The sequence below is a fragment of the Phoxinus phoxinus genome (assembly GCF_949152265.1).
Source record: "Phoxinus phoxinus genome assembly, chromosome: 6".
In the NCBI taxonomy this organism is placed as follows: Eukaryota; Metazoa; Chordata; class Actinopteri; order Cypriniformes; family Leuciscidae; genus Phoxinus; species Phoxinus phoxinus.
This window is the reverse complement of record NC_136881.1, coordinates 17,456,844-17,519,121: the sequence shown is the minus strand read 5'-3', so window position 1 is coordinate 17,519,121 and position 62,278 is coordinate 17,456,844. Positions and strand designations below refer to the sequence as shown.

At 37.2% G+C, this 62,278-nt stretch overlaps 4 protein-coding genes across 4 annotated transcripts; 1 reads left to right on the top strand and 3 right to left on the bottom strand.

Annotated features, from left to right (window-relative positions):
* Positions 1–16,050: 16,050 nt before the first annotated feature.
* On the top strand, positions 16,051–34,790 carry map9 (microtubule-associated protein 9). Its single transcript, XM_079615926.1, is given in 15 exon segments — positions 16,051–16,234; positions 16,324–16,411; positions 16,603–16,708; positions 16,901–17,524; positions 18,199–18,398; positions 20,010–20,106; positions 20,274–20,329; positions 20,550–20,620; positions 26,206–26,362; positions 26,470–26,490; positions 26,494–26,559; positions 26,995–27,156; positions 28,108–28,253; positions 32,743–32,878; positions 33,318–34,790. Coding segments are annotated over 14 exon segments (2,037 nt in total). The 5' UTR covers positions 16,051–16,234; positions 16,324–16,336; the 3' UTR covers positions 33,438–34,790.
* Positions 34,791–35,901: 1,111 nt separating this feature from the next.
* Positions 35,902–37,977, bottom strand: npy2r (neuropeptide Y receptor Y2). The gene is made up of 2 exons (XM_079615925.1): positions 37,794–37,977; positions 35,902–37,090 (listed from the first exon to the last, which is right to left on the bottom strand). The coding sequence occupies exon 2, from the start codon at positions 37,066–37,068 to the stop codon at positions 35,923–35,925; it is 1,146 nt and encodes a 381-aa protein (XP_079472051.1). The 5' UTR covers positions 37,069–37,090; positions 37,794–37,977; the 3' UTR covers positions 35,902–35,922.
* Positions 37,978–40,533: 2,556 nt separating this feature from the next.
* Positions 40,534–43,551, bottom strand: LOC307001206 (lecithin retinol acyltransferase). Its single transcript, XM_079617425.1, has 2 exons — positions 42,986–43,551; positions 40,534–41,799 (listed from the first exon to the last, which is right to left on the bottom strand). The coding sequence occupies exons 1-2, from the start codon at positions 43,490–43,492 to the stop codon at positions 41,644–41,646; spliced, it is 663 nt and encodes a 220-aa protein (XP_079473551.1). The 5' UTR covers positions 43,493–43,551; the 3' UTR covers positions 40,534–41,643.
* An 8,229-nt stretch (positions 43,552–51,780) lies between these two features.
* Positions 51,781–53,584, bottom strand: lrata (lecithin retinol acyltransferase a). Its single transcript, XM_079617424.1, has 2 exons — positions 53,048–53,584; positions 51,781–52,743 (listed from the first exon to the last, which is right to left on the bottom strand). The coding sequence occupies exons 1-2, from the start codon at positions 53,564–53,566 to the stop codon at positions 52,591–52,593; spliced, it is 672 nt and encodes a 223-aa protein (XP_079473550.1). The 5' UTR covers positions 53,567–53,584; the 3' UTR covers positions 51,781–52,590.
* Positions 53,585–62,278: the final 8,694 nt, after the last annotated feature.

Genomic DNA, 62,278 nt, shown 5'->3' with positions numbered 1-62,278 from the left:
TAAAGTTTTTATTTTTTCCTCACATTAATTTCACACATGTCTTTTACAATGTGTACAGTGTATGCTTTGTTCTTTATTTACCCAAAAAGAATGGAAGTGAAATGTGACAACATGGTGGGGTACATTGTAACATGCACATTGTAACATGCTTAACAGCTTAAAATGTTATCTGATCAAATAAAATAAAATATATAAGACAAAATAAAATAAAAGAATATACCATTATTAACTTTTTTTATACAAAATAATATAATTTAATAATAAAAAAAAACTAATTTTTGAGATTGACACAATGTAAAACACAGCTACAGCATAGTTCAAAACATAATAATAATTAACAATTTCTGAACATTGACTCTCATTATTCACCTCTTTCTCATGGTTTCTCAAAAGAATTCATAAAAGTTAAGGTGAATTATATCACTAACATCATAGAATAGCATAGTTCTAATAACAGTGTTACCATGTTTTGCATTACTCCTATAGTAATGTGATGGATTATTAATTATCAAATTATTAAATATGACGTGTTTCTGGTGAGTTTATAATGCAATACATTTCTCAGAATGTAACAGTTGTAATTATATTATGAGCTCACGACTTTATTGCGTTTTGAGAAAATCATTACATTATGAACATTTTATTACAACAATGTGCCGTTTTTACATTATGTACAGTTATTACATTATGAGTTGCTACACTATCTCAACTGTTAAATAAGGATTTGTAGATTAAAATAATAGCAGATTTGTCTCATTGTATTTAAACTCTAAACACTGAGATGAAAAATTTACTTCAGTAAGAAATTTACTTTTATATGGTTAAATAAATGTTCAATGATATCTTCCAAAGATTTTAGATTTTTGCTAATTTTTCTCTACAGTGTTGATGGAAACTTTTAAAACATGTGTGTTACAACTATAGCCCCATGATATGTTGTTCCCCGCTCACCCCTCGAACATTCTTGGTGTTCTTATTCTCTGTGACAATGACTTGTTTTCGATGTAGCAGTGGTCTTGAAGATTGCATTGGGGTCCTGCAGAGTCAGACACTGAGAGAGGTGAGGAGAGTCCATAGTGCAAAACAGATCAATAGCATGTACACAGATCAATGAAAACACAGAATTCAATTATTTTTTCCTCACTGGATTTTGATAAAACACAATTCTGAGATTGAATGCGAGGGTGAACACCCTAATATGCATGGTTACCTTGCATGGCTGATTATGGTCATGTAAAATGTCTCAAATTTTATTTAATAAAATGTTTGATGTTTTTGCACAAGGAAGGTAAATACTGTAGGCTATATAAAATTATATATATTTTCAATATCTCTTTGCTTTTAGACAGCCGTGTAATGAAATGAGAAGAGAATGCTATACATGTGCTAGATTTATGCTTTTTTTTCTCCTGAGACAAAGTACCTAATCTCAGATATGTCTGGTCAAAAGAGATCTCAAAAGTGTCACAAACTGTTCTCAGAAATCTTAAAGAATTCAGCAAGTCTGAGATTTATTTTTTCCCAACAAATTATTCCTATATTCTTAGATAATGATGTTGTTTCTAATTATATTTAGTCACTAAAAAATAATCAGAGCCAAAACATGACATTTAAATATCAACTAATTTTTTTCCCTACAAGTTTTGAATGTAGGCTTTCATTTGCACCTCAGTTGTGTTACATGTAGCCTGAAAAATATTGAACAAAAATGATATCCATTTTCCCCTATTTTTCTTATCAGTATCTGAACACATATTTAAATAAGCTGAAATCGGCCACCTTGCAAACTACTCTATTTTATAAACAAACAGGCACTGGTAGAATTTTAAATGAGGGGAGTTCCAGTTTCTGTGGAGTTTTCAGTGAAGTTCTGTGGGCCACATAATCTCACATGCATGAACAATAACATTTTTCTCACTCAGTAAACTAAATATTTGCGCTCAATATTTAGAAATCAACTAAAAAGTATTGTATAGTGATATTATTATACATTCTTTTCCCATTTAAACTGAATATAGTATAGGGCATTTCAACCTTCAAATTAAGGAGGTAAAAAAGTTCCAACAGCCTTGATAATTTTTTTAAATAATACATGACTTTCATGACATTGGTGTATGTACCTGAGAATTCTATTATTAAAAGACAGTTCGTATTGCCTGTTATTATCATCTTCTTCATCTTGGAGGTTGCAGACCCTTTAATCCATCATCAGTTTATGGGACTCAATTAGCTCCACAAGAGCTCACTGATTAACAAACAAGAGGAATCACATGAGCAGCGACTGTGGCGTACAGCGATCATTCCTTTGATTAACATTAATGGCCACCTAATGGCCACAGATTTGTCAAATACAAGATGCCATGCCAGTACTTTTTTTTTAAGACACTGATGCATGCTTTTGGTTGTTTACTTGTATGGTTGTTTATGTGTTTTCTGTGCACATTCTGTATGCTTATGTGATATTGGCCTTGATTAAATATATGTGATCATTATGTAAACACTGGCTACTCATCAGCATTTAAAAAAGAGTTTTCTTCTTATCAGCTACTCGAGCTGCCAACACAGAGCCCAAGTTTCACTTGAAGCACAGAGAAGAAGGCATGGAAGAAAGATAAAGAAGGAAAATAGAGATGAGACATTTGTTTTCTTATTAGTTTATCCTCATTTGTCGTTTTGTGGCACTTCTTAGTTGCGTGATGTCAAGCTCTGACTCTGTCTGTGCCCACATACTTTAAAAGCCATATAGCGCCAGCTATAATCATCTCTGTCTTCTATTTTTTCTCTCTCTCTCTCTTTCTCCCTCCCTCTCTTTCTCTGACCATGCATAGACAAATACTCAGTCTCATGCTAAAATAGCACTCCATTAAGAATTCATTGTTTTAAAACCATTAAAGTTTGGAGCCAAACTGATTCTTGTTACCCTGGCAATACTCTGTTTAGAGATTTGACCCAATTTTGCACTATAGCTTTGATTTTACTTCTCTTTCCCTAGCAGTAGTTTGATTATGTGTCTTTTCAATAAATGTTAATGTAGCTGCAGCTAAAATTACAGATTTTTACAAAGGGCGCTGACACAGGAATACAAATATTTCACCACCAAATGTCACTAAATAAATTAACTCGCCAATCTCCATGTCTGTTACAAGCATGACTCATATAATTGTGCCATCAGTTCATTAGCCTACGTCATGTTTGGTACAAGTTTATTATTTTCCCAGTGGTGCTGGCATGAATAATTTAAAATTCCATGGGTGCTGTGCAAGACATTTGGCATACTGGAATCATTGCTAGATCTGTGCCTAATTTAATAGAGTGATATAATTGATTTAGAAGTTTGTTTTTGGTCAGTGCCCTCAGGGAGGTTGCTGATTGGCTAGATGGCTTTCATAGCGATACATCAGGTCCAAAATCCTGTGTAAGGAAGCGTGACTCATTCTTCAGAGGTGGCAAAGGGAACAAACAAAACTGATGACACAAACAGCTGAGAAAGGGCCAACAGAACAAGAGCAGGTGCGTGTGTCTTTGTTATTTGTACATTCACAAAAGATGTACACAAATTGGGGACATAATGAGTAATGAGGACATATGAGTACCTGGACCCCCCCCCCCCCACACACACACACACACACACACACACACACACACACACACACACGCGCACATGCACACAAATATTATCCACATAAACCCTCTGGCACAGTCTACTGCTCTTGAATTTATTCAAAGAACATCATAGGTGTTCCCTCAGAGCCTAGAAATGATTTTCCTACCCATAAATGACACATGACACATCTCCCCCCAGTTCCCCTTCTAATAGAAGACGATTACTTGACCCAGGGTCCTCGTAGCTGAAAAGGATGTTTGTTCTGAGTCATTGCCAATCTCATAATCCAGAGATGTGTGGATGGCTGAGCAGGACTCGTGTTGAAAGGGAGTTTGCCATTAGGAGCCCATAACAACACAGAAAACAATACTGAACATGAAGCACTCTGAATGATACTCCAAGCCAACACAGCGTGTTTATTCATTCATTTCATCTCTTCATTCTTGAGAATGGGCCACAAACTGAGCAGTGGATTTCGCAGGCAGGCACATAGCACACAGTGTTTTGACCTTGGACTAGAAATTGTGTAAAAACATGGAATGAAATAAATACCCACTGTGGTGTAATGATATTTAGTTATCTTCTGTGGGGTGAAATGATGAGAGAGATCACAGAACAAGAATGTTTTTCAAATGTTTCAAAATAATGAATGTTACATAAATCTTATTGATAAACGTTCATTTGTGTCAATATTTTGCCATATTGCTCCAACCACGATTGAAAAAATCAATCATAGGTCTGTGTACAGTAGATGAACTTTACAGACCAAGTGCAAAACTGTTATTTACAGACTTCTACTCTTCCACAAGATTAGTCTCTGCAATATCCAGGGAGGGAGTCTGAATCATTATGTAATCCTGTCACGTATTTATGAACGCAATGATGGTTTCGAGCAGCACTGGGAGTTTGTGTATGTGTGTGACTAGAATGTCATAGCTCAATGCCATAGCAACACACCCTCCACCAGGAGAAATGTTTAACTGAGTCCAATAATGTGACTAAAATATTCTTTCTCCAAGGAAATATTTTATTTCTAATTGTATCCGTTCTTATACGCTTGCATGATCACTGCCATGCAGAACAGTAGCATGGACTGACCAACTTTTTGAAAGTGCAAATGTATGTAAAGCACAATGTTACATACAGTAGCACACATCGCAATTTTGAAAGCACTCATTAAAATATTGTTGTATACCTCAAAGGATTTTGATCCTGTTTGTGGGCCCCTTGCTGCAATCAGTTTTGCAGGAGCTCATTTATTCTTTAGAGCAGCAAAACAGCATGATGAGGACATTAATTAATGTGCTGTAGGCAGATTGGCCCCTGACAGCTCAGTTTATTACAACACCAATGTGATTACTGTTATTATTTTTAGTAGTGGTAAAAGTAGCTTGGTCTAAGCATACAAAAAAATTTTTTTAGGTGTGATCTTTTTTCCCCAACCCACATAATGTAGAGGTCTAAAAATAATTTTACCAAGCCATGTATTGCAATGCAAAGTCAAAATGCTGAATATGTTAACCTAAAACAAATGACGGTACAGTAGTCGCATGCCCAAAGCACTTATCCATAGATAAATTGAGGGCACTTGGCAGTGAGCATTGCAGGAGACCTTCCTCTGGAGCATCCTCACACTGAAACATCACAAACACATTTAAAAGCTTAAATAATAGAGAGAGTTGAGGAAAGGTACTGGTGGCTCTTTCTCCATCTTTCAGGCCTTCTTAATAAAGAGCCGTTCTACAAACACTTGAATGCAAACTTCATAAAATATGACAAATTCTGTTGTAAAGCAGCGCCACAGAGGACAACAGTGTCATTATTCAGCTCGTTTGATTCAGTTCAATTCAATACATGTATAAACTGTGTTTATTTCAGCTAAAAGCATCGGACAATCGTGTTGCTATTCAGCTTGAATGAGTTAAATGTTGATTTAATTCAGTTTAGTCAATTATAAAACAAAGTCAGATCAGCATAGCTGTTGGTGTAACCTAATAAATTTAGGTTGATTCAGTGATATTAAATAAAATTGTTGATTTTAATAAAATCAATTAATTTAGATGTTAATAACTGATCCAGATGTTTTTGTTTGTTTTGTTTTTTAGTTTACAATTGTTTTTTTGTTTTTTTACCTTTGATTTGCTAAACCTCCATCACATTTAATTTGGTTAATCAAATCCTAGGGCCATATTCACACAACATTTTAATTTACTAAGAGTTCTCCAAAATAACAGTAAAAGTTATTAGGTAGGCTACGTATTTCCTCTTAAAAAACCTATTCACAAAGCTGCTGAGACCAACTTTTAACAGAGAGGAACAGAGAGAAATCTTAAGCTAAGGGTGGGGTTTCTCTTAAATCGGCAAGTTGGGAGCTACTTTTAGCCTTAAAGGTATAGCGGAGGATCTTTCCTAATTTTAGAAAGGGTTGCCCTCTCCAATTTTTTTTAAAAATGCACATGCACAACACTCTATTTGCTCCCGAGAGGGAACGCCTACTAGCAGTGATTTTAAATGGATTTCTCCAAATAGCATGACAAACTTTACCTGTCTAGTAGAATCTTCGCGATTGCGGCATCAGTGGGAAGCCCAACCTGTGCTTTTAGCGCACGCCAGCGTGTGAACGGCCTTACGTAAACATATCACCAGAATGATTGACACTTAGGTGGACCAATAGTATAGGCTACCCACCCGGAAAAAGAAAAACCTCCGCTTTACCTTTAAGATGTTTTGTGGATACGGCCCCTAGTCATTTTGTAGGCTATAAGAAACTTGAGACTTGGTAAGGGATTCACAAATTAAGATTGAGTATTTTTCTAATAAATTAAGTGAAGTTTAAACAAAGAAAAGGGAATAAACCACAATGCTTCAGTTGGCTCCTAATTTGGCCATCCTGAGCTCAGTATGGAAGAATGTACTACGCAGTGAAGAGGAATATCAGTATATCAGATGATGCTTACTTTACCACACATTTCCCTCCTAACAAATCAGCTACATGTAGGCACCATTTATGAGTCGCAACACATTTTAAACATAAACTAAACCCTCTGTAAACGAATTCCCCTTTTACGTCGTACCTGTGCCGCTGTCACTGTGCCATGGCATGTTTACACATATAGAAGAGGGATTTATCACAGTTTCGTTTCACCAATGTTACAACCCCACGTCATGTGTTTACAAAAAAAGGCCCACGGCTGCCAGCCCATGCTCTTAAAAGGTAACCATGATAAACAATATTAGGTTTCCCACAGTGTTCGGCCCATGACCAGACCTTTTAAGACTGGAGCACTGGTGCTGTGTTTACTTGGAGGAGAAGGGCAAAGGGAACCACATGGAGAGTGAAAACTACACATCCAAATAGCAACCTGAGATGCAACGCTGCACATCAGGAGAGAGAGAAAAAACCCATGATGGTCTGTGTCTATGTGTGGACACAGCTGTCTCTAGAAGCACAAATACAAGGAGTGTTTGTCCAGCAAACTGTGAGGTGCCATATGGTCATAAGGAGCACTACAGAGCAGAAAAATACCTTCATTTATCTAGTTTGTCTCTTTAGAAAATAAAAATATATATACCAGTTGAATGCTCAGTAACAAAAACTTGTAGTAGCTAACTGAAAACAATTTTTTTCTTGATAAATCGTATGTCCTTAAAAAAAATTTACTTTTGAAGTGGCAGATTTGTACAAAAACAGAATTAAATATTGTAATAATTATCTCTATTCCACAACAAAGGCATCCTTATGGCAAAAATGCCATGTTGGGTGAAAGACACAATGGAATAAAACGAGACATCATACATCAATATCTGCCTCTGTATTTATAAAGGCCCATTTACACAAAAAGCAATTACACTAACAATGACTACAACGATATTAGCATCGACACCAACAAACGTTAATGATCTGTTTATTCTAAGCGCACAGTAATTTTGTTGTGTAGATACAAACTCTAAATGAACAACATTCTGGAGTTTGTTCAAAATGGCATCACACCAGTTTGTTAAATTTTGCTTGAAGTATAATGGGCCTTAACTTTGTCATGTTATAGTACATTGTGTCCAGTTCAAAAAGTCTAGGTTCATTCATGATAGGTTCAACCAATGATAAAGCAACCGAGAGGGATCCTTTAGAACAGTGGTTTTCAACTCCATCTTTATCTAGTTGAGTTCACAGAGCTCTCTCCTGATGAGCCAATCATCTAAATCAAGTGTGTTAAATAAGGGAGACATACAAAAGTGTGACTGGAGTAAAGAACCACTGTTTTAAAAGCTATGGACAAATTGGCACTGACATCTGATCTAGCAAGGACATTGATATTCCAGTCAGTTTCCTCTTCAATCTGCCCAGGCTGGATTCTCTTTATCTCTTTAGGAATTACCATTTATAAATGGCAAGACTGCTGGAAGCATGTTCCCACTGATGAATTTAGTCAATTTAAAAGCAGCAGAAGGGCTGGTGTGTATGCTGTGTAGTGGCCTGAAGTCAGGTAAGAGTATCACCACAGTAACATTTAATTGCCAATCATTGCAAATAATTTCAAACTGTTGAGATAGAGTTTGCTAAAGTGACAGAACAAATACAGGGGTGTGTATTTAACAGAGGCACGAGTAAAACAAAAAGTGTCTAACTAATCATTAATTGCCACAATAATAATCTGCTACAATGTTTATTTTGGTGATTTAATACTTTCAGGCAAATGCATAAATACAAAAACATTTTAATTTAATTAACAACTTAATATTATTCTTCTAATGTAATATTCAGCTAAATAAATTACAATGTTTCTTTGTTCACAGTTGACGGTCATTGATGATTTAGGGTTATTTTAATGCTGATGATTATTTCATTTTATACCACACAGGGCAGTTGAATGCTTGGTTCTGATTGGTTAAAAAACATTCTAAAGTGTGCAATTGTTTTTTAGTAAATGCATGGCTATATGTCACTTTGCCAAATTATTTCAGTTAAAGATCATTATAGCCTATATCAGCAAAATAACTGAAAACTACAAAAGAAACTGACCAAGCAAACAGATATAAAGGCCACACTTTATATATTTGGTGTTTAACTACTTTGTAATTAAATCCAAAAATAAGTACAATGTATTCTGTTGAACCAGGATAAGTTTAGGGACAGGTTTGGTGGTATGGGTAAGTTTAAGGGAGGGTTGAAAGGGAAGGTTGAACATAATAAGTGCATTGTATTAAATTATTAATTTAAATGTTAGTAGACACCTAAAGTGGGGCCAATGTGACTAACAATAGGATAAAAATGACAAACTAGGCTATTTCTGTTTCCCCAACAAATGACCTTTTTTATCTATGAAAAGCACACTTTCTTTCTCCTGCTGTCGTTATGCACGCTGCACGCACACACAAAGTACAAATCTCAGAACTTACAGCTTCTATGAAATAGGACATGCACTCGTATGCAACCCTGTGTTAACGCAGACTACAAATAAAACCCTGGAAAAACAGATTGTTTTAACAGTTGTGTCACTAACATACACTGTATTGCATTTTATTACATCCTATCTCTCCATCTCCAGCACTAGTATTATTTATAGCTTTATATTTCATTGACAATAAACATTCAGGCTTTGTTGGTGCTCCAAGGCATCTTCCAGCAACCTGATTTTTTCCCATCATCCCCCTTTTCTGTTTGACACAAACCAGCAAGCAGCTTACAACTCACAACTCAAACAAACTGCAGACATTTAAAAAGTGTCTTCCTATAAGAACATCCATTTGTTAAAGCACACGGCTGGTGCATTTAAAACTTTCCAAGTTTCAACTTTGCAAAGTAAGCAATTCTTTTTAACCTTACACCGAGTACCTACCACCTCCATAAATCTGTTGCTGAATTTAGAAAAAGGGTATGGGTGGTTCTGGTTCATGCCGCAATTGCCTCTATGCACTTTAATTTGAATCAGAGGCCAACTTGAAAGAAGATTCAGGGTTCAATACATAAGTTAAGCTCAATCAACAGCATTTGCAACAAAATGTTGAGTACCACAAAACATCATTTTAACTCATTTGCTGTTTACGATAAGGTACGTATAATGGGGGGAATGTAAAGTTAAAAGCAGAAATGTAAAGTTACTAAATTAAATGTAGATTAAATTATCTTGTTTGAATTGGCCCTTAAATTTGACTACAGATTTCAGGTCAGTATATCAGCATGAACTAGTCTATAGTTGTCCTGGCCATGAATTGTAAAAAAAGAGTTGAAGGAATGTTCCAATGTTCCATTGAGAATGTTCCAAATTAATAATGTTAATGGGGTACTAATATAAGTCATTATGAAGTATTACCAACACATACAGTTGATATAAACAGCTCATGTCCAAACACAGCTGATGGGAGAGGTGTGATTAATGTCAATTCCTCTGCAAAAAAAAAAAAAAAAACATGGAAGAGTAAAAAAAAAAAAAAAAAGAGAAAAGATTGTGATGGAGAAATATTTGTACTGGTGTCATACAAAGGTCAGGATCTTATTAAGAAGACATTTGTGGTGCTTGCAGGTTTGTTGATGAAGATACAAGAGCAACATGGACCACTGGCTGAAAGACTGAATCACATTAGCCTACTTTTTTATGTGACAATTAAACATAGTTAGTTCTAAAACAAAAGAGTTTGTATTATGACTGACATTAACAATTGCAAGAAAATGCTATTTTTTTAAATGCTTTTTCATAATGGCAATTTCTTTAATTTTTTCTTATTTAAATAAGCACATAAACGTTACAATACAATTAAAACTTAAGAGGATAAGAGCACTTTTATCCCCTATAGAGTATGTTTTCCATTGACCAGACCTTGATCAGTCAGCTCACTTAAATGCAGATTTCTTTTCCCAGGACTGGAACATTTTACGATGTATATCTCCCCCTGGTGGGAATATATGTTATCATATTTTCAGATAGGCTATATATTCAGCAATTGGTCCTGCCATGACAAAGGGACAACTATTACAAAAGGTGCAAACTTAGTTTATGATTTATTTATTTACATTACTTTTCAAATTTGGTTGGGTGGCTAATAACATATTTTTCTGTGGTGTGACAAACTCAGAACACATATACTTAATTTTGACTTTACAGGGACTTGTCATGTCAGATTTAATACCTCAAGTGATCTCACTGGGAAGTGGATGTAAACAAAATGGATAGGGTACTGTGTCACGGCTATTTGCTGTATCAATAATTATTCTTTGCAATGTGAAAGATGAGATTTTGAGAGCTCTGACGGACAAAGACACAAAATGCTATTAAAATGTCTGTCCAACATGAACAGGGTCCTTACATGACAACAAGATGCGTTTAGCAACTTAGCCATTGTTTAAATACACCTAAATAGTGTTTTAGACAGCTAGCTGTAGTCTCGCGCTGAAGTCCCGTGGGAACTCCCGTTGTAGCCGGAAAAGGGTAAATAGAAGCGTGCAGGTGGGAGGAGCGTCGTGTGTGTGAAAAGTGTGAGGCTAGTTCTTCGTCTGTATACTCGGGTTCGAATAAATAAGGACGACCATCAAACTCGAAAGCCTCTTCCATGTGTTCAAAATCTTCTATATTCTCCATAGTTACGTTACAAACCATTTCTTCTTCATTTGTGAGCAACTCCGATCATCACTCTACACACACGCGACGCTCCGGGTCGTTTTTTTTTCTATAGACAGTACTCACAAAGGTATAACGATCAAGATTAACTTACAAATGGCCCGGAGTTCTCCTTTAAGGTCAGCCAACTGAAGCGGCTCAGACGGGGGACCCTCCAGGGCCTGAAGGACCGTGGATAGGTCCCATGCCAGCATAGAAGAGGGCCGAGGGGGGTTCATCCTTCTGGCCCCTTTGAGGAAGCGAACCACAAGGCCACTTAATATCAGATATTCCATGCCATAGCTAACACATTTGTGAATACTTTGAATGAAAAGAATATTTGAAATTTACGTGTGAAAGGGTTAATAGCTGGGCCGAAGAGGCCGGTGCTGGAGACTGGCGAGTCACTTTGATGTCCGTGATGTCCAAAGATGGCGTTCGAGCACGATCAGGTGGTTAGCCATACATCTGCCGATAGCTTGAGCAGTAGCTTGAGCAGTAGCCTTCGTAGCGCGCAGTGCTAAGTCCGTGGCACTGAGCAGGTCTCTAAACGACTCAGGATCCGGGCCAGACTCGTCCATAGCCTGGAGAAGCTTGGCCTGGAATATCTGCAACACCGCCATGGTGTGCAGGGCCGAAGTAGCCTGACCGGAAGCGGTAAAAGCGTGTCCAGGGAGGGCTAAAGTGTTTCGGCAGGGCTTGGATGGGTGAACTGCTCTAGCTCTCCAACCAGCAGCAGTGGGCAGGCAGAGATGAGCGGCGACCGCTTCTTCGTGAGGAAGCCGCTTCTCATATCCCTTTTCCATGGGGCCGTCGACACCGGAGAGCGTTGCGGAAGTAGAATTTGCTGTTTTTTGTGATTTCTTTCATTTTGATTGTAAATAATTCTTTGCTTAAATTGTTTTTGTCTTTTGCCCAAAAACTAGTTTTACTAGCAAAGATGATGACTAAGCAAGTGTAGCTAGCTTTCTATAATGTACACTATTTTAACTATTAAAGTGATAAAAATAATCTTTTTTTTTTTTTTTAAACACTGAAATACAACACATAGCCTATGGTAATGATGCATAATGTGTACATGCCCAACACAAAGAATAAAGAGTAGATTTACTTCCTTTTCTGCACATCAAGGCATCAGTCTTGCAGCTTGAAATCCATGTGCTCCACTATGTTATTAGGTTACCATGGGTCCATGGCTACCAAATAAACTTTTGATGAAAAAACAGTAGGAAGTGCCTTTATGCAGAGCGTGTTGGTAATGACGGCTAAACCATGGGACAGGTAGAAATTAAAGGAGAACTCTTTTTTGTAAATTTGGAGTGCTGTCAATATAGAGAACAACGACAAAAATCGGTGTTGCCTACACTGTGTTATCCTCTTTTTAAAATTTGCACCCTGTTGACTTCAATGGGGCACGTTATAAACCTGCTTTTAGCCTCTTAACATCTTGTAATGTGTCATTACAAGTGCCCAGCCATGTTAGATGATTCCTTCAGAGTGAACACGAGTGAATCTGACTGCAGTAGATGTGAAAGATATTGATAAAAATGATGTTATATCAGCCAGCGCACAGACCTGTATTTACATCCTGTTTTCGGTCGAAGTCAAAAGTAGTCGATTGTCAAGTTCAACCGTGTGATCATAGGTAACTAAACCTATGCGCGTGAACTCGACAATCGACTACTTTTGACTTCGACCGAAAACAGGATGTAAATACAGGTCTGTGCGCTGGCTGATATAACATCATTTTTATTCATATTTTTCACATCTACTGCAGTCAGATTCACTTGTGTTCACTCTGAAGGAATCACTCAACATGGCTGGGCACTTGTATGACACATTACAAGATGATAAGAGAAATAAAAGCAGGTTTAAAACGTGCCCCATTGAAGTCAACAGGGTGCAAATTTTAAAAAGAGGATAACACGGTGTAGGCAACACCGATTTTTGTCTTTGTTCTCTATATTGACAGCACTCCAGATTTACAAGAAAATTAGCTCAATGTTAAAATTGACCGGAGTTCTCTTTTAAGTCAAGTCAAGTCAAGTCAAGTCATCATTTATATAGCGCTTTTAACAATGCAGATTGTTTCAAAGCAGCTTTACAGAGATAAACGTATAATTTAAGGTAAGATTGTTTTGGCTTTATAGCGGTTCTTGAATAATGTTATTTTCCAGCTAAAGTTAGATTAGTTATTTAAGCAAAATAAAGTAGAAAATGCATATTAATCTGTGCATGTAGTTTATTAGTTCAGGTAACATTTAATTCATATGCATTTTTTTTATTTTTTATTAATTTGTGTTAAATAATGTTTGATATGGTACAACATGAAACTCTGGTGGTGGACAACACCAAAACACAGATATTGTACCACAAAACACCAATAAAATGTGTTGTTTATACTAATAAGTGGTGCTAAAATTTATTAGATTTAATTAGTTTTTAATAGAATTACACATGTGGACAGAAATAGGCCCGAATTCTGGGAAATACCCATAAACGTCTTATAGCGTAAATAGGCTTCCATAGGTTTTTTTTTTAATCCAAAAGCCGCTGCAAGTTAATTCAAATAGAGAGCCTAAGTCCCGCCCCTCCGCTTCCGGCTCATGGGACCTTATTTCGGAAAAAATATGTATGGAAGTCAATGGGGAGAGATAACTTATCTTTTTATTCCGTCTGAACTGTCCCCTGAACTACACATATGATGTTTGTCAATTTAAAAGGTAAATATGAAAGTCAAGAAAGTCGCAGTTTGTCATAAAACAGAAGAGTAACGTTTAGTTGTATGTGAAAATCGCTCGATGAACTACATCTCTCGTCTCGCACTATGTAGCCTACGTCACAAGATCCGTTGCTCGTATGTGTGTATTCTGGCTCAAAACACGAGTCAGGCATGACGGCGTAACGTTACGATTATAATGTAAGACTATAGAAAAAATGACAGACGTTAGCTTCAGTAAAGTTAGCTTCATTCATTGAGAGAAAAGGTATGACGTCGCATGTGCGCCTTCTGGGTTTGTAGTCTTTGTAATTACGTATTTTCATAGTCTTATACCTCAACCGTTTTACATCAAACTGCGACTTTCTTGACTTTAAAATGTATCTTTTAAATTGACAAACATCATATGTGTAATTCAGGGCACAATTCAAACGAGATCAAAATATTTGTTGTCTCTCGCCATTGACTACCATACAATATTTTTCCGAAATAAGGTCCCATGGTGGTCGACCGGAAGGGGAGGGACTTAGGCTCTCTATAGAGCATCACAGTCCCGCCCACAGCCGGTGCCGGAAGTAACAATTCAATACAATTTCTCCATAGACATTTGGGGTATAAGCCATAAAAACGTAACCATACATGGTAGACTTAAAACCAGCAACGGCTGTACTAAGCGATTGTATATGCTCATATAAACGCCAAAAGTTCATGGGGCACTAACCTTGTTTTGAGATAAATGCCTTTTATTCGCGATGTCTTGGATAAGTACTTCATTACCCACAATCCTAAACAATCCCACAATCCCACAGTGATGCATCTGATTGGTGGAAATCGTGTAAACCCCGCGAAGGTCCATAGCGTTGCCATGGAAGCAGGATTCTAACAGAAGAGACGGAACGGACTGTTTTCTTTAGCGGAAGCCATATAAATAGTTTTTAAATCAATACATTCCTTTTTTAATTAATATTTTGTGTCAAATTATTGATTTATTTGGTAGGTAGCCATGTAATAAGCGGGATAATGTATAGCGAGTTGGTTGTTATAGCGAATACAGGCTGATTCAAGACCCCTCCGCTTCGCGTCGGGCTCATAACGTTAATTAACGTTAGCCTTTCGGGAGTTGTATTCGCTATAACAACCGCCTCGCTTTACATTATCCCTTACTTATCGTTCACTTTAGATAGGCTACTGTAGCCTTCATATGGTATGAGTCATATCAAGCATTTTATGATGCCGCTGTCAAAACAATATTTAACCTAGGCATAAGGTTACCTCTTCATGCATTTACTGAACATTTGTATAATAATTCATGGCAAGTTAATAAACTGAATATGATGGTCCAAGAGCAGACCATGCATCAGACCGGTGGCGTTGTGCACTTTCTGGTTTGCTGACCATCACTTTTTAATCTACACTCGTTGTGGATATTAAGAAAATACATTAAATGTTATTACAATTAAGAATGAACTATAACTTCATGAAAATGAGCATGGACCTCAACCTGTCCTGTCAGCAGAGTGTCCTGTGTCATAAAGGGCTTTGAAATAAACACAAACTACACACTGACTGAACACACATGTGTTGACGACTCAGACTGAGCGGTGATTTGCAGTCAGGTACAAAGCACTGCACCATGTTGCTAACGTTATCGTTAACCGCTTTCACACACGCACACAATATAAAATACACGATGATAAATATAAAATTCAATACACAATACCTATATAAAACACTATTATTTTTATTTACACGATTACTATTGAAATAACTGCTATTAACTACACATTCACTATATAAAATTCACTCAAAAGGCTCTTTCGCGGTTGGCTTCAGTCGACTTCAGTGAGGCGCGGTGGTTTATGGGATTAGTTATGGGAGTAGTTCCTTCGCTCGGAAATGAAAATATGTACACAGTCTTGTACCTTTGCCTTTTTTTGGATTTTCTCTTCGTTTTTTCACTCGAAATGATATGTTGTATGCTTATGAGTTCAGCCGTAGCTGGTTATCCTCAGACATGCTCTAAAACTCTTTAGATACGGATTTTTCCAAAAGTCAATGGGAGAAATGAATGGGAAATTTACTTCCGGCACCAGAGCTCTCTCGGGCTGTGGGCGGGACTGTGATGCTCTATAGGATGAACTGGTCAAATTTAGGGCATTCAATGTAAAAAGCGGAAGCTCACAGAGCAACGTCCTTCGTCGTAGTAGGTTACGTACATTCTCATCCGGTAACGTTAGTTGCTTGGTAACTCGCGTAAACAAATGGCGTCCATGATGAGTTGAGCAACGCTTGCTACCTCACATTTGTTTTGAAGCTACGATAGGTTTTAATTGTTTGAACGGTTGATGAAATGCTATATCTAAAACGATCATGTGCTTGTTAATTAACAAATTGTTGCATTTAAACAGTCCATTCGATAAGATGAATGACGAGCCTTTTTCGACAACGCTTGCTTACACGAAAAGCCCTAAAACATCCAGAAGAACAACTTTTCAGGTAACATTATTAGCGTCTAATCATTAGTGTGCTCTTAAGTGAAATATTTATTTAGATTGTCAGACACACCAGCCTTTGTCTGAAAGCCTAGTGAGTTGCCTAGTTTCGAATCGAACGTTCGTAACCGTATTAATGCTCTCTAATGTAAGTCAGTATGATGTCTATGACACGTGCATGTTGTTGAATTTCAGGATGAGCTAAAGAAAGCTGTGTCTGCTAGAGCCAACAAGCATAGTTACTCTGATGACTTTGAGGATGATGATGAAGAAGATGGTAAAAATGATGATGATGATGATGGTAGGTACAGAATGGCATGCTTAACTAAATCATCTTCAAAGCATGGCTCAAGTTCATGGTATAGCCTACTCACAACTATAGGATAAACCTTAACTTACATAGAATCAGTTTGTTTATCCCCAATAAACTGTAATTCAGTTTCTATTTAATGTTGTTCTTTGCCTTGTATTATAAATACACTAATTGTTTCAGCAGACATTCTGAACAAACTTCTTAAAAGACAAAAACAGAAAAAGGAGAGATTTAAAGCTGGTAAGACAAAAGGCAAAATAAATGATTTCAAGCTTTCAGATGATGATGAAGAAGAAAATGTCAAACCCAAAAAAGTGTCTTTCATGAAAACCAAAAGAACCAGCTCACCTGTGCATTTTGAACAGCTAAACTCCATGGGAGGTGTAGATGGCCCGATTAGTTCTTTCCATTCCACGCAATCCAGGAATACTTCTCAAAGTCCAAGCGATTCTTACACTCCAGAGAATAATCAACAGTCAGATTCCCATTTTTCCTCTCTATCCGACAAGTTTCAACCAGAATTCACTTTACTCCAAAAGGATGAGCAGTCAAAATCAGTAATGAGGTTGAGGAACCAAACAGAATCTGTGGTGAGGAAGAGCCTGTCAGAATCTCCACTGCCACTAAACTCTGAGAATAGCCTATGGGAATCTTCCATCCCCCTTACATCAGAAGGCTCCCAGTGGGACAGTCCAGTACCATTGCCTTCAGAAAAAGATGAGGCCAACCAAAGGATTGGTGAAGATGGTGACCTACCCATTCCTCAACCCAGGGAGAGAAGTGTCAAACCAAAACTCTCTACAGGTCAGTGCTACAGTCTTTGCATGTGTGCTGCTGTTTTAAGATCTGTGGTATTTTGCAATCCAATTATTACTACTGTTGTTTATTATAATGTAATGCTATTTTGGTGCTCAATTATTAATAATGGTTCTTATTACTTTTTGATGAATAGAAATCTCAAAATAACAGCACTTATTTGATATAGAAATCTTTTGTAACATTATAAAAGTCTTTACTGTCACTTTTAAACAATTTAATGCATCCTTGCTGAATAAAAGTACCGTATTCATTTATTTTCACTGTAGTAATAATAAATGTTTATTGAGCACCAAATTAGCATATTAGAACAATTTCTGAAGGATCATGTGACACTGAAGACTGGAGTAATGGTTCTGAAAATTCAGCTTTGCCACCACAGGGCTAAAATCCATTAAAAAATATATTAAAATAGAAAAAAAGTTATTTTAAATTGTAATGATATTTCACAATATTAGTGTTTTTGTATTTTCATCATATAAATGCATTCTTTGTGAGCATAAGAGACTTCTTTCAAAAAAATAACAAATCTTAATTATTCCAAACCTTTGACCGATAGTGTACTTCTGAAAGGTTCCCTGAGCTAGACAGAGTTTTGTCTGTAAAATCGTCTCAAGAAATGTCAGAAACTAACAAATAAAATACACATTCTTTAATTAAAGGTTACGTTGCTCAAGACATGTCACCCAGACCCAAGCCCAGACAGAGGACAGCAAATATGTGTGACACTGGTCAGTTAGAAGAGGAAACGCAAGCAGAAACTCCTGGCTTCAGCAGAACAGCCACATCCTCTATGTCTATACCCTTCTCCAACAGATCCTCTTCTGAGAAGAGTCAAACCTCTACCACTGAAAGTGTTCAGGTGAAATTGTTTAAATGTGTAAATGATAGAAAGAGAAAATATGAAATAGTAGAAACCAATTTAAACGCTCGGCTGTATATTCTAAAACCCCTCAAAAAAGGTGTTAAGGTGTTAAATTTTCATTTAGTCATATGTTGACTCTGTAACAACCAGTGGCGGCTGGTGTGTTATAAAATAGAGAAGGCACACCATTTTCTTTTAACTGCTTTAAAATGGGTTTTGTGGTCACTAATAGACAGATTTATTAATAGACATATTTATTGAAAACAACACGTACATCAAGACAAAATAAGTTCACTCACCTAGTCCTAGCCTATCACTTGAAGCAAAAATCCATCCTTCTATCCTTTTAAATGTCTGTGTTAAAAGAACACATTTTGCCTTTTAGTGAAGCTGATTGCTTTAGCCTATATCCAACTTAGGCATGTGGTCTTCCTTCATTTTTAATTTGTAGCTGTTGTTTGAATGGTAGTTTAGTAAATTTGTTTGCGATCAAATATTCAGTAGCTCTTCTCTCCATAGTTACATCAGCGGTAATAGTTCAAACTAATATCACGTAATTTACGTCTTGTCGATGATTGGTTGATATACCAAGGGAGGCTAGCCTCCTCTGCCATGTTACTTTTCTCAACACTCCTAATCGCTGAAAGTGAAATACTCGATGGTGATCGGCTTTTTTTTTACCAACGGAGGCACAAGTCTCCGGCTATGGAGCCTCCCCCTCCCTCCCCTCAGACTCGCGTTTCACAGATTCGGCACATTCGGGGAAGAGGCAAGCAGTGGTTACACTTACAGTGGGGAAATCACTTACAAACAAGAAATACACATTCTGAGACATAAAATGAATAAATGGTTATTTTATTAACATTAAATCGTCCTTCTCTCATTTTCACCTAAAAAATTGTGGGTAGGGTGTGCCTGACTTGCTTCCCCTGACGAGCTGCCACTGGTTAGCGGTAGTTAATATCTCACAACATAAACAAGCTGATCAGGTCTAAATCCAGATTCAAGCAAATGTTTTAACAGATCCTTAACCCTCCTGATGCATAAAAAAAATTTTTATACACCTTTTGCATACCAGGGTCTGTTTGGACCCGGTAGAATGTAAGCTTATAGAACAGTCATAGCTTAATGTTTTTCAACTAAAACCATATTGTATATCTAATAAGTAACTTCTGAATGCACAAAAGTTTAAAGTTTTTAAATGTTACCATGTCCAAACCTTTCCTTTTTTTTAAATGTAGACTACTTGGTCTATGAACTTTTGCTCTACAAACACATTAAAACATTATTGTAATTTTATTTTAACTTCAGAATTATTGTGTGTGCATGCGCAAGCATGTTTATAAACAAAATACAGTCCCAGTGGGAAGGGAAAAAAATGTGTGCGTCATTGTAGGATGTAAGTAATTTGAGACAAAAGTTGTAACAATTTAGTTTAAATGGTTATATCTCTTAATTTTTTTGTATAATTTTTTTTTTTTTAAATAAAGTATGTTTATTTTGACAGTCTTAACCACACCTAAAAAATAATAAAAAATAATCTTCGTACTAAAAAAAATAGTATGTACCTGAATGCAATAGGTGGGTTAACCATATATTTTACTGCAGGGTCCAGATGAACACCAGGCCATGTCAGAAAAGTCTATTACACAGTCTTGTTCAACAGTAGAGCAAGTGTCCGAGGCTCCAGCCACTGCAGACAGTGGTATGTGGGAATTAATTTAGAGTGTTTTAATGTTCAGACTTTTACTGTTGTAACTATCCATAGTTTACATTGGATTACATTTTGGTATTGTTGATCTGTGACCTGAAATCTAATATTTTAAAGTATTTTATTAATAATTTCAAATAAATCTGTAATTTTTATTCTAGTTGCCTCGGAAGAATGCAAAGAGAAAAATTACTCAACATCATTTGAAGAAAATCATGTAAGTCTTATTAAGAGTGTTAAGATCTTGTTCTTAACTATTATTCTGAAAGATGGCCCTTCTGAAACTACATCTCTGTCAGCAGTGTAATAAGAAACAGCTTTGTTTTTGTTAATAATGGATGCAGGACCCTACAAATTAAGGTCAATTAACTGCCTTGTCAACATTTAAATGCTAATGTTATTCTTAATTAAATCTGTCTTCACACTTTTCCAATCAGGAGAGTTCCCATGATGACCTTGACTACACGGCAACCACACAAAGCCACATGTCTAGAAAATCCACAGACAGGTTAGTGAATTTGTTTAATACTTAATGCTGACACCGGCAGTTATGTGCATGTGGTGAACTTCTGAAATACAGAAGCTAAGTTTATAAAAAGTGTAAATTCATGTTCCATTGATGTTCACACATCATCTGGAGATCCATTTTACTGTACACTTAAAGGGATAGTTCACAAAAAAAGAAAGAAAATTCTGTCAGCCTTTACTCGGCCTCGTCATTCCAAACCCTTACGTCCGTCTTTAATCTTCGAAACACAGCATCTAGGTTACTAATGTAACCCCCGTTCCCTGAAAGAGGCAACGGAGACATTAACGTCAGTGACTGACGAATTGGGATCTCACCTGAGAGCCCAATCACCTTCAAGTGGTAACAGAACAAGCCAAAGCACATTTGCGAGTTAGATTTGCATTGCAAGCTGCTCTCCTGCTTCTGGGTATATAAGGCAATGTGCAAATACACCCATTAAGTTTTTCGCTGAGAAGCCGAGACTGGGTCCCGAGACGTAGTACAGGAGTTGTGGCGACGGGCATTAATGTCTACGTTCCCTCCTAAGCAAGCCAGCTGGGGGCAGAAGTAGGACAGGGCTGTGCACAGAGTATGCCAATCACTGATGTTCCATTCACCCTGAACAGTGAGACTATTGGATAACACTAGGAAAGTGTGCCTATTCCAACTGGAAAGGAACGCTACGAAGACCACATCCTGCCCATAGGGAGGTAATGTGAAATTACACATATGGACTGACCGTCAGGGCAGTGCTCTGTAGCAGTTCATTTGCAAGGGAAAGACACGTGCTCGCCAACAGGGAAGCCGTACCATGGAAGAATACCCTGGATTATAAAACCCAGTCACAGGTTGCCCGGGTATATTTGTGGCAATAGCCAACAATACATTTTATGGGTCAAAATTATCGATTTTTCTTTTATGCCAAAAAAAATTAGGATATTAAGTCAAGATCATGTTCCATGAAGATATTTTCTAAATTTCCTACCGTAAATATATAAAACATTTATTTTTGTGAGTGAATGCTTCACAATCGCTAACATAAATGGAGAAATGGGCTGACCAACCTGGCATGCACACAAGTACTACCCATCTGACTGATGGGTCAGATGTGTGGTGGAGGAAAGCCCGCAGCTCTGCATATGTCTGCCAGAGAAGCTCTGTGCACCAACATCAAGGAGGAAGCAACACTCGTGTTGAGTGAGCTCCCACTCCCAGGTTTCACAGACCGTTTTGGGAATGGTATGCTAAGATGATGGCATCCACTGTACAGTGGGCCAACCTCTGTTTGGAGACAGCCTTTCCCTTCTGCTGTCTTCCTGAGGCTCTGTGTGCTGTCCACGTACAAACGCAAAGCACAAACAGGACACAGCAACGCGAGGGCTGGGTCTGCCTCCTCCGGGGACAGCTCTTGCAAGTTTACCACCTGGTCCCTGAAAGGAGTGGTGGGACCTTTGGGAACATATCCGGCCCGAATGCCAGGCACACTTCGTCAACCGAAAATTAATGCAGGTCCCCCAACCTCTTAATGGATGTGAGCGCAGTCAGGAGTGCTGTCTATAGAGACAGCATTTTAATCTCTACTGACTGCAAGGGCTCAAATGGTGCTCTCTGTAAGGCCTTCAGGACCAAGAAGAGGTCCCAAGAGGGAATGAGGCGTGGATTCAACCTTCTGGCGCCACTCAGGAACCTGACGATGAAGTCGTGTTTCCCGAGGGACTTACTGTTTACTGCATCGTGGTGTGCGGCAATAGCAGCAACATACACTTTCAGGCTTGAGGGATACAGCATTCGCCCCGTGAAATTTGAAACGGCTTGTTGTGAGAGATTGATTATGCTATATATGGGGATTATAAAAAAAAAGTATTGGGTGGATTTTTACCATTATAGGGTGGTTGTTTACACACACTGTGAACACACATCTGTGTTCAAACATCTTATAAAAGTGAATTTTGCATAAAAGTTCCCATTCAAGTAAAACATTTTCAATTTTATTTCAATTAAAATTTTAAACCAATTTTATGAAATCTGTTTTATCAAGATTAATGTGTCGGACATATTAATTGTTTATTACTAAACTAGTGTTTTCTGAGTCAGTGTTGGCTGCAAAGTTTGAAGTTGACGTTGCTGACTTGTCATCCAGTATAGTGAACATGCACACGCGCACACCTATAGAGAGAACTTTAAGTAAGGAATAATTGACGACAGGCCGTTGAATTATTATAAAAATAATGCACACCCGAGGTGGTAATGCGGTCACGACGCGAAGCGGAGTGGCCGTTACACCTCGGGTGTGCATTATTTTTATAATAATTCAACGGCCTGAAGTCAATTATTCCGCTTATACTAGTTACCACACCTCGAAATATTGTTCAGATTATGTATTTCAAGACGTTTGTAAAGTTTTTGTCATTAAAACACTCTTGTATGTAGGACTAATTCCTTGCGCATCTAAACCCATGCTCCGTTGCTAATTCCAAAACGTCATTTTAGAGTTAGTAACGGAGGTTTGAGCCGCTGATAGCAGAGTAATGCTGGACACACTTAACAACCAGAAACATTCTCTGACTGTGAATGCAGCAGATTTTAAACACCGCTGTGAACACAGACTGAACGCGCTGAAAACGCGTGCATGATCAGTCTTAAGTATCAAATTACATTCATAACTGGCCTTAGAGAGAAGCATGTGCGTCAATATTATTATTTATTTATTAATTCAATTCGTTTTAATTAATTCGTTCATTCTTTTTTTCTATTAGTGACAGTAGACTAGACTAATAAATGAAACACAAAGCCCTTTTAACAAGTATAGGCCTATCAATTTTATTTATTTGTTATATTATCTTCAATTACGAAAACCCGTGCAACAGGACTATCAATTTATTTAAATATTCAGTTTAATTTTCTATTGATTATGTATAGGACTGTAGGCTATACTTTATTTATTCAAATTAAACTGCATGTTTCCATTGATTGTGAAGTTAGACATTGGAAATTGCAGATCAAGCGCATGGAGCTGCGGTTTTTCTTGTTATGAATTGTATATATTTTCCGTTATTACAGTTGACTACGCGAAGTGATATGGAACTGTAATAAGGTCAAGACGTGCCTGGAACTACTTTAGCCGTGCGGTTCCCTGAAAATAATTGCACACCTCAGAACGTTCGTCAACCAATCAGATTCAAGCATTCAACGGCCCTGTAGTATAATATGGATTACACAATAAGAGAGATTTGTTTTCGTTGAAAATTGGTTAATTTAAAAGTAGACATTTCAAGCTTTCTGTGTGCCTTTTTCTCATGCCTCCAGTTCTTCTTGGAGTTGAAGACTGAGCAACTTTCTGCCCTTAAGTTTATTCCGTGCACTGTCAAGTGCTTCATCAGATTTGTCGTGTTGCCGGTCTTGGCAGCAATTATCTTATCGCAAATATTGTATTGTACGCTGTTGGCATCGAGGTAAAATGTTGCCTCACTTTTGATATTTTCCAAATCTATGGGTGTTGGGACGCTACACACTTCAGCCTCACGTGTGAGCCACGTCTCTGGGTGTAACGGCGTAAACTAGTATTTTTCCTTGATGCCTCGCCACAGCCAATAATACTCCAAGCTTAGACAAAGGGGAACTGGAGCGCTGCTGGTATCCCTTGTATCCTCTGGTGCTCTTGGAAGGGTTAAATGTTAAAGAAGAATTGGAAAAAAATCCAAGTCCAGGCACTCAATAGGATGCAAAAGTTAAAAAGCCTTTATTATTTGGGCTAAAACATTAAAACACCAACGCGTATCGGCCCACTGGCCTTGATGCCAGGGGTGGGGATATAATCAAACGCCTTAAACAAAGGGAGACTTATTGGATCTATTCCTTGAGGGCCACTAATTATCCAGGTCTCAATGAAGATTTTGACCTCACACCTTTTTTGTAATGGTTGTGTCTCAATAGGGACAATGTTGTCCGTGAATGTTGACTAGTTTTTGCATGAATGCATGAATTTAGAAGTATGATTGGTTAGCCTTTTCACATTTATTGACTCTTGGGACATATTGTGTGGAGTACACAAGATGTTTGTATTGGTGTTACTCCTTTTTTTTTTTTTTTTTTTTTTTTTTCACTTGGAGATTTCTTATTTTGCCTTGTATTTGTATGGTTTAACCTTTGGCATTAGATATTACCTGAGCTATTGCCTCTAGTGGTGTGTTGCAAGTGCCAGAGTGGCACACCTGAAACCAATGCAACTATAAGTATTGCTTGATTCTGTCTGTTTGTTACCAACACCCTGATGAAGGCCAGTGGGCCGATACGCGTTGGTGTTTTAATGTTTTAGCCCAAATAATAAAGGCTTTTTAACTTTTGCATCCTATTGAGTGCCTGGACTTGGATTTGTTTTCCAATACTCCAAGCTTATTGGCTCACTGACGTTGATGAGATTAAACCCTTTGGTATCGAATTTTGGTACCGAACGACAAGACATTTTTTTGGTAGTCAATGATATTGTGGCAATTTGGTCAGTTCGGTCGGTCGGGACTCAACCGGTAAACAAACTCCCATTGTAATCCTCAGATCACCCTGTGTATTAATCAAAGTGGCCCTGTGTCCATCAAGGCCAGAATGGAGAATAGCAGAAAGGACTCCACCTGTTTCCAGGTATCTCAGTCTTGATCTCAACATCGCGATGGTCATCTTCCTGCAGTGGGTACATGACTCATCAACAAACGCCCCCTCAGTGTGCTTACGGCCCAGACACGTGAGGCAGAGATCGTGGCTGTCAGATGGGGCCAGGAAATGACTGCATCCAGAAACACCCGGGTGGTGGAATGACATCTTTAAAAAGACGCAACGTCACAGCCGCGTTTACTCTTTTAGGGCCCAGGGGAACAGCCGCTGCATTTGACAGTTCACTCACTCAGCAACGTGACCTCTGCTGGAACGCGCTGTCACACTAACACACACAAACAGCTTCCCTCTTGTTCCGTGGACACTGAACGATGATTGAGAGCAGAGTGAAGACAAACGTCTGCTTGGCTTTGAAGCGAAGCTTAATGTGAGAATTTGCACACTGCCTTATATACCCAGAAATGAGGGTGTAGCTTGCGATGCAAATCTCACTCGCCAATGTGCATTGGCTTGTTCTGTTACCATTTGAAGGTGAATTGGGCTCTCAGGCGAGAATCCTGATTTGTCAGTCACTGATGTTAATGTCAAATAGGGATGGGGAACTGAAGATGTTTTTAATGAAACCTTAGAGATTTCTGAGATTTCTAAATGTGGAAAGTAATCCATATTAACAGAGAGATGAATTTATAACCTTTAAAGCAGTCAACAAGAAACCACTACTATAATATGGATATTATAATTAATTTACATTAACATACTTTATTGATACCAAGCCACATGGAAGTCTCACCAACTCAACACTTCTGTTATTTATTTTCTCATGCTATTTTTTTCCCACCTTGCTTCCTTTATTCATATATGTTATTTTATATATATATTATAATGAGGAAACAATTACTTGGTGCACCTAAAGAGTGCTAAAGAGTGTTACTTAAATGCACCAAACATTGAAAACTCGAAGAATATCTTTTGAACATTAGACCTTCAAGCTCCCGGTCATCCAGTTCCAGAAAGTCCAAAAGCTCATATATAGTGGAGTCTAAATACCTGGGAACATTGAAGATTTTGGATCAGAGGACACAGGAAATTCAACAGGTTCCAGAAGCAGCAGATTCACTAAGAGCTGCTGTGTACCAGGTTAGACTAATCATTTACTAAAAACATCATAATAATTAGTTGCAGCTAGAGGCTTTTTTTTTATTAAAAGTTTTTATTTATATTTGGGGGGGGGGGATTCTTAACAGGAATGGCTAAAAAAGAAAGAATAAACTTTAAAAATAACAAGGAGGGCAAAAAAGCAGGAAGAGAAGTTGAAAGAGGAGAAAACGCAAGAGGTAATTAACATAAACAAACGCTGCGTCCAAAATCGAATACTTCCCGACTATATTGTATGTGAAAAACAGTACGCCAAAAGAGTACCCGGCGAAAAGTACCCTGATTACCTACTACCGCCGAGAATCTGAAGTGCACATTCGATGAAGGCTTTACTATCCCACGAGGCCATGGGAGAGGATTATTAAAAGGCAGTGAAGCGACGCAACTGACGCTTGTAGGTCACATGACAGTAACAACATACACTCATACTATATAGAACGTACTTTTTTAACCGTCATGAAGTTCAACTTCAAAAACTACTCGGACAGTACGCGATTTTGGACGCACCAGAAAATGTTCAATACACATTTTTTCTGCAATAAATTCATTGAATTCTTAAGTCACCACAGTCATGTTATGATTTATTTATTGTCATTTCCCTTTTTTTCCCCGAGGAAAAGCTTTCTAAAATTGCAGATGCAAAGGCCTCGTATGATGCCTGGAAAGAGAAAAAATCTGAATTCATCAGAAAGATAGTCCAAGAAAAACAGAAGTCAATCCACCAACAACAAATGGAAAAGGATAAAACTCAAGAAAAAAAGGAAACCGCAAAACAGGTCAGTATTTTTCATTGGTAATTATAAAAAAAAATTTGTAAATTATTATTATTATACAATTATGCACAACCTCTTTGCTTTCACATCAATAGTAAGCATTTCCAGAAAGAGAAATATATGTCTGAAAAATACACTCCAGTCTAAGTCCAAGGTGGCACTGATCTGCCCAGACTGACAGTTGCTCAACCCAGTCAAAGTTCTTAGAATATAATAATGGTTTAAGAAAAGAAACAATATTTTGTCACAGTAAAAAAATATTCATACTGTAGCTCAAATACATGAAATGCATCACATTTCTCTTGCATAGTTTATGTGTGAATGTGGTTTGCTGTACTGGCCAGTAAACTATGCAGCAGCCTTGAGAACCCTTTGCTAAAAGTCTTGTGAAAGGGACCTTTGTGGAGGTATTCAGTTGCTCACTTTTATTTGGAATGTCCCTTCAATTAGCATCGCTTTGCCACCATGCCCGTCAATGACTTCATAACAATGCCTTCAAGGCATTTTAGCTGCTTTCAGAACTGTCCCTGTCATGTCTGTTTTGTTTTCTGATGTCTGGGGTTTCGGGGTCTGAAGGCTTTACTCTTATCATTAGTTATTCTGGTGTGTGTATAGGGTTAGGCGAAAGCAGTATCTGTCCTGAAATAATAGGAAGTTGACATTTCCTGCTTTGTGAAGTACTGTACTTCTCTTAGACTAAATTAATTTTGTTAATTGTTTTAAAAATGCTTGCAGCTTTGGTGATTTTATAATATTAATTGGGAGACCATGGAATATTTGTAGTTTTAAAAATCCATTTGCCACAGCACATAACTAAAAATGAAAAATGATGGTGATTTAAATAAAGGTAAATAAAAATGAGAGAGAGAGACATGATACCCTGCAATATATACTACTAAATGCAATTTTAGTACTATTATTCACATAAAGATATCACAATCTAATTTACAAAAGGTTTTTGAAAAGTGGAAAGAGGAGCATGACCGTATCCTTAAAGACAGGATAAAGGAAAAGAAGCAGACTGAGAGAAAAGAAAAACTACAGCAGGTCAGAGAGAAAGAGGAAAGAAAAAAGGACTGCACCTCTGCTTTCACTGAATGGTAAGAAAGACATTTATATATGATACCCTAATTTATTCCTTTTATCTTGTTAAATAGCTCACATTTGATCATGCTGAAGTTATTATGCAATTATGTATTGATTAATACATTGTTTATACAGAAAATGTATTATACCTGTTATACATTTGAACATAAATGTGTGTCGGCAGTGTGTGTACACAACCAACCTATAATGGTAAAAATCCACTTCTCTTTTTTTAATCCCCATAAATTATGCCATTTGCAGATTCTTGCATATGTGACATCACAAATGCTTAGCTCCCACCCACGACTGTGACAGACTCTGCCCTATTAGCATAGACCCCGTCCTGAGTGAGCTGTACACAGTCTGCCATGTTTATCCGCTCGCCAGAGCATTTATTTTATTTTATTTTTATTTAACCAGATGATCTCATTGAGATTTAAAACCTCTTTTGCAAGAGGGACCTGGCCAAAATTTAACAGTAGGGTTGCCACCTGTCCCGTAAAATTCCGGATCATCCATATTTTACGGTCTCCTAGGGTACGTGAGGTGACAGAGGGGGTATGCTAACAAAATACCCGCCTTAAAATAACATTAAAATGGAGCATGCCTTTCTAGCAGGTAAAATGCTGTAAATACATGACATCCAATCAAATTACCTCATCTTTCGCGGTCAAAACTGACTACATCCACACAAGCAGCATGTATATGATATGTTGCGTCGCATGCAGAGTCTGCTGCCTTTGCAAATCGCGTAAATTACTGCCGTTCTCAACAATATACCTTTGTAAAAGTGGGGACTTAGCACTTACTAGCATGAAGAACAAATATAGATACAAGACTGTGCAAAGAGATTGATTTAAGATTCAAACTCTCTTCGATACAACAACATACCCTGAGTGAGTTCTTGTTTTTCATGTTGATCATATATTTTACGAGCAAGAATGCAATGTTTCCCAAACATCCACACGATTTCAAATGTGACATTGATTTTATACAACAGTTCAACAAACAAAAGGGTAATATTAAGTGATGTTCATTTTTAAACACTGTATTTTTTTAGTAGTTCCCAGGGCTCGAATTTCGGCGCGGGATTGCAAGTATTGCACTTCATTTTAATCATTTCCACAGGTCTCCCGCTTATAATATGAGAAATTCCCGCAAACATTGATTGATTCACTTTAGCATGTAGGTTGTATTAGTAAATTAATCCACACAGGGTGGGTTGCATTACAGTTTTTTTGGATTGCTTAAGCACGATTTTCAAAACAGGGCCCGTGTTTTCAAAACACTACACACAATTAGCAGAACCACACACCCAATTAGCAAAACACTACAGATCCTTTGCATAATTAAACACACTTGTAAAAATGATACACTTCTGTTTAAAAACCACACTTTGTTACCATATGAAACACACACGTTTCACATTACTATACTCTGTTTGCACGAGTTACACTCTGCTGTGATAAACATAAAACACTTTTAGCACTTCTACTTCCCTATGATTAGAGTAGGCTACCATCAACAAAGTACAAATATAATGTAAATTCACCAAACACTACACAAGACCAATGTTGCAGACTGAAGAAACTCATTTATTTCTCAATACGCCCAAAATGTTGACATGGAGATTCATAATATTGTAACAAAATGTCACTTTACGTATTGTACTGTAAGTTTACTGTAAAAAAAATAAATAAAAAAAAACAAACTAGACATTGTCTCTTCGCCTAGCTGGATCTGGACAGAGAATTTCATCGCAAGCAATGTTGCAATGTTGTCATTAGCAAGACACCTTGGAAAGACACATCTTGAATGACAATTGCATTGCTGCTACCTCCATCTGGTCACAGGCCTCCTCCATGGCTTGGATGAGGGGTACCTCAGCCTGGAGACGGAGATCATATACCTTCCACCGCCATGCTGAGAAAAACTCTTCTATAGGGTTGAGGAATGGAGAGTATGGTGGAAGATATAGGATGGTGAAATGTGGATGTTGCTGAAACCAGTTCTGAACCAGAGCAGAGCGGTGGAAAGACACATTGTCCCAGACAACAATGTATTGCATATGAACTCTGCATATGATCGATTATATTTGCTGCTGTTACAGTAACGTTGTGCAATTGGTCCAAGAATGTAAGTATGAGTGCTGTGTTGTAAGGGCCCATATGGGCATGGCGGTGGAGGACCCCATTCTGTGTAATGGCTGCACAGTGTTATATTACCCCCACGTTGCCCTGGGACATTGACTATAGCCCTGTGGCCAATGATGTTTCTTCCCCTCCTTCGTGGTCTCGTCAGGTTGAACCCAGCCTCATCTACGTAAATTAACTCATGCTGGATCTCCTCTCCATCCATTCATAAAACTCTCTGAAGAACAGTGTCAGACAAAATTGTGTAGTTCAGTGTAGATCAAGTACCTATTTTCCAATCGAAATGTTCTTATCACACTTGCCACTGTGTATCGGCTTAGATTTGGCTGTACTCGCAGTCCAGCCTCCCTCAGCGTCAGGCCGTGGTTGACAACGTGGTCAACCAGTGTTGCGCGGATCTCATTTGTCAGATTCGGTCCTCTTTGAGCACCTTCTTGTCTTCCTCTTCCTCTACCTCTACCTCCAGCATGGCCTCCATCTCTTCCTCTTCCTCTGTTGATTCCTCTTCCTCCCCTTCCTCCTCCTTCTCCTTCTCCTTGTCCTTCTCCTTGTCCTTCTCCTTGTCCTTCTCCTTGTCCTTCTCCTTGTCCTTCTCCTTGTCCTTCTCCTTGTCCTCCTCCTTGTTCTCCTCATTCTCCTCCTCATCTTACTCTTTCTCTGACTTTCCATTGTGCTTGAAGACCGATGAACTCACCTGCTGCCTTTTATAGTGCTTATACACCTGATTGGTGTGTCTACAATTAAGCAAACAAGTGTTTGCACACCTGATGACTGTGTTGAACCAATTGATTGGACGGTGCGGTAATTTAACAGTCAGTGCTTTGGTATTGCAAGGAAGTGACTTCATGATAGATTTTTGTGTGTAATGTATGTTAAGTGTGTTTAGTGTTTTGCAAATCACTGTGTGTAGAGTTTTGCAACAAGTGTGAGGTTGACAATGTGCTTATAGTTGTGCAAATATGGGCTGATGTTTTGCTTCTTGAGTGTAAGGTTTTGCTAATAGTGTACTACTTTTAATTTTAGTGTGTAAGCAATCCAAAAAAACTGTAATAAGGATTAAATTAGGTTCAGTTTAGAGCTAATCTAGGATTTGTTGATCTGGGTTTATGTTGTGTTGCACCACTTCATTTTAAACACAGATTAACAAATCGGGGATTAGAATTTTAACCTGCTATTAAAACCTCCATTTACGATTAATTTTCTCCACCATGATGGATTCGCCGTTGTTGTTATTAAACAGCAACAATGTTAATATTTAATTTTCTTCAATAGATCACCAGAAACTCACTCTCTCTCTCTCTCTCTCTCTCTCTCTCTCTCTCTCTCTCTCTCTCTCTCTCTCTCTCTCTCTCTCTCTGATGAAAATAGTTCTTCCTGATTTAGGAAATAAACTTGTAAAATGTCAACTGTCTTTATAAACTGTTACGTAGAGAGACCGTTAGGTAATGCTAATGGTCATTTCATAAGCCAGGACATATATGTATAGTAGCCTATCAATTAATGGAGTAATAATGCAGCATAACATATGACAAAACAACCGAAAAAAACAAAAAAACTGGCATGATTCGTGACTACGGTATCTCCACTCGTGATAGGACCGTTTGATCACCACCCAGCTTCCACGCGTTCAGTGCTCACCTCATCATCACCGCTGCAGTTACATGCTAAATTTATTCCTCTCTTCTTTTCTTTGTCCGACACCAAGATGAGTGGCGGATCCGCATTTACAATTTAATTGTAGGTGCACTAAATTATTTAAAATTCATCACCTGCCAGTTTAAAGTTAATCCCTATTTGAGATTTAATCTATCTTAAATATGAATTAAATCCAGGATCAAAATTGTTATATGTAAACCTGCTTATTTTTAAAGTGTTGCAACAGAAAGAATTATTAGATAAACCTCGATTTAATCTAGATTTAATATTAATAATTGTTGGTGCAACCCACCCACAGATTATAAAATCAAATCAGTCATTTTAAAACTTTCTGCGAGATGCATTTTCACAAACAGCGTGAGTGATTCAGCGGTGCTGCGTCTTCTCTCTCTCATGGATTGCACAAGGCAAGTGTCAAGGGCGCTGATATTAGCAGCCCGGATACATGGACGAAAACAGCATGTTTTTCCTTCCACTCGAAAATGGACATTTACAACATGATATAAAATATGATCTGTGGGGTAGCTGAAACTAAACATTCTGGGGACACCTGAGATTTAAATTACATCTTGTAAAAGGGGGCATAATAGGACCCCTTTTAGATTTAAATGTGCCCTTTGTGAAGCCTCAGGTTACAGATAGAATTTAATGCAGAACATGACTTTCAGTTAATTATTTTACATATTACATATAGGAGTGACCGAAAAAAGGATGTCATTGAAGAGAAGGTAAGGGCAGAACGCAGGAAGGAGAAAGTAAAGGAAGTGGAGGAGGAATATGAAAAGGAGGAAAATGAAAAAATGGCCTTGGAGATGTACGACAAATGGCTGGTATGTTACAGCAAATTTATTTACACACAATTCCCAATCACACATATCATTTTGCACTGTAAAACAGTTTTGTAGAAAATATATTTCCATGACATTGCTGTTTATTATTTATTAAAAAAGTTAAATCTATAGTAAAAAGTTCTTGAAGTCTTCTTAAATGGCATTTGCCATTTAATTTTTGTCATTCTGGTGTATGTTATGTGTGTGTAAAGGGCAGATCAGTCATATTTATTTTCTAAGTGGGGTTGTTCAGTCCTCATTTGTCACGCCATGCACTAAAGGTTCCTACGTATATACACACATTTAAACAGATGCTTTGAGACAAAGACTATTTAAATTACATTATTTTTTAATGAGCAAGCTGTAAATAAAAGCTTTTCATTGTTTTGCCTCTGTTGACTGATGTTGAATTTATGTGGTCCTGGTCCTTTTATTACAGAGAAGAAAAGAGTTTCAACAAAACCGAGAGAGAAATGATAAAAGGATACAGGCTATTCTTCAGGATGAGCCCCCTCCTCCCTGGAGCCCACCTAATAAAACCATCCCATTTGGAAAATGACCTTTATTTAATTTGATTGACCTGCTTTTGTGACATTTGATATAATTATTTCAGGAATCGTTGAAATGTAAATAAATCAAACTAAAATTCCCTTAAATGTAATGCAGTAGCTACTACATATCACTTTCATCAAGCGATTTTTAAGATATTTGTCTAAATATCATAAAGTTGATCATAAACATGGCCAGATAAGAGAAATAGTGATAAATACGTGCTGTTTATTTTATCATTGCATTATAGGTTTATCAAAGCCTTAAACATATTTACAATAAATGTGTGTTTTGTTTTTAAATTGTGTGTTTTGTTTTTAAATCATGTGTTCAATGTGTTATTTTATGGAATTTGTTTTCTCGTTGACAAAACATTCACAGTTTCGACCTTTTCATTGTTTTTTCTGATGTTTAATTGTATTGTATTATTAAGCTTATAAAACATATCTTGAAATTGTACATCTGTTACTTCTCTCAAACTCCAGTTAATCAGCCTTCTGAGCCTTGCAGGCATTTTGCTGAAGTGGTCTTGTCTAAGTCAGAGCCTGGGATCTTTATAAATGGTTTAATATTTAAATAACAAATGAGTTGCTGATGGTAAACCCTGACCCTTTGCGCTACCAATCAATGTCCCGCTATTGTATATCATAACCTTTTTTTTTATCCCTGTAGGAAGGGAAATTGTGTTGCTTGTGGCATCAAAGACTTTAACACTATGCAATGGAAATTTGGCATCCACAGTGAAATAAGTGAGGTGAGTAGGAACTACCTTAAAGCTTCTGTGTCTGGAATCCTTAGTGGTATAGTGGTAATGCACATCATGCCTAAGCTTTGAGGCTAAAAGCCATCTGCTTGAAATAAAAATCCCTAATGCAATAATGTCTGTAGATAAATAGTTTTGGGCAGAGACAGGAATTCAATTGTGAATTGTAGATATAATAAAAGTGGCTTTTGGGACATTCAAAGACGGGCAGGACAGTCATTGACACGATCAATACTTTGAGACCCTCTTATTCTATTTTTATGTTGTTGTGCAGTGAGTATTGATTGTCTGTTCCTGTCAGTTGATTGATCTTTCAGGGGCCATTGGCTATCAGAATTAGGAATACTGATCTTAATGGAGTACATTCCATTTGTAAACCAAATTTATTTATTGTTTTAGTGTCTGTCTGGTGCATGGGCAAAAATTCACAATCCCTATATTACAACTAATAAAAAATCTATTTTATAATACTAAAAAAATATATGATTTTATGATCTTACAATTCTAAATAATATAGGGTTGTCATTGCGCATGATCCTTGTCAAATATGGAATCTCCATAAGAGACAAGTTGAGACAACATCCCACCAGAGAGACTTCCTGTTTAACATTGTTCACAATAAGATGTCTAGGATCAGAAGCAATGAAATACTACACCATTTTGATTCCAAAAGTGAAGTGTTCCCTTCTAAAAACCGAATACTCATTAAAACACAAGTATTCTCATAAAATGATGTCTTAAGTTCTTTAGAGAATATTTGTGTTTTAATGAGTATTCGGTTTTTAGAAGGGAACACTTCGCTCTTGGAATCAAGATGGTGTAGTATTTCATTGCTTGTGATCCTGGACATCTTATTGTGAACAATGTGCAGTATTAGAGACCATGTAACCTAATTACCTGCGAGACATGGGGTGTCTGAAACAGAAAGCAGCTGGCTTGCTGCCTCGCTGCCCAGTGAACTTGTGGATTCACATGCATTTTTGTATAAACCTTTTAAACTTTTGTTAAACTTGTTTCAGACCCGCTTTCAAGGCACCAATATATTAAATTCAAGTGAGTTGAACAGACAACCAAGCAAATACTTTGACTTAAGTGCTTATTTCTCTAATTAAGAGATTTTGCCTGAAGAAGACCCAGGGTCGAAACGTTGCCTTTATATTAAATATGGGAGTTTAAAGCAATGTTGTGGACATTACATTTTTTTCACTTTATTAAGTTCCTTTTGTCCTGCACCTGCCAGAAGGTGGGATGTGCGCACAATTACTTTTATACATATTTATCTAATTAAACCATATATATAAAAAATTGACTACTACACTGTCAGAAATAATTTTTTAGAAGGGATCAAATGCAAACACTTGATTCCAACTTGCCCTGATGTCTTCTACTGCTGCCTTTTTAATGTTTTGAGAACCATTTAGCATAAAATCCCCTTTATTTTCACAGGAAACAAACAGGAAAAACTAGAATATATTTAACATGAGATCCCTGTCTCACTGACTTTTTTATTTTTACAGATCAAATGCTAATTCCGAATATAACAAATACATATTACATTTTAACAAAATACAACATTCCAAACTAAGTGTTTTGTCACAAATTCACCACAATTGTCTCATATATGTGTAGTGTTCAGTCTTCAGATTTACGTATAGTCCTTTACAGTAGACTTTTTGAATATTTCTCCTTATGTTTACATTTTGTTTTTGAAATCTCAAAAAGCAAATGGCCATCACAGCAGAGTGTTTTCTTGTTTAAAGGCTACACTGATTGCATGTTGCTTATTGCGTGTACTTTTCTCACTTACTGCCTCACTGCTACAAACTCTTCTCATTCCGTTGTTTAACCTTCCACACTTGAAAACGGCCACAAAAGATCTTCTATAGTTTCTGTTCATCCAGCCATAGAGGATGGGATTGGCAAAAGTGGAGCACATGGCCACAATATGAAAAGCTGTATAGAGCAATTTGAAGTCTTTCATTTCCAATACACTGCTATCAATATCCACCGCCAGCTGGAAGGCGTGAAAGGGCAGCCAGCTAACGGTAAAGACCACCACTACAGCCACCAGCATTTTCGTCGTCTTCTGTCGCCGTTGATGACGGTCGCTGCGGCCACCGCCGGGGCTGACGTGATTTCTTAGCTTGTTCCAGATTCGAGTGTAAGCAAAAGAAATGATAGACAGTGGCAGCCCGTACTGCAGGAAGAACATGGCGATGCTGTAGATTGTCCCATCCGCGCTACTTCCAGGCCACTTCTCTGCGCAACCCTGAATTGTCTGCTCAGGCGTTAGGTCGAAGGTCACGTATTCACGGAAGATAGCTAGAGGGCTGGCAAGGATTGCGCTTGCCACCCATGTGATCGCAATCACGACTATGCACATGTCTTTGGACATCTTGGTTTCCATGTGGTAGACAATGCTGCGGTACCTGTCCAGCGCTATAACGTTGAGCGTGATGGTCGAAACGTGGACGGCTAAGCCTTGTGAGTATGGCAGCAAGTAGCACATCACCTGTCCGAATTTCCACTCTCCATAGAGAGTGTACATCAAAGTAAAAGGGAGACACAATGTGTTGACCAACAAGTCTGCTACAGCCAAGTTGACGATGAAATAGTTAGTAACCGTGTGTAAATTTCTAAACTTGTACACGACATATATGACCAAAGAGTTCCCGGTCACGCCAAAGACGATGATGGTGCTGTAAGCCAAAATCAAGATCACTTGAACACCCACTAGTGTTGTACTGTCTTCCAGACCATCTAAGACTCCCTCTACTCGGATAGTAGCTGGTGTACAACAGTTTGTGGACTGAATTAAGGAGTGCAGGGTTTCGTCTTCAGATGTGTTTGTTTCGGTTCTTATATCCATATTTAGCATTTGTTCACTTTTGTCACTTACTCTGAAAAAAAAAAAAAAGTTAAGTGGAAAAAAAAATGTTGTATTCAAAAAAGATGCTATTTTATAATTCAGGGAATAACATTTTTAAGAAGGATAAATGATGGAGGTACAGGGAGTTTGTTAGTTTAAGGTGATGTTGTTACAGTGTAATTACACAAATAAGTAGGCTACTTAGTAATAATTTATTACTAATGTACTTACTACTGTGTTAGGGTTTAGTTTAGGGTTAGTTACTTGTAATTATGCATAATTCACTGCTATTACTATAGTAAGTACATGTAACCATGTCACTTTAAAACAAAGTAGCCTATTATTAAGTGTATCTTATTTTAATTCATAAAAATGGTAAGCATTAATGCATTACGTTTTATTATTTAATATATCTAAATATGTTAATTTATATTTTATATAAATGAATCAAAGGTTCATTGGATTCATCTGTTTGAATTTATATTTATCATCTGCAAACAGAACATTGCATAGGCTATATATATATATATATATATATAGATAGATAGATAGATAGCCTATATATATATATATAATGGTAAATGCACGTTTGCACCTATAATTTACTGTCACTACGCGGTCATTAAATCATATAGAATAAAACAACCATGCATAAAATTAAAAGTCGTATAGCTTGGAGTTATCCGAGCAAAATAGGTTGTGCAAAAGTGCACTTAATTTAGAAAGTTTCTTACCTTCAAGTTGTGAAGTTTCATGCCACATAAGCTCACGTAGAGCTTATGAGTATATCTGCCAGAAGAAGAAAAAAACAGACCAAATCCATGCCAACATTAACTTGCATAACCCTACGACAGACCTCAAGAAGTGTCAGTAACACGAGTCCGAATGAATTGATGCATTGAAAGAGAAATGACCGCTTCCCTGAGAGTCTGCTGGGAGTCTGCAGTTTGCCTCTGCATGATCTGTGCGCAACTCCACCAGTAGCCTACTCGCGAGATTGTTGATTGACATCGGACTTCATAATGAGCCACAGTTTGCTTTAAAATTACAAATATAACAGATAAGAGGTTTATCATGAATATTGAATTATGTTCCTTCATATTTCGTATTAAAATGAATTAATCTAAGGATCTTGACATAAAATTTTTTGAAAGTACATTAATTATTTTTGCTAATCATCTTTACTAATGTTAATGAAGTTATTACGAAGTGTTTAAAAAAAATAATACTGACATGAAAATAATACTTTCTTATTTCAATAACTGCAGTAATTAACTCGTGAATAGTGTCATCATGATATCCTTAAAAAAAAATTAACATTGTTTTCTCAGCTTTTTTCCATTGTTAGCTTTGCAGATGGTATGGGTAGGCTATACAAACAAAGAGGGTTTCAAATGTCAGGAAATGTAATCAACAAAAGGACAAATGTCTGCCCTCCTGATCAACATCAGGTAGAAATGGACTTATGACGTCTATACAATCAAAATAAGAGACATCCCGTTTTGTTGACTTATACATAAAAAAATAAAAAAAAACGGAATAGTAATATATTTATGCTGTAGGCCATAAGATCTGCATGTCTGTTGTCGGGTGTTGATAGCATCACCATGCCTGTCTTTTAAAATGTACATAGGCTATTAAGGTTTGGTATTTTAGAATGATTCCCTTATATTACATGCTTTCATCTGATGGAGTAAAGCTGTGTTCGGATGACATTATCTTGTGATCATAATTGATAATTAGTAATGAATGTAATAAGAACCTGATACAGTAAAAGTTTTAATCAGTCAGTTGTAACCTGCCAGCCACTTTACACATAAGAAACTCCGAATTTTAGTCCATTAGGTTTTGTTTCGAAGTGAGACAGCAATTATGATCATTCGCAGGGCAGCTTTTAGGAACCAGACTAATGCACGCAAAAATTAATTTTAAAAATTCACAAACTGCCTGAGCATTAATATTCTCAACCATGCAGAACTGCACTGAGACTAAATGTTAACCATTCTTGTCTTGCGTTCTCGTTAAATATCCCAGCATTGAACATCTGAGTGATTTAGCATTTTCCAATTCTTGTCCACCATCGCTTCATTTTCTAAATTTCAATTTGATAGTGTCATTGATTTTTTTCCATAAGGTTTTTCTGAAGCCATTTACTCTTTTAAGGAGAAGTTAGATTAGTTGTGCTGTGCTTCATAAATAATATTGATTAAGGTCAACATGAACTGCCATTTGCAACTCAGAGGAAGAGCAAATGACTTTTGGTTTAAGAATCATTTTGTTTTTTCCTCTCTTTTGGAATAACACACACCAATCAATTGTTCACAGTAAGACCAATAACACATTAAATGCAGGTCACACAAGTTCACCCAAATTCATAATTTACCCTCATGTCATGTTGTTTAAAACTCAGACTTTTGTTCATCTTTGGAGCACAAATTAATATTATTTTTGTGACAAACAAGCACACACACTCACACACACAAATGAATGTCCTTTTACCATATTTGACATGGTCCATTTATTTGCAATGATCAATGTTTATATGTCAATAAAAGCCTAAATTAAATCTATCATAAAGCAATCATGTATCTCCAGAAGACTTTTACAGCTTGATTTATGGATAGGCCTACTTTTACAAAGTCTTTGAGTACTTTAAATCATAAAAATGTTGAGCCCTAAACAAATATATTTTCAGACATGTGAAATATATATCATTTTGGGTGGATCCATTATAAAAAAAAAATATATATATATAACTTTATATGTTTGATTAATGAAATACCTTGAATAATTTTCCTTAAAAGCAGAGTTGGGGAAAATCTTTTTTTTCTTTAACATTATTCGCAGAACATTAACATCAAACCCCATGGCATTCAAATCCACAGCATGGTATTAGTGATTGTACGAACAATTCTAAAGACCTTTCCTATCCCTGATTTTTCTCATTCAGGAGCTCATCCCACAGGAAATCTGTCTTGTGATGTGTTTTCTTATGTTTTCTTCTCATATTCTAGGTTGTTGAAACGGTAATTGCTGTTTGGTATTTGCTAGCTAAACACCCCTAAATCTCAGTGCAATAGGTTTCTAATAGAAATGAGCTGGCAGCTTTAGCCTCTTATTGGCTGTATAATTAATTGGTATAGATTTTCATTCACTTCTAGAGACTGAGGTAAATGTCCAGCCAGGCAAATTGACATAAATAGCATCAGTGCAACAACATTAGAGAGAACATAAAGACAAAAATAACCAGCTCCCTAAAGCGCTGCTTCTGTTCTAAAGTGTTAATGATCTATAGTGCTGTTAGCTGTTACTTCAGGGTAAAGATATAACACCATGAAATATAAAGAAATATATCTGTCATAGTCAAAGTGGGACTGCAGTGATAACTTTTTAGAGAGATAGTTTTTATGATCAGAGCAGATTTTTATCTGCAGGTTATGACAGATTCACGACATTATACTTTAGGATATTTGCATGTTTTCTCTCAGTGGTTACCTTAAATGTAAATAAAGAAACCTAAATTATTTCAGAAAAATGTATGCTCAACTTTACTTCATTATCAACTTAAAAATGATTTGTTTCTTTCTTGCAAGTAATGCGTCCCCTTAATTTAAATGTGAAACAGTACCTGTCTGCTCAATTAAAATAAAAAAAATAACTGAATGATGCCATTATTATATTGCAAGAAGCCTGAATATACCCATTTAAGTGGATTCAGTAAGACTTTTCTTGAAGTAATTCCCCCCCAGGCTCAGTGTATAGGACATTAGCTAATGTAAACACTGTCTGCAGCATCTCTCCAATGACTGCCATTCGTCATAATTATCCCCATTAGTATTCTTTCTGACTACATCATGGCACTCAGGACCATCCAAATATTACTTACTGCTTCTTTGTAACCCATAATTGCTGAATAGCATTAGTATGAAATAGCACTGCCTTAAATTTGGACATAAATTATACAGAATTTGTTATATTGCTCACAAAAGATAATTGCACATGATTTGAAAAAGTGCATGTGATGAAAAGTAAACACTGGAAGCTTTTATAAATTGCAAATAATGCATATATAATTAACTCTCACACATTTGAATATAAATCAACTACATGCATGGTTCTGGGATTTTTTTTTGTTTGTTTCCTTCAGTAACACCCAGTGACAGATTTCCTCTTTTTCTTTTTCACTTATTTCAAGGTTATTCCAATGTGATCTTGGTGCACATTAAACAAAGCAAATAGTGTTGTTTTCTCATGGTAAGTTTTTATTTATTACAATAATAGTGCTAAAATGGTTCAATGAAACTGATAATCACATTCATGATAAGCATCAGGCGAAGGACCTATATCCTATGATATATATGATAACTCATACAACAATTTAATAAAAGTTTTATGAATAATCCATCATCACCACTTCTTGTAACATTTAGGCTATAGTTTGCATAACAGACACATATTGTCCCAGATACCAAGAGATTTTGTATAGCCTGTGTATTGAAGGGCAGTTGTTGACAGTAAATGCTTTGATGCTTTTGTGGCAATTTCTGGATCAACATTAAAGGACAAATTCCACCCGGAGTGTCTTCAAGATGCCATCCAGATGGTAAAGGGAATGATGACAATGGGGAGGGTGATGAGAGGTGTCATAGCGCCTATATATAAACTGACGAAGACCCAGATTATAGCTGACAGGAAGGCCATCTTCCTGCTGAGGAGAGTTGTCCTTACAGTTTTGCAGAACTGAAAGAGAGGGGAGTGGAAATGTTTAGAATGGAATCAGATGTTTGTGTTCTGTATTAGAAACATTTGCTGCAGGTTTTACAAACTGATTATTCGTCCGTCACTGTGCAAGGTAATGCATTACAACTGTCCACTAGATGGCGATGGTAATGTTGTTTTGATGCTATTCAAAATGCAAAATAAAATGGCTTTTTCATTGTCACCTTTTCAGAATTTATTCAGATGTAAAGGAGTATACTGGAATTTAGGTTTTTATTATTTTTAATCAATTGCAAATGTAAAAGCAAAAGTAAAAAAGCTCATCACATTTAATAGGAAAAGAACCATGCTCCTTTTATATTATTTTATTGAATGATTTTATTTTATTTTTGGTAACGCATTACATAAAAAGTCAATTTGTTAACATTGGTTAATGCATAAAGTATCACGAATGCAATGAACAACATTTCATTTTAATTTTTATGTTACTTAGGCCTATAGAATTTAGTCTTTAAATAACAGTTGTTTTAAAATTAAAATCTATCTAATATTCATTTATACAACCTGAAATGTGAAAAAATTTACATTAACCTCAAGATTTCTAAATACTATTGTCATTGTTAATATGTTACCTAATGAAGTAACTAATTGAATCTAATTTTCATACATAGTATAGCATAATCATAGTCTGAGCTGTTTGGCTAAGACTCATAACTGTTGTTATAGCTCAAACTTGGCTTTTGTGCTCTGACAGTTATCCTGTTTGTTTGTTCCATTCAGCAGCTTCTCATAGCACATGTGGTTAAGGTTACTACAAAATGAACAAGATGTGCACACGTCTTTTCTCAGCTCTATTTATGGGGACTAACACATGAGGATAAGAGTTCACTGACATATTCAAATTAGAGATAATCAGTATTTGTGTAGGAGGAAATTGTGATATCCTGTTTGGAATTTGAAAACAAAAATGGACAAGTAAATAAATAAAGTGAAATAAATGTATTTTGAGCACCAAAATAGCATATTAGAATAATTTCTAAAGTATCATGTGGCACTGAGGACTGAATTGATCGCTGCTAAAAATTCAGCTTTACCCTCAAATAGCTGTTTTAATAGAAAACAGCTATTTTAAATTGAAATAATATTTCACAATATTACAGTATTTTTGATCAAATAATTGCAGCATTGGTGAGCATAAGAGATTTACCTGGAAGGTTTGGAAGCTACATGCAACACCATAGCGGCAATGCATGACATAGTGTTCGCAGTTGTGCCACAGTAAGCTGTAGGAGAATGATCCAATCAGCTTCTCTGCCCGCTGTGCCACTTCCTCTCCATTCAGTGGCTGTACACTGACCATACTATCTGTACTATTGACCTGAATCTGAGCACCATATGCAAAATCAGCCAACGGGTCTACACGAACACTGGCTGCCTTGGCCAAAACTCCAAAAATCAGTCTTTTGTTGGTCACCATCTGTTCAACAATGGACTTTTCTTTAGTGAATACTGGTAGGATGTCTGGGATAAAATGAGCGACGCGACCTTCACCTAAGTAGATTCCAAAATGTTTAAAAAGAGTCCTTGACACCACCAAAAGGTCACCGCGCTTGTAAAGGGAGATGTCGTAAGTTTTCATCCCTCTGTCTTCTTCACACTCATCCTCCAGTGTCGAGGTGATGAAGAACAAATTAAACAATCTGAGAGCGATCATGGTGGAAAGCAGTGGACAGTGATGCTGTTCACTTCACATCTACTCAATTTATTTGATCTGCTCCGGGAGGAGTGATGTGGTTTGTTTAATTAAGCAGCTTTTGGGCATCACATGTTGACGACGACAAGGTGATTTCACAAGTTTTATATAAGCCCCATTGTGTCTAAATAAGATGTTAATAGGTCTGCTGAATAAGTCAGTCTTAATTGCAAGGAGGTAAAAGTCCCGGGTCAATAGCGAGATTAATGCAGAGTGCTGGTTGTATAATGCTTACTTGATGAAATAGAATGAACAGAACAATTTTAGAAGAATGTATGCATCCTGACCAAGAGGATGCTACCAATAATTAAATTCAAATGAATCATGACAGTTTGTCATTTATATAAGTATGGGATAGGCCTGCCTGAATGCACATTATGATGAGAGTCTTTCACAGGAAGTGTGGCTTTGCACTTCTGTTATGTAAGACCTTCCAGTTGAGAACCTCAATATCAAAAGGACTGATATGACAACTCAAAACCAAATAAGTATTTTAATAAGAAATGCTATACATGCTTATAGTATTTATGAGGTATATGAGACATTATTATTATGAGGCATTATTATCTATACCACTATGCTATCACTCACTCACACACATATTTTGTTCATATGAGTGAGGTTAGTAAGTGTATTCATTGGTAGTATACTCTGACTTTGAGGGGGCCTCAGCAAACTTCCAAGGGGACATTAGATGCTATTTGCAGTTAGTGAAAAAAATAAAATAAAATAAAAACATGTCTTTGCACATTTGTACTTGTAAAAAATGTAAGCACGGGTATGAATACCTGCAAGGCATTTCTGCCTAACGCACATCCAACTGTGCCATTTGGGTTGGCTGCAGAGTCGCCAGCCGGGAGCCACTCATAGCTCCTTTAATCCCGGAACGTCTCCGGGTGGAGCAGCGGCAGGGACGTCTCCCGTATACTGCCCCCTGCAGCCCGCCCTAGGATCCTGCTCTCCCTCACACCTCATCCTTTCTCCAGAGAGTTAAATTAAATTTGCTCAAAGTGTAAAAAGAGTTACTTGTTATTTAGTGGCAGCTATGGTTTGCACCTCTATGTATAATTATAAAAGAGTAATAAGAGCAACATATTCATTGTATTGGCATGTATTGTCTCAGTCTGTGAGGTTTTGGTTCTTTGTGTTTAGTTCCTGTTTCCTTGGTTTTAAGTATGTCCTTTTAAGTTTCCATCTTTACTGATTTAGTTCCACCAGGTTTGGTTCCTCATTTTCCCTTTTGTATACATAGCCTAGCCCTTTGTCCCAATCTGAGTTTGCTTATTCTGTCCGGCCTGTTGGACTATCTCGGCTTCTCCTGGGTCCTCCGATCCCTCGACTCCACCACAGCTCTCCGACCCATCCGGTCCACTGTGGTTCTCCATCCTGCTGGCCCTACCGGGGTCCTTCGTCCTTCCGTCCTCGCGGTGGTCTGTCGATCCCTTTGGCTCTGCCATTATCCTCTGTCCCACCGGCTCCACTGATCTTTAACTCCACTGTTAGACATTTTATTGTATTTTTGCGGTAACTTACTGGCAGCACTATTGCCAGTAAGTTACTGTAAGTTCCACTTTACAGTAGCTTACCTGTAAATGTGTTTTACGGTATGATGCCCTTACTGCAATTTTATTTTACAGTAAGATACCCTTACCGCAATTTCATTTTACAGTAAGATACCCTTACTGCAATTTCATTTTACAGTATGATTTCCTTACTGCAATTTAATTTTACAGTAAGATGCCCTTACCGCAGTTTCATTTTACAGTACAATACCCTTACTGCAACTTATTTTTCATTTATTTTACACTATTAATGCTATTGAATTGAATAAATTCCAAAAAAGTTACTTGAGTTCATGTACATCAGCATATTTATTATTTACTATCACAATTAATTACATTCAATTTACTTATTGTGATGCAACATTTAAAAGAGAAATTCATGCATAACAAATAAAAGCAGATCATGACAATACGCAAAAAAAATTTGTTTTTTAAATCAAGTACAAAATACACTAACAGTTCTCAGCTAAAACAAGAGAAAATTCAATCAAAAGGAAATGGCACCCACCTCTCTACTAATCCCAAATAAATAACAATATACATTTGTATGATAAAGAACAATACAACAAAAGTTTAATGGTGCTGCTTTTGCCCCCAAAGCTTCCTCTCCTCCAATCACAGCAGATTTACACCCGATCATTGGCGTCAGGTGGCAGCAATTCCTTTCTGCTTATGGGAAGTAGAGAGAGAGAAACAGGGAGAAAGGGGAAAATAAATAAAAAACAAAACAAATACATCCTTGGACATAACACACTCAAACAGCAAGTTCTACAGATTGTAGCACCAGCACCAGATTTGGTAGCACCGCACATGTAATATGAGCTTAATCACCGTCTTTCTTAAATTTAGACTTTTGTCTGCGTTGTGCATGCGTTGTTTTAGTTTGGCAGGGTCGCCACTAGCTTAGCTTAGCATAATGAATGGAATCTTTTGTTGCCAGCTAGCATGTTCTGAGTAAAAGTGATATAAAAAAAACACCTAATTACTTCTTGTGGCCTGCATATTTACAACGAGTACAAATAGCGATGCAGATCAAGACTAGGCGATTTCCTAGACAGATTTTGACTTGGGACTATATTAGGGTGAAGCACAGGCGAAGCACTGCTACTTGAGTGCAGAGATATCACGCAACACATGAAATCCCAGTCAACATAATAGTAGCTGGCTATTTTTCCTACAGTAGACATAGTAAATGGCGATGAACATGGCTGATTTTGTGAGAGACGAAGAGGGTGACTTCTCAGACAGTCAAGATCCAGAACCATACCTCTATGAACCAGAGTTTTCAGAAGAGGAGCTGCGTGCTTTGGAAATAGAACAACAGGAGGAGGAGGTTGCGATCGCTCAACAACCTGAGGATGTGAGGATTAGAGCCAACACAAACTGGTGGTGTGAGTGTGGGGGAATATGCCAACCTATGCCGACTGAAATAAACTCAACACAATCCAAAAGCGAAGATACTCGGTGCAGGTCACGCCGGTAAGTTGACAGATTTCATGTGTTGCGTGATATCTCTGCGCCCAAGTAGAATTGCTTCGCCTGTGCTTCACCATGATATAGTCCCAAGTCAATATCTGCCTTGGAAATCACCTAGTCTTAGGCCCCGTTTACACGATGGGAAAACGCAGGTATTTCTCTGCGTTTTGGCCTGTCATTTACACGAAAACGCCGTTTTTATCCCAGAAAACGATTATTTCTAAAAACTCCGGCCAAAGTGGAGATTTCTGAAAACGCCGGTTATATGTTGTCGTGTCAACTGGGAGAAACGGGGTTTTAGGTTCTCTCTTGTCGATTCTGAGGATTCTGATAGGCTTGCATGGCTTTATCCTTCACCCTACACTGCCACCCATAGGTTTAGCATAGTTATAAAGGCGCTCGACGGCGTATTTATGCGGGTTGTGTGCACGATGTTATTATTGAAAACGGAGGGGGAGAAATATTCGTTTCTCTAAATACCCGGCTATGTGTAAATGTGGCCTTAATCTGCATCGCTATTTGTACTTGTGAATATGCAGTAGTAATTAGGTGTTTGATTTTTTATCACTTTTACTCAGTACATGCTAGCTGGCAACAAATGATTCCATTCATTATGCTAAGCTAAGCAAGCGCCGACCCTGTCAAACTAAAACAATGCATGCACTGAGACAAATGCATTTGCCCACCTATCTAAATGTACGAAAGACGGTGAATAAGCCCTATTTTAAAAAACGGTGGAGTGTTCCTATAAAAGAAAACTACGGTGAAAAATAAACCTAGGGGTAATTAGCACATGGTTACAGAGTAGATCGTTCTCTGGAATGCGTTTTAATGATAATCGAATGTAAAGAGTTTTATCTCTAAAAACAGATTAGCTTATAACGCTAGTATATGGGGCAGAGATTAAGTTAAAGTAAATCGCTAGTTAATACCACTAACAAGGCTCAAAATAGCCTCACACTACCACGGTAGCATAATGAGGGTCCTTACATGCAAACCGAAGCATTGAGAACTTTGTAAGTGTACAAACAGTTTAATAAGAAGATACTTAATAAAGACAGTACATTACGCGTATACAGACAGCAGCCATCTTGGAAAACAGTCTCGACAAGTCGAGCAACGAACGCTGTGCTAAGTGATATGAACTGTGACTTGTTCATTTTTGTAGTATTATTTGTATTTATTTATTTTCTCTGTTGCGTTCAGTGCTTTCTTCCGGAAACAACAGAAGATTCCAAGTCACAGTTCAAATCACTTAGCATGGCAATCGTTGCTCGACTTGTCGAGACTGTTTTCCAAGATGGCTGTGTCTGAATACGCGTAATGTACTGTCTTTATAAAGTGTCTTCTTATTAAACTGTTTGTACACGTACAAAGTTCTCAATGCTTCGATTTGCATGTAGGGACCCTCATTATGCTACCGTGGTAGTGTGAGGCTATTTTGAGCCTTGTTAGTGGTATTAACTAGCGATTTACTTTAACTTACTCTCTGCCCCATATACTAGCGTTATAAGCTAATCTGTATTTAGAGATAAAACTCTTTACATTCGATTATCATGAAAACGCATCCCAGAGAACGATCTACTCGGTAACCATGTGTTAATTACCCCTAGGTTCATTTTTCACCGGAGTTGTCCTTTAAAGGATTCACGGACACCCTGAGAACAGCAGGGACAAATATTTAATGGAACTGCAAAAATTGTGTACTGGTGTTGGTGTCTGACTGATTGTGGTGGCCTGTCCGGGCCAATTTTTTGTACCAGTCCAGCCCTGCATAAGAAACTTACCTAATTTGATGTTCTCCACTCAAATTCGGTGAGCCTCTGCAGAAACGTTGCTACCCGGGAGTTGATGGCAGTCACCTTTCTCTTTACAACACCTCCTGTCTTTCGACCTGTGCCAACTTTGGCCGTGCACAACCTCTTCAGGGTTGATCCTTAAAAATAATCTTAAAACAAACACAGGTCTTACATTTTCATATTAACACATACAGTAGTCATCTTTAAAAGCGGCCCTCTAACACAGACGCGCTGCACAGTTATACTAGTGAACTCACTCGAGGCCTAAAAGAGCCTTTGGGCTGTAGTTAGCTGTTGACACAGACAAAAGAGAAAAAGAAGAAACATTATTTTTTCATCGATGATTATTGGCTAATGACTATATGTTATGAACGTGATTAATCCCAGATCTATGACTGCTAGATTGATCACTTACACAATCAGATGACAATCGACACTGAAAAAAGAGAGAAGAGAATATAACTTTTTAGCCTACAACATGCAGGAGGGAGAGGGGGAAGGGATAGGGGGGCCGTTTTACCAATAATTAGCATAGAATTTCTAAAATATTTTGCAATGAAAATGTATCAATTAATCTATTAGCCTGCCTTTATATTGCGTTAAAAGCGTTACTATTTTAAGCATGTCTGTCCTGTGCAGAGTGAATCCAGCACGTATGATACTATTATGTAAATTTAGCTGTCACTTCAGAAATAGTTTGCAGCTGTCGGTCCAATACATCTCTTACATCGTGTTTACACTTTGTTCGAAATTCGCGAGCCTGCATAAATCGACACTGAATTTAAATGGCGTTATGGGCGGTGAGTAGATTCTGACTAACTAACTTGAACACCTTTGTTTGGCCATTGCGTTCAAGAGACCAACAACTACCGGTAATCTGTGATTGGCTAACGTTACATTGCTGCTCACCGCTGCAAAACGCGTTGTAAATGGATTAATTTTCCGTTCTCCAGAGCGTGAACACAAATAAGCACAAATATACACTGAGGCGTTTGGCAAATCTGTTGCGCCAAAATATTATTACAGTATCAATTGAGGGTGCTCTTGCTTGCGTTTGAGGGTGCATAGCACACCCATAGAATCGGCCTGGAGCGAGAGCGCGAGAGAGTGCCTTTGAAAAAAACGCGCTAGGTAACTTCAAAATAGCCTAACGTCACACACATTAACGGTATTTTTTTAAATGACGAGTAAAATATGCCTTAACTGGTCGTAAAAATTACGGAAAACCATTGTTTGAGTAAATACTAGATTGGGTCCATCGACTGGAAAACGCAGTCAGACATAATGGGATATGAAAGCGGCAGTTTTTGAGGAAAACTAAGTTCCTTCAGACTGTCCTTTTAGTAATAATAGCCTATTAGATTGTATTATTTACTTTCTTCATACATTTAGCTATATTTAATTGATATTGGTAATAGTTTACGCTGTAAAAGTAACATAAAAGAAATTTGTTCAGTTAATGTAGCCTACTTACCTCAGAAAAACTCACAGCTGGCGTCTGTGGCGATCCACTCTCAGCAGGGACGTCTGATAAGCGCGCGCGTGACACACAAACCTCTGTTTACATTCTGCGAGGCTGTTGCGCGGGCTTTGCACGCGAGCAACAATTAAAATAGTAATTTTATAAAATAATAAAAAATAAGGTCTAATGTCTATGTATGGGAACCAGTTTTTGGAGAAAATGCTAATATAAAAATGACTTATTTATATAGGATTAAAATAAATCCTTCCATCCACGTGTTTTTTATTTAACTTTTAAACATCCAGCGTGTGCATTGCTTATTGAGAATGCAGATTCATGATTTTCATCTGCAGAACACAGGGGAAAAAACTATAAAACATTTTTATATGACATTTTAATAGGCCTAACACATTAATACAATATACATATAGCCCTAGTAGCCTAATACACGTTGTGTACACAATGAACACAAGTGCAGTCATCCCGTGAATTATAAGGCAATGATTAGGCAAGTTAGGCAACTATATATAAAAAAATAAAAAATATTGTACAAAAGTTCATGTATTTCAGTAATTCAAATTAAAAGGTGAAACTAATATATTTAGTATATAACTATGCATGATTATACTTTTCAGAGGGCCAACATTTCTGTATTTAAAATCCTTTTTTAATTTATCAATGTATTGATAATTTTTTTTATTTTTTTCATAAATATTTTTTATTATTATTTATTTATTTTTTCTTTCCTGTATAGTGCTTTGCATATATGCCAATTCATATATACTGCAGAGAGGCAGGCCTTGTCAAAAGAAGCCTACACACTTCAAGAAATCTGTCTTCTTCATTTACAGTAGCACTACTGCTTTTGCGTAAACAGTAAAGTACTGTAAATTACCATATACAGTAAGTTACTGTAAATTTCACACAAAATACCCACAATGCAGTGCATATTACAGTAGTTAACCGTAAATAATATAAGTGGTATTTTACTGGGCTTTTTTGCGGTAAGTAACTGTAAAATTACGGCAAAGTCTAACAGTGTCCACTGGTTCCACCGTTGGCCTCTCTTCCACTTAGATCCACACTTCAGCTACTCTTTCCTTTATGTATATATTTATTCAAATTATAAATGGATGCTACCTTAATGTGTCCTACTTGTCCCTATCCCTAAAGACCACCCTTACAAATACCCCTTACCAGCCTGCAGTAAAGGTGTCCTAGAAGGTGCAGAAAGGGAGCCACGTTTTTTTAGCGAGGTTTTCATGCATCAATTTGCAATGGGAAGGGAGAAGAATGGGATCAGGAAAAGGCAGACTCAAACTGTGGTTGGTTGCATCAAAAGCTAAATTGAGCATTTTTACTCTTCCAGCTATAGCCTACTGTATCGTGTACTAGACTGGTCATTATCTGCCCAAAGCAGACAATGGTGGGTGTTGTTGGTGTAAAAATCCTTAAACAAGGTGTAAACAAAGTGAATTATTTGCTGATATAAAATTAATCTAAATCATCTTAAATGTAAAAAAAAAAAATGTCAACTATAAAAACAACATGTTACATGTATAACTTCTTATTGTTGAGGGCATATTTATTTATTTATTTATTTATTTTTTACTTTTTTAATTTGTCCCCTCAACAACTGATTTTAAAAACGTACCATTCTTGAAATGTATGTAACTACAAAAAAGTAAATCACAGTAAAAAAAAAAAAAAAGTTTAATCTACAGCCACTTCTTGTTTCTGGTAATAATATATTTGAAAACAAGAAGCTTATTCATCATTAAAGCAGCAGTACCAGAGAAAATATGTAGAGGGCACTCACATGAGGGGGCCTCTTAATATTGTCTTTAACAACGGTTGGACAACAGTGTTGAGAACCACTGCTGTAGACCCAAACACTACTTTCTAAATAAAATTCTAACACTTTTTGTGAACATTGACAATTAAATCCTACCCACATCCATCCTAAAGTGACATAATTCAATAATTAAAATATTTCTCATTTTTTATTATGTATGATTTAATGTCAAGAAGAACTTTGCAATAAAAGTTAGAAATGTATTTCTTGAAACAAATTAAATTAAATTAAATGAACACAGAACATTGACCTGGCCTAAAACACTAAAATAATGATAAATCAGGCACACAGCTCAGATTATAGAACCTTTGCCAATTCCACAGGTTCAACCACAGGTCAAACATTGAGAATGTTTGGAATTCAAACATTTTGGCTTTATTTTCATGAAAATATGGTAATAAATCAAATCAACTCTTTACAGCAAACCAGAAATAGCCTATATTTACACATTTACACTGTCAAAATGTTTTTCTTCTGGTTCTTGTTCAGGAACTTCTGGTATTAATTAAATATATATATATATATATTAAACTGTACAAATTCACAATCAAGCATAAAAATATTTATAAAAAACTATAATGTATGTTTTAAAGGCACTTTTAGTGAGCAGTATGAAATCTGTAACTTTAAGCTACAACAATATTGGCTTTACCAATTTTAAGTTTATGATTTAAAATGTAAAATATGCAGCAAGCTAGAGCTAATGGCGTGTTTTCATAATGATAAAGCTTACAATTTAACGTAGGCTATATAGAGGCAAAGTGCAAACTATATGCTCAAACATTGCTTGACTACATAATCAGTCTTTACATACACATATTCCACTTCTGCACTGATGCCATTGCATTGTTGTGTTTTGTCCCCTTTAAGTCTGGACTGTGTTGTTGATGTATTAAAATTGTCTCTCAGCCAGCCATCCAGAGAATGAAGGGAATGAGGATTGTGGGTAATGTAGTTGAAGGTGCCATGCCAAAGCAAAGGATGTACATCACTCCCATCCCAACGGTTAAGGCCACACTTCTCTGGTCCCGAATGATGGTTTTCAGACTGTCACAGAACTGCACAGGAAAATACATTAGATATATCATTAACAGACTTTGTCCAAACCCAATTTACTGATTATTTTTAAAAGTTCCAGGTTTTTATAGGCACTAAAAATCATCATCATCATCATCATTTTATTAATATTTTATCATCTGTGATCCAATTTTGACATTTTGATAACATCCATGGTATTAATTATATAATAGCCTACTAATTAATAATATATTAATTTTGCTATTTTCATTATTAAGTAGCCTACAACAGACTAAGATGTGTTATAGGCTATATTTTACACGTTCTGTATTAAAGATAACTCACCCTCTCTGTCTGCTGGCTCACAGGTGTCCCGTACCTGCAATACGTCACGAAATGTTCACAGTTATTCCATAACAAACTGTACGGAATGTCGCCGACCAGTTTCTCTGCTCTTCTCGCGACCTCTTCGCTCGCCAGTGCGTGACACTTCATTTTCATGTCCATATCATTCACAAGAATCTGAGCTCCATACGCGAAATCTTCAACCGAATCGACGCGTATACTCGCGTTTCTGTAAATGCAGCCTAAAATTAGTCTTTTGTTTGTGACAACTGGTTTAATGAGCTGTTTGTCGTTAGTTAATATGGGCATGATGTCTGGCATCAGGTGCGCCACTCTGTTCTCGCCCAGATAGATGCCGTAATGAATGAAGAGACTGCGCTGCACCTCCAATAGATCTCCTCTCCTGAGCATTGGACATCTCACCGCACACTCCTCCGTCCCCTGCCATATACTTTTAAAAATATTAAAATTTGAGAAAAGAAAGAATTTCTCAAATAGAAATGTCAGCGAGTCTAGCATTTTAGTGTTTTTATGACAGTGAAGACCTCACAGTCGATTGAGAATTTATATATGGCATGTGCTTTTGGACTAAGGAGGTTCCCAACATTCTGATTGGCTGGAAGTTACATTCCCACAAATAGGCTAAACCACTTTCAACACTGGATTACTTAATATTGTGTAGTTTTTTGGAAATAAACAGTAGCCTAGCTACGATTATCGGTAACACTTCATAACACCTTTCATTAATAAAAATTAATTTAATTAGCTATCAAATAGTAGGAAATCTTGATTAGCCTACTATATTAAAATATTGTGTTTTATAGCATTATTGATGACGGCTAGGAAAACCTTTTCACAATATTCTAATTTTGAATTTGGGGTTTTCTTGAGCTAAGCATAATCATCAAAAGTATAACAAATAAAGGCTTGAAATATCTAACTTTGCATGTAATGAGTCTATAATTAGTTTCACCTTTTAAGTTGAATTACTGAATAAATGAACTTTTGCATGATATTCTAATCTTTCGAGTTTCACCTGTATATACATCTATAGGCTATTAATAGAAATTGATTGACAATAAATTTACTTTTTATATTTGTTTAAACTGCTTGTAATCAGCATTGTAATTAATCAGGTACACAAAATATTCACTGTAATTAAATATGCTTATTCATTCAACTGTGTGACTGTAAATTCACATAGGAAAAGCAAACAGAAAACAACCAACCTCCACGATGAGAGTTTTTTTATTTAAAATTAAATTAGACATATATTTTGTGGCGATTATATAGTACATTTACACTTTTTTCTATGTCTATAGGTCTGTGACCTCAATAGTTTCAAACATGTGAAAAGGCTTATCCAGAACCATTTCCCCCCCCCTCTGGCTTGAACATGTTTTGAAGTTCACTTTGAGCTGATTTTGTCTGTGAAACGTGAGCCTTTTAATTAGAGGCAGGAGCTGATTATCCTATAACAATACCACTTGCTGTTCTCACATGCATTGGTCCAGCCTTTTAGCCTCATAGCCTTTCTCCTAAGCACCCAAAAGATTTCTGTGACCGTGAAAGGAAGAAGTGACCGCCGTAATTAGCAGTGGCCTGTAATAGAGATTCTTTGTCGTAATTAGGTCATCTGATAAACCTGAATATTATTCCCAGATTCTTCCAGATCCTCTTTCTTTTTTAAATCATTAGACCCATTTGTCCAATCTAGCGCATTCAATCAGAATATCTTCCTCCACAACATTTGGCTCCAAGTGCTTTTTAACATATCAGCAGCTAACCAGGAGATGATGACATCTGATGACATCTCAAAGAGAAAAAATACAAGATTTTTTTTTTTCATACATTTTCATGAATCTTATAAGCATTAATCTCACGTAATTATTAATTCATTAATCTCCTTCTTCCTTTTAGCTTATAATACAAAAGCAAGCAATGCCATTAGTTCAGAATCACTTATCAGCAAATTATAACACAAGAAATCTGCCTACACAGTGGTTCTGTGTAAGATTGCTAGTTCAGACAAACTGGGAGAGGAAGGTAACTGCAATAAAGTAATCATAAGGTCTAAAAATGGTCTAACATATATACAGATGGTAACACCAGAAGGAACCAATAAATCTCTCAAGGTATCTGTAATAGCTACAGCCAGTTTTGTTTTCCTTTGTTCAAGATAAGAACTGATCATGAGCCATTGAACCTATAACAGTTTTAAATGTGCTGTCCAGTAGTACAGGCTTTTGGCTGTGATCATTTTTTGTTAAGTGGGCATTTTTCATACGCATATTAAGTGCAATAAACACCAATGCAATACAAATCACCAACAGTGTACTGATGCAATAAAATGGAGATCCTTTATTTAAATAAATAAAATAAATACAAGTGTGATCACGTTCACTGTCTTCTGTTTCCTTATTTATACAAGATTATCTGTCCATTCCCATCTTGTTTAGTATAAACCAGATAAATAGTAAATTCATTTTCATTATTGTGGCTTTCAAAGCCATTTAGTTTGTGTTAAATATTTGGCAGCTGTGCTCACCAGGCAGTCTGAGGTCTTAAGGGCAGATGTGAAACTGCGGTCAGTGCAGAACTACACTTGAAGTGACGGCCGGTGAACTTACACTGCCCTTGCTAAGACCTCCCACTTACAAATTTACTGTGATCGTATTTACAAGATGCCAGATAAGAGTACTCTTGTTGAGAAAACAAATGCACTATACTTAACTCTCACTACTGTTTTTGTGCATTTATTGATTATGCTTTCAGTGCTGGTTCCTTCCAATTCTGTTTACATAATTCGGGGGGACGGATTAAAGTGGAGGAAATAAGATAGAGGACTTCAGTAAATCAAATTGACAGGAGAGGTTAACCTGAGTAACTGCTTTGCATGAGCAAAAACAATCCCATTGGGAAACATTAGAAGCAGTTTGCTGTGTAATTTTTTTTTTAAATTAATGAATATAATTAAAACTTGATTATGTTACTGCAGTTTTTAACACACATGTCACCTGAAGTCATGATGGTTCAGCAAACATCAAATAATTAACTGGCTGTCATTTCAAGTCTAAGATGACAACAAATAAAAAAAACACAATATTATTCATCTGTAAGGCTTGACAAAATTAGTTGAGTATTATATCATGAGTATCAGGCTTTTAGTAAACTAAACTTAATTTAATTGATTTGTAAAATGTATTTGAACTGAAAAAAATTAAAAACGTTATTTCTTGCTCGTAAAGTAAAAAAGGACTACAGGGTTAAAGGTTAACCCTTAAATGCATGAATGTTCTGCCCATCATTATTGCATATTCGGGTCTTTAGTGACCCTGATCTATTTTCAAAATGGATGATCTCTAACTGCTGCAATATTCTAGTATAAAACGGTGCTGATATTTTCATAACAATTCCAAAATAATAAAATAAAGCATATTCCGTTACCTTTTCAATCTTAAAATGGTTCAATTTGAGCAGACTGTCCTCATCAGAGCTCATTTTCCAAGTACATTAATTTTCCAAGTACATTTTCCAAGAGTCATTAAGATTTGCTGGTAATTCTTGTTTTATGCCAGTGGTAATCATGAGTGAAACATCACATCATCATTGTGTATCAGACATTGCTACCTTGAAAGAAAAATATACATTCTTACATACCTCGGGTCACAAGCAACCCTACATTTTTACAAAAACTTAATTAGAAAACAGATATTCTTTTATTTTTCTTGTTAGATTGATTATAATGAATAGATTGAGGAATACTAAGAAGTCTGATGTCTAACTTAAACAAATTAATAAAGGGGAGGGTAATGAAGTCCCGGGTCGATAAAGACATGAGGTAGCTGTGCGTTTAAGGGTTAGCCTAAACTCAGTTGTATGGCGTTGACACCACTTCTTGTTTTACTTCTGTAAAAGGCCCCTTGTACAATACTTCATTTGTATGCAAAAGATTATTATATTGGTTGGACCACATAATTCTTTGAAGTGAGGATTTTCATGTTTGGGTCTTGATGGGGCATAGCTGAGCTACTTATTTCTACACCACATTGTATTAAAGGCACAATATGTAAGATTTGTGTAATAAAAATATAACAAAAAAACACTTGTACAGTATGATATATTTCATACAGTTATGTACTTACATTATCCCAAAAGTTCCCAAGGATTTGTAAATCCAGAGAAATTCCAGTTTCAAATAATGGCGTATTTAAATCGTCCCGTGTCATTGTCGTCTATCAATGACATAATATCCGCACTATCCACAGTTTCTGCTTGTAGAAACCATAGGTATACACATAGGTGCCTCATTAGAGGCCGTTTAATGGTAGCCTGGCCCCGCCCTCCTACGTACTTCCGCTCAATTTCCATTTTCCTTCAGTACTAGGTCTGGAATTGTGGTGTATTCTTTGGTTTTCTGAACTCAAAATTTCACCGGTCCAATCAGCGAACAGAGGGAGTGGCTGAGAACGATGGCGTTGATGTCGTGCGTTAGTTTGAGTTGTAGTTCAGTAATAGCAGCGGAGAAAGATGCGAGCGATCACTGCACAGCATTTGCGGCAGATCCAAACAGCAGCGTATTGGTAATGATTAGACCCAGCTTCGACAGTTGACTGAATACATTATCACTGTCCTTAGTGTCAAATATACATTTAGAATTTGTAATTGTTCCGTGAATTCTTAAATTTGAAGAACAAAACCAGCAGCTCTCGTTGACAGACATCTTATTCTAAACACAATCCTCTGATCAATCGGATACGTGTTTACGGCCGGTTCAGGCGCATGACATACGCCATGACCAAACGTTAGCGATTGGTTATGGCAGATCCAGAGTGGCTCTGGGCAGATCCAATAGTTTTAAACTTCAACAGAGTACCCGCCTACAAGGAAGTTAACGCTTGTCAATGGAGAGAGGCCAGACTCTCTGTACAAATGAAATGTACGAGAGTCTGGTAGAACCAGGCTAGTTTAATGGGCCACTATACGTAAAAATAAAACAAGGATCAAATTTGTCGTTTTCGAGATGGAGAGAGCTTCGCTACAAACTTAGACTTGACAGAAACTCCATTCTCAAATGTTTAATATCAGCTAAGCAAATATATATTATTTATTGTACACAGTTATACTGCACTTTGTTTGTAAGTCTGGTGACCAAGTCTATGGCAGTGAAATGAAGGTACGTTGAAAGGACTAGATGTAGCAATCCCTAATGTTGCACCACTTCTAATTCGGTAGTTCTTAAAGGATCTCCCGAATTATGTGTTTAAAATATTCAGCCATTACTTGCAAATACTGTGGGTTCGTTCAAATTTACTTTTAGTAAGAATGTTTTAAACACGTAAAACTGTGCAGCATTAACCCACCAAATAATTTGTAAAATAGTCGCACATAAATAACAGACTAATATAGCATTACATTTCACGTTCCTTGCAGCTAATTCATTGTGATGACATAAACTAGTGTGATCAACTGAACAGGTAATACAAAACCGAATTAATTACCTCATCCGTGAACATGATTTGTGAATTCCATACATCTATGGATGGTGAAAACGACTTCTCCCATCGTTCCACTCTCCTTTACAGAGTCATCAAGCCTTGCCTTTGTTTTTGTTTTGAAAATGTGACCTTTGGCGGTGAAAACATACAAAATATTTATTTAAAAAAAAATCTAAATTTAATAGAATAGCAAAGCTATAACCACAAACATAACAATAACAAGAAGAGGATCAATATCATTGGATTTGAAGTATTACTAGGCAGCATCAGAGTTTAGGAAGAACATCTTTACTAGGGATCAACGTGCTCCACATAACATTACATCCGGTACACGCACACAGCGTATTACATCATGACGTATTACGTATCACAACATCCCCCCTGTTTAACATAAGTGTATAACATAGACAACCAAGACCATAACAAGATTGCATGTTGTTTAAATAGGGTGCACACTATGCAAATTTAAACTATAACAACCTGTTTGGGTTAAGTGTGCAGAAATGAACATTCAGCCTATTGGTATTAATAGTAATGCTTAATTTTTCATTCAGCTTTACACATAGTCCTTGTATTGCACTGGCTTGATTATGACCCGTCCGGACCTTGTGCATGTTTGTTTTGTTGTCTCAGTGCCTGTATTGTCTGTTGTTGCTTCAAGAGGTTGTGTGACTTTGTTTTCAACTGGATCCTTGTGATTTTGTTCAGTCACCTCTCTTTTGGGTGTTTCAGCGAATTGTACCTTCTTCTGGATTTTCTGCGTGTGTGTTGCATATACATTTCACGAAGATGGCTCCTGGTACGTCTAATTGTGTTTCCATTTGGTGTTTGGATCAGGTAACTTCTTGGCTCCCTGCATCTTTCCACAATAGTCCCTGGGTGCCATATTTTCCTCACCTTGTCCAGCACTCTCACATCCTGTCCACGAAACAATGGGGGTAAGTCTCTACCACTACATTGATCATGATGTGTTTTCATCAGTATTGTCCTTTTTTCTAGGTGTTGTCTGTGTTCCAGTTTACCCGGATCTGCATGACTCGGTAGGAGTGTGGTGATGGGTCTGCCAAGGAGTAATTCTGCAGGGGACGGTAGATCACTGTCAATGGTTGTCGCTCGCACTTGCATCAGAGCCACTTGTACATCTCCTTTGTGCTGTATTGTCTTCTTGATGATGGATTTGATGTGTCTCACATGTCTTTCAATAAATCCATTGCTTTTTGGGTAATGTGGTGAACTTGTGGTGTGTTTTAATCCCCAGTCAGCTATGAATTTCCTGAAAGGTTGTCCTGTGTACTGTGGTCCATTGTCTGTCATTATTTCATCTGGACGACCAAATAAGGACATATAGCTTTGCAATTTTTGCAAAACTGCATTGCTGCTTACTGGCATAGGCATTTCATCAACCAATGGATACTTGGAATACCTGTCCACTGTAAGTAGGTACTGATGTCCATGAATCTCAAACAGATCAGACGATAAGTACTGCCATGGCTTTGTGGGTGTTTTGTGTGGAATGAGAGGTTCTTTTGGTGGTGCATCTTGGTGTTCTGCACAGGTACTGCAGGATCTGCACATTTTTTCAATGTCTGTGTTTATCTTAGTCCAATATACACTTTCTCGAGCCAACCTGCGTGTTTTTTCGATACCTTGGTGGGCTGCGTGGAGTTGAGTCAGAATGTCGCTGGTCATGCATTCTGGTATAAGAATTTGTCTGCCTTTAAATACAACTCCTGCTTCTATGGCAAGTTCATCTCGGAAAAGCCAATAGCTGCGTAGATCTTTTGGCAGGTCTTGAATCCTGTCTGGCCATCCCTGATGGATGATTTCTTTCAGAGCACTGAGCTTGGGGTCTTTTGCGGTCTCATTTCTGAGGATCTCCTGCTTGCTTGGGGAGAAGTTTACGATCGCAACAGTATGATGCTCAGGGTCTTCAAATTCTGTATCCAGCCCATCAATGCGTTCATCAAGTTCAATGTCTTCATTGTTTTCAGGGTTTGGCAGGCGGCTGAGAGTGTCAGCTAGAATCATTTGGCTTCCAGGACGATACACGACGCTGTAGTTGTATCCCTGTGTTTTAATCAGCATGCGTTGTAGCCTGGGTGGAGCAGAATGCAGAGGCTTTGTGCATATGGTGACGAGAGGTTTGTGGATTACGATGAATGATTTGCCATACAAGTATGTGTGATATCGCTGCATACCATACACAATAGCAAGCATTTCTCTTTCAATGTTGCTGTACCTTGATTGGCATTCAGTTAGTGTCTTTGAACCGAAAGCAATGGGTCTGCTGTCTTGCACCAGTGCTACACCGATTCCTCTCTGTGATGCATCTACCTCCAGTGTGAGGGTGACTGCTGGATTGTAGTACCGTAAGCAGGCATCAACAGTCAATGTTGTCTTTAGGTCATCAAAGCATTTCTGATAATCCGTGTCCCATGCCCATTGTGAGTCATTTTTCAGCAACCCTCTCAGGTTGTGGGCTTTATCCGCAAATTTTGGTATGTAGGGTGATAGGTAGTTTAGCATGCCCATGAATCGATGCAGGTCATCTTTGCTTTGTGGTGTTGGCATTTTTTGTATCGTGGATTTTGGCTGGATCTGGTCTGATGCCTTTATCTGTATACAGGTTGCCGAAGAAAGATATGCTCTGCTGCTTGATGAAACACTTGTCACTGTTAAACACCAGGCCTGTTCCCACGGCTCTTTCCATTAGGCTTATCAGATTCCTGTCGTGATCCTCCTCGTCAACTCCACATACTGCAACATCATCTGCTATGCTGATTACACCATGAAGACCTTCAAGGATTTGGTCCATTTTGGCTTGGAAAAGGTCTTGGGACACGCTGAGACCGAAAGGTAAACGTCTCCAGCAATATCTGCCAAAAGGAGTACGGAATGTAGTCAGAATTTGTGACTCATCATGTATCGACCAGTATCCTGCTTTTGCGTCTAGTTTGCTGAACACTTTTGCATTTGCAAATTTTGGGTTTAGTTCTTCCACATTTGGAATTTTGTGAGGACACCTCTTCAGGCTTGCATTTAGTTTCTGTGGGTCTAGGCAGATTCGAAGTGAATCGTCTTTCTTTGTGCTGAAGGCAAGACTGGAACACCAATCTGTGTGTTCTTCAACTTTTCGCAGAACTCCCTGATCGATAAGTTTGTTCAACTCACTTTGAAGCTTGTCCTTGATGTGGATGCTGCATTTGCGTGGTGGGTCGATGAATGGGTTGGCATCTTCCTTAAAGGGCACCTATTATGACATTTAAAATGTTCCTAATGTTGTTGTGGGAGTCCCCAACAACAGTTTTACATGCATGCAATGACAAAAAACACTTTTGTTTTCGTATAATATGCATTTATTTTTACCTGATTTGCTCACCGACTCCCAAATGATTCGTTCAACGACTCGTTTTTCAAACCCCTCCTTTGCGCGACGCTAATCTGCGTTGATTGGTCAGATGACCCAGCAGTGTTTACAGAGATAATACTTATTTTTAACACGGAGTGCAATGATGCTTTTATCAATTAAATTGTATTATAATAATGATTATAGTCCACTGCTTTATAGTTTGTAGTAAAAAACGAAAAATAAGATAAAGAATTTAATGTTATGTTAGCGAGCATAGCCCAGAGTTCATATTGTAAAAGCACAATCAGTCTTTGTTTGCGTTAGCCCGATGCATAAACATAACGTTTTTACAAAAAAAAAAAAATGCAGTTACGTTACTACGAG

Bases quoted from the DNA above. Each gene is read 5' to 3' on its own strand.
- npy2r (XM_079615925.1), bottom strand. From the start codon at position 37,068: ATGCTAAATATGGATATAAGAACCGAAACAAACACATCTGAAGACGAA.
- LOC307001206 (XM_079617425.1), bottom strand. From the start codon at position 43,492: ATGATCGCTCTCAGATTGTTTAATTTGTTCTTCATCACCTCGACACTG. The intron at 41,800-42,985 runs GTAAATCTCTTA...CCTCTCTTTCAG, and splicing joins GTAGCTTCCAAACCTTCCAG to TTCTGCAAAACTGTAAGGAC.
- lrata (XM_079617424.1), bottom strand. From the start codon at position 53,566: ATGCTAGACTCGCTGACATTTCTATTTGAGAAATTCTTTCTTTTCTCA. The intron at 52,744-53,047 runs GTGAGTTATCTT...TTTCCTGTGCAG, and splicing joins TGAGCCAGCAGACAGAGAGG to TTCTGTGACAGTCTGAAAAC.